Source organism: Impatiens glandulifera, chromosome 5 (genome assembly GCF_907164915.1).
Source record: "Impatiens glandulifera chromosome 5, dImpGla2.1, whole genome shotgun sequence".
In the NCBI taxonomy this organism is placed as follows: Eukaryota; Viridiplantae; Streptophyta; class Magnoliopsida; order Ericales; family Balsaminaceae; genus Impatiens; species Impatiens glandulifera.
The window spans coordinates 2,007,116-2,079,204 of record NC_061866.1 but is presented as its reverse complement, the minus strand read 5'-3'; the positions used below and the strand labels follow the sequence as shown (position 1 = coordinate 2,079,204).

The 72,089-nt window shown below is 29.3% G+C and overlaps 2 protein-coding genes and 1 long non-coding RNA gene across 4 annotated transcripts; 1 reads left to right on the top strand and 2 right to left on the bottom strand.

Annotated features, from left to right (window-relative positions):
* Nucleotides 1–28,891: 28,891 nt before the first annotated feature.
* Nucleotides 28,892–31,517, bottom strand: LOC124940537 (protein LONGIFOLIA 1). Its single transcript, XM_047481063.1, has 4 exons — nt 31,229–31,517; nt 29,904–31,133; nt 29,634–29,823; nt 28,892–29,558 (listed from the first exon to the last, which is right to left on the bottom strand). Exons 1-4 carry the CDS (start codon nt 31,376–31,378, stop codon nt 29,047–29,049), a joined length of 2,082 nt encoding a protein of 693 aa, XP_047337019.1. The 5' UTR covers nt 31,379–31,517; the 3' UTR covers nt 28,892–29,046.
* LOC124940538 lies at nt 31,269–33,487 on the top strand. The gene is made up of 3 exons (XR_007099476.1): nt 31,269–31,404; nt 31,837–31,938; nt 32,928–33,487. It is a non-coding gene; the product is annotated as an uncharacterized LOC124940538 (long non-coding RNA).
* A 12,822-nt stretch (nt 33,488–46,309) lies between these two features.
* LOC124938266 (serine/threonine-protein kinase Nek1-like) lies at nt 46,310–53,429 on the bottom strand. 2 transcript variants are annotated; one of them, XM_047478683.1, is made up of 15 exons: nt 53,079–53,429; nt 52,118–52,262; nt 51,890–51,956; nt 51,567–51,632; nt 50,620–50,666; nt 50,463–50,508; nt 49,609–49,689; nt 49,450–49,492; nt 49,315–49,364; nt 49,152–49,233; nt 49,005–49,054; nt 48,818–48,891; nt 48,345–48,396; nt 47,644–48,090; nt 46,310–47,182 (listed from the first exon to the last, which is right to left on the bottom strand). In XM_047478683.1, exons 2-15 carry the CDS (start codon nt 52,201–52,203, stop codon nt 46,604–46,606), a joined length of 1,770 nt encoding a protein of 589 aa, XP_047334639.1. In that variant the 5' UTR covers nt 52,204–52,262; nt 53,079–53,429; the 3' UTR covers nt 46,310–46,603. The 2 variants fall into 2 exon arrangements, with proteins under 2 accessions (XP_047334639.1, XP_047334640.1); XM_047478684.1 differs by lacking the exon at nt 53,079–53,429 and adding an exon at nt 52,347–52,365.
* Nucleotides 53,430–72,089: the final 18,660 nt, after the last annotated feature.

Genomic DNA, 72,089 nt, shown 5'->3' with positions numbered 1-72,089 from the left:
GAACGTTTAACACGTTTTTGACACATTTTCATGTTTTTTACATTTTGGCATATTTTGGCACGTTTAACAAGTTTTCACATTATCTACACGTTTTTGACACGTTTATCACGTTTTTGACACATTTCACACGTTTTTGACACATTTAACACATTTGTTTACGTTTTTGACACATTTAACACTTTTGTTTACGTTTTTGACACATAGATCTTGTAGAAAGAATATTAACTTAATCAATAACGTGAACAACGAAATTGATGATGCTTCAGGGAGGATATACGTGAAAGTGAGTATGGATGGAGCTCCTTATCTAAGAAAGATAGATCTAAACATATACAAAGGCTATACAGATCTTCTTAAAGCTTTAGGAGTCATGTTCAAATGCAATATTAATATTGATCAATATACAACCTTAAATTATCAAGATAAAGATGTGGATTGGATGTTTGCTGGGGATGTAACACGTTTCGACACATTTAACACGTTTTCACGTCCTTGACACGTTGAACACATTTTTGACACATTTAACACGTTTTTCACGTCCTTGACACGTTTAACACGTTTTTGATACGTTTAACATGATTTTCACGTTATTAACACGTTTAACACGTTTTGACACGTTTAACACGTTTTTTACTTTTTGGCACATTTTGCACGTACGTTTAATAAGTTTTTCACATATTTAACACGTTTTTGACACGTTTAACATGTTTTCATATTTTGACACATTTAACTCGTTTTTTTACGTTTTTGACACGTTTAACACGTTTTTACGTTTTTGACACGTTTACCACATTTTTGACACGTTTAACACGTTTAACATGTTTGGCACGTTTTGGCACGTTTAACAAGTTTTTCACATGTTTGGAACGTTTAACACGTTTTTGACACGTTTTTATGTTTTTTACATTTTGACACATTTTGGCACGTTTTGGCACGTTTAACAAGTTTTTCACATTTTTTACACGTTTTTGACACGTTTATCACGTTTTCACGTTTTTGAAACATTTAACACGTTTTTTACGTTTTGACACATTGAACACATTTATTTACGTTTTTGACATATTTAACACATTTGTTTACGTTTTTGACACATAGATCTTGTAGAAAGAATATTAACTTAATCAATAACGTGAACAACGAAATTGATGATGCTTTAAGGAGGTTATACGTGAAAGTGAGTATGGATGGAGCTCCTTATCTAAGAAAGATTGATCTAAACATATACAAAGGCTATACAGATCTTCTTAAAGCTTTATGAGCCATGTTCAAATGCAATATTAATATTGATCAATATGCAACCTTAACTTAACAAGATAAAGATGGGGATTGGATGCTTACTGGGGATGTAACATGTTTCAACACATTTAACACGTTTTTCACGTCCTTAACACGTTTAACACATTTTTGACACATTTAACACGTTTTTCACGTCCTTGACACGTTTATCACGTTTTGACAAGATTAACATGATTTTCATGTTTTTAACATGTTTAACACGTTTTTGACACGTTTAAGACATTTTTTTTTTTTACTTTTTGGCACATTTTGCACGTTTTGGTAAGTTTAATAAGTTTTTCACATATTTAACACGTTTTTTACACGTTTAACACGTTTTTACGTTTTTGACACATTTAACACGTTTTTTTATGTTTTTGACACATTTAACACGTTTTCACGTTTTTGACACATATAACATATTTGTTTACATTTTTGACACTTCACCACATTTTTGACACGTTTAACACGTTTAACATGTTTAACATGTTTTTCACGTTTTGGCATGTTTAACAAGTTTTTCATATGTTTGGAATGTTTAACATGTTTTTGACACGTTTTCATGTTTTTTACATTTTGGCACGTTTTGGCATGTTTAACAAGTTTTCACATTTTTTACACGTTTTTACACGTTTATCACGTTTTTGACACATTTAACACGTTTTTTTACGTTTTTGACACATTGAACACATTTGTTTATGTTTTTGACACATTTAACACATTTGTTTACGTTTTTGACACATAGATCTTGTAGAAAGAATATTAACTTAATCAATAACGTGAACAACGAAATTGATGATGCTTCAGGGAGGATATACGTGAAAGTGAGTATGGATGGAGCTCCTTATCTAAGAAATATTGATCTAAACATATACAAATGCTATACAGATCTTCTTAAAGCTTTAGAAGCCATGTTCAAATGCAATATTAATATTGATCAATATACAACCTTAACTTATCAAGATAAAGATGGGGATTGGATGCTTGCTGGGATTAACACATTTCGACACATTTAACACGTTTTTCACGTCTTTGACACGTTTAACACATTTTTAACACATTTAACACGTTTTTCAAGTCCTTGAAATGTTTAACACGTTTTGACACGTTTAACATGATTTTCACGTTTTAAACACGTTTAACACGTTTTTGACACGTTTTTTACTTTTTGGCACATTTTGCTCGTTTTGGTACGTTTAATAAGTTTTTCACATATATAACACGTTTTTGACACGTTTAACACGTTTTCACGTTTTGACACATTTAACACGTTTTTTTTTTACGTTTTTGACACGTTTAACACGTTTTCACGTTTTTGACACATATAACATATTTGTTTACCACATTTTTGACACGTTTACCACATTTTTGACACGTTTAACATGTTTTTTACGTTTTGGCATGTTTAATAAGTTTTTCACATGTTTGGAACGTTTAACACGTTTTTGACACGTTTAACATGTTTTTTACGTTTTGGCACGTTTAACAAGTTTTTCACATGTTTGGAACGTTTAACACGTTTTTGACACGTTTTCATGTTTTTTACATTTTGACACATTTTGGCACGTTTAACAAGTTTTTACATTTTTTACACGTTTTTGACACGTTTATCACGTTTTCACGTTTTTAAAACATTTAACACGTGTTTTACGTTTTGACATATTAAACACATTGTTTACGTTTTTGACACATTTAACATATTTATTTACGTTTTTGACACATAGATCTTGTAGAAAGAATATTAACTTAATCAATAATGTGAACAACGAAATTGATGATGCTTTAGGGAGGATATACGTGAAAGTGAGTATGGATGGAGCTCCTTATCTAAGAAAGATTGATCTAAACATATACAAAGGCTATACAGATCTTCTTAAAGCTTTAGGAGCCATGTTCAAATGCAATATTAATATTGATCAATATACAACCTTAACTTATCAAGATAAAGATGGGGATTGGATGCTTGCTGGGGATTAACACGTTTCGACACATTTAACACGTTTTTCACGTCCTTGACACGTTTAACACATTTTGACACATTTAACTCGTTTTTTATGTCCTTGACACGTTTAACACATTTTTGACACATTTAACACGTTTTTCACGTCCTTGACACGTTTAACACGTTTTTGACATGATTAACATGATTTTCACGTTTTTAACACGTTTAACACGTTTAACACATTTTTTACTTGTTGGCACACATTTTGCTCGTTTTGGTACGTCTAATAAGTTTTTCACATATTTAACACGTTTTTGACACGTTTAACAGGTTTTGACAATTTAACACGTTTTTTTACGTTTTTGACATGTTTAACACGTTTTCACGTTTTTGACACATATAACATTTGTTTACCACATTTTTGACACGTTTCCATATTTTTGACACGTTTAACATGTTTAACATGTTTTTCACGTTTTTGCACGTTTAACAAGTTTTTCACATGTTTGGAACGTTTAACATGTTTTGACACGTTTTCATGTTTTTTACATTTTGGCACATTTTGGCACGTTTTGGCACGTTTAACAAGTTTTTCACATTCTTTACACGTTTATCACGTTTTCAAATTTTTAAAACATTTAACACGTTTTTTACGTTTTGACACATTGAACACATTTGTTTACGTTTTGACACATTTAACACATTTGTTTACGTTTTTGACACATAGATCTTGTAGAAAGAATATTAACTTAATCAATAACGTGAACAACGAAATTGATGATGCTTCAAGGAGAATATACGTGAAAGTGAGTATGGATGGAGCTCCTTATCTAAGAAAGATTGATCTAAACATATACAAAGGCTATACAGATCTTCTTAAAGCTTCATGAGCCATGTTCAAATGCAATATTAATATTGATCAATATGCAACCTTAACTTAACAATATAAAGATGGGGATTGGATGCTTGTTGGGGATGTAACACGTTTCGACACATTTAACACGTTTTTCACGTCCTTGACACGTCTAACATATTTTTGATACATTTAACACGTTTTTGACACGTTTAACATGTTTTTTTTACGTTTTTAACACGTTTAACACGTTTTTTTATACATTTAACACGTTTTTTACTTTTTGGCACATTTTGCACGTTTTGGTACATTTAATAAGTTTTTCACATATTTAACACGTTTTGACACGTTTAACACATTTTCATGTTTTTGACACATTTAACACGTTTTTGACACGTTTAACACGTTTTCACGTTTTAGATACATATAACACATTTGTTTATGTTTTTGACATGTTTACCACATTTTTGACACGTTTAACATATTTTCACGGTTTGACACGTTTAACAAGTTTCTCAAATGTTTGGAACCTTTAACACGTTTTTGACACGTTTTCATGTTTTTTACATTTTGGCACGTTTAACAAATTTTCACATTTTTTACACGTTTTTGACACGTTTATCTCGTTTTCACGTTCTTGACACATTTAACACGTTTTGAACGATTATGACACATTTAACACATTTGTTTACGTTTTTGACACATTTAACACATTTGTTTACGTTTTTGTCACATAGATCTTGTAGAAATAATATTAACTTAATCAATAACGTGAACAACGAAATTGATGATGCTTTAGGGAGGATATACGTGAAAGTGAGTATGGATGGAGCTCCTTATCTAAGAAAGATTGATCTAAACATATACAAAGGCTATACAGATCTTCTTAAAGCTTCAGGAGCCATGTTCAAATGCAATATTAATATTGATCAATATACAACCTTAACTTAACAATATAAAGATGGGGATTGGATGCTTGTTGGGGATGTAACACGTTTCGACATGTTTAACACGTTTTTCACGTCTTTGACACGTTTAACACGTTTTTCAGGTCCTTGACACATTTATTACGTTTTTGACACGTTTAACATGATTTTGCACGTTTTTAACACGTTTAACACGTTTTTGACACGTTTAACACGTTTTATACTTTTTGGCACATTTTACAGGTTTGGTACGTTTAATAAGTTTTTCACATATATAACACGTTTTTGACACGTTTAACACGTTTTTTACGTTTTTGACATATTTAACACATTTTTTTATATTTTTTACACGTTTTCATGTTTTTGACACATATAACACATTTGTTTAAGTTTTTGATACGTTTACCACATTTTTGACACTTTTAACACGTTTAACATGTTTAACATGTTTTTCACGTTTTGGCACGTTTAACAAGTTTTTCACATGTTTGGAACGTTTAATACGTTTTTGACACGTTTTCATGTTTTTTACATTTTGGCACATTTCGGCACGTTTTGCCACGTTTAACAAGTTTTTCACATTTTTTATACGATTTTAACACGTTTATCACGGTTTCACGTTTTTGACACATATAACACATTTGTTTACGTTTTTGACACGTTTACCACATTTTTGACACGTTTAACACGTTTAACATATTCGTTTACGTTTTTGACACATAGATCTTGTAGAAAGAATATTAACTTAATCAATAACGTGAACAACGAAATTGATGATGCTTCAGGGAGGATATACGTGAAAGTGAGTATGGATGGAGCTCCTTATCTAAGAAAGATTGATCTAAACATATACAAACTCTATATAGATCTTCTTAAAGCTTCTGGAGCCATGTTAAAATGCAATATTAATATTGATCAATATGCAACCTTAACTTAACAATATAAAGATGGGGATTGGATGCTTGTTGGGGATGTAACACGTTTCGACACATTTAACACATTTTTGACACATTTAACACATTTTTCACGTCCTTGACACGTTTAACACGTTTTTGACACGTTTAACATGATTTTCACGTTTTTAACACGTTTTTGACACGTTTAACACGTTTTATACTTTTTGGCACATTTTGCAGGTTTAGTACGTTTAATAAGTTTTTCACATATTTAACACGTTTTTGATACGTTTAACACGTTTTCACGTTTTTGACACATTTAACACGTTTTTTTCGTTTTTGACACGTTTACACGTTTTTGACACATATAACACATTTTTACGTTTTTAACACGTTTACCGCATTTTTGACACGTTTAACACGTTTAACATGTTTAACATGTTTTTCACGTTTTGGCACGTTTAACAAGTTTTTCACATGTCTGGAACGTTTAACACGTTTTTGACACATTTTCATGTTTTTTACATTTTGGCACGTTTTGGCACGTTTAACAAGTTTTTCACTATTTTTACACGTTTTTGACATGTTTATCACGTTTTCACGACTTTGACACATTTAACATGTTTTTTATGTTTTTGATACATTTAACACATTTGTTTACGTTTTTGATACATTTAACACATTTGTTTTCGTTTTTTACACATAGATCTTGTAGAAAGAATATTAACTTAATCAATAACGTGAACAACGAAATTGATGATGCTTTAGGGAGGATATACGTGAAAGTGAGTATGGATGGAGCTCCTTATCTAAGAAAGATTGATCTAAACATATACAAAGGCTATACAGATCTTCTTAAAGCTTTAGGAGCCATTTTCAAATGCAATATTAATATTGATCAATATGCAACCTTAACTTATCAAGATAAGGATGGGGATTGGATGCTTGTTGGGGATGTAACACGTTTCGACATATTTAACACGTTTATCACGTCCTTGACACGTTTAACATGATTTTCACGTTTTAAACACGTTTAACATGTTTTTGAAATGTTTAACACGTTTTTTACTTTTTGGCACATTTTGCACGTTTAATAAGTTTTTCACATTTTTAACACATTTTTGACATGTTTAACACGTTTTCACGTTTTTGACACATTTAACACGTTTTTTTACGTTTAACACGTTTTCACGTTTTTGACACATACAACACATTTGTTTACGTTTTTCACACGTTTACCTCATTTTTTACACGTTTAACACGTTTAACATGTTTTTCACGTTTTGGCAAGTTTAACAAGTTTTTCACATGTTTGGAACATTTAACACGTTTTTGACACGTTTTTATGTTTTTTACATTTTGGAACATTTTGGCACGTTTTGGCACGTTTAACAAGTTTAATATGTTTTATACTTTTTGGCACATTTTGCAGATTTGGTACGTTTAATAAGTTTCACATATTTAACACGTTTTTGACACGTTTAACATTTTTTCACGTTTTTGACACATTTAACACGTTTTTTTACGTTTTTGACATGTTTTCACGTTTTTGACACATATAACACATTTTTACGTTTTTGACACATTTACCACATTTGTGACACGTTTAACATGTTTAACATACTTGTTTACGTTTTTGACACATAGTTCTTATAGAAAGAATATTAACTTAATCAATAACATGAACAACAAAATTGATGATGCTTTAGGAGGATATACGTGAAAGTGAGTATGGATAGTGCTCCTTATCTAAGAAAGATTGATCTAAACATATACAAAGGCTATACAGATCTTCTTAAAGCTTTAGGAGCCATGTTCAAATGCAATATTAATATTGATCAATATGCAACCTTAACTTAACAATATAAAGATGGGGATTGGATGCTTGTTGGGGATGTAACACGTTTCGACACATTTAACACGTTTTTCACGTCTTTGACACGTTTAACACGTTTTTCACGTCCTTGACATGTTTAACACGTTTTTGACACGTTTAACATGATTTTCACGTTTTTAACACGTTTAACACGTTTAATACTTTTTGGCACATTTTGCAGGTTAGGTACGTTTAATAAGTTTTTCACATAATAACACGTTTTCACATTTTTGATACATTTAACACATTTTTTTTACGTTTTTAACACGTTTTCACGTTTTTGACACATATAACACATTTGTTTACGTTTTTGACACGTTTAACACGTTTAACATGTTTAACAAGTTTTTTACATTTTTTACACAGTTTTGACATGTTTATCACGGTTTAACCTTTTATACACATATAACACATTTGTTTACGTTTTTGACACGTTTAACACGTTTAACATATTTATTTACGTTTTTGACACATAGATCTTATAGAAAGAATATTAACTTAATCAATAACGTGAACAACGAAATTGATGATGCTTCAGGGAGGATATACGTGAAAGTGAGTATGGATGGAGCTCCTTATCTAAGAAAGATTGATCTAAACATATACAAAGGCTATACAGATCTTCTTAAAGCTTCAGGAGCCATGTTCAAATGCAATATTAATATTGATCAATATGCAACCTTAACATAACAATATAAAGATGGGGATTGGATGCTTGTTGGGGATGTAACACGTTTCGACACATTTAACACGTTTTTCACGTCTTTGACACGTTTAACATGTTTTTCAGGTCCTTGACACGTTTAACATGATTTTGCACGTTTTTAACACGTTTTTGACACGTTTAACACGTTTTATACTTTTTGGCACATTTTATAGGTTTGGTACGTTTAATAAGTTTTTCACATATTTAACACGTTTTTGACACGTTTAACACGTTTTTACGTTTTTGACATATTTAACAGATTTTGTTACATTTTTTACACGTTTTCACGTTTTTGACACATATAACACATTTGTTTAAGTTTTTGACACGTTTACCACATTTTTGACACGTTTAACATGTTTTTCACGTTTTGGCACGTTTAACAAGTTTTTCACATGTTTGGAACGTTTAATACGTTTTTAACACGTTTTCATGTTTTTTACATTTTGGCACATTTCGGCACGTTTTGCCACGTTTAACAAGTTTTTCACTATTTTTATACAGTTTTGACACGTTTATCACGGTTTCACGTTTTTGACACATATAACACATTTGTTTACGTTTTTGACACGTTTACCACATTTTTGACACGTTTAACACGTTTAACATATTCGTTTACGTTTTTGACACATAGATCTTGTAGAAAGAATATTAACTTAATCAATAACGTGAACAACGAAATTGATGATGCTTCAGGGAGGATATACGTGAAAGTGAGTATGGATGGAGCTCCTTATCTAAGAAAGATTGATCTAAACATATACAAAGTCTATATAGATCTTCTTAAAGCTTCAGGAGCCATGTTAAAATGCAATATTAATATTGATCAATATGCAACCTTAACTTAACAATATAAAGATGGGGATTGGATGCTTGTTGGGGATGTAACACGTTTCGACACATTTAACACGTTTTTTACGTCTTTGACACGTTTAACACATTTTTGACACATTTAACACATTTTTCACGTCCTTGACACGTTTAACACATTTTTGACACGTTTAACATGATTTTCACGTTTTTAACACGTTTTTGACACGTTTAACACGTTTTATACTTTTTGGCACATTTTGCAGGTTTGGTACGTTTAATAAGTTTTTCACATATGTAACACGTTTTTGACACGTTTAACACGTTTTCACGTTTTTGACACATTTAACATATTTTTTTACGTTTTTGACACGTTTACACGTTTTTGACACATATAACACATTTTTACATTTTTAACACGTTTACCACATTTTTGACACGTTTAACACGTTTAACATGTTTAACATGTTTTTCACGTTTTAGCACGTTTAACAAGTTTTTCACATATTTGTAATGTTTAGCACGTTTTTGACACGTTTTCATGTTTTTTATATTTTGGCACATTTTGCCACGTTTTGGCACGTTTAACATGTTTTTCACTATTTTTACACGTTTTTGACATGTTTATCACGTTTTCACGTTTTTGACACATTTAACATGTTTTTTATGTTTTTGATACATTTAACACATTTGTTTACGTTTTTGATACATTTAACACATTTGTTTTCGTTTTTGACACATAGATCTTGTAGAAAGAATATTAACTTAATTAATAACGTGAACAACGAAATTGATGATGCTTTAGGGAGGATATACGTGAAAGTGAGTATGGATGGAGCTCCTTATCTAAGAAAGATTGATCTAAACATATACAAAGGCTATACAGATCTTCTTAAAGCTTTAGGAGCCATTTTCAAATGCAATATTAATATTGATCAATATGCAACCTTAACTTATCAAGATAAAGATGGGGATTGGATGCTTGCTGGGGATGTAACACGTTTCGATATATTTAACACGTTTATCACGTCCTTGACACGTTTAACATGATTTTCATGCTTTAAACACGTTTTTGACATGTTTAACACGTTTTTTACTTTTTGGCACATTTTGCACGTTTTGGTACGTTTAATAAGTTTTTCACATTTTTAACACATTTTTGACACGTTTAATACGTTTTCACGTTTTTGACACATTTAACACGTTTAACACGTTTACACGTTTTTGACACATATAACACATTTGTTTACGTTTTTGACACGTTTACCTCATTTTTGACACATTTAACATGTTTTTCACGTTTTGGCATGTTTAACAAGTTTTTCACATGTTTGGAACGTTTAACACGTTTTTGACACGTTTTCATGTTTTTTACATTTTGGCACATTTTGGCACGTTTTGGCACATTTAACAAGTTTTCACATTTTTTTACACGTTTTTGTCACGTTTATCACGTTTTCACATTTTTGACACATTTAACACGTTTTTTACGATCAAGACACATTTAACACATTTGTTTACGTTTTTAACACATTTGACACATTTGTTTATGTTTTTGACACATAGATCTTGTAGAAAGAATATTAACTTAATCAATAACGTGAACAATGAAATTGATGATGCTTCAGGGAGGATATACGTGAAAGTGAGTATGGATGGACCTCCTTATCTAAGAAAGATTGATCTAAACATATACAAATGTTATATAGATCTTCTTAAAGCTTTGGGAGCCATGTTCAAATGCAATATTAATATTGATCAATATACAACTTTAACTTATCAAGATAAAGATGGGGATTGGAAGCTTGATGGGGATGTAACACGTTTCGACATATTTAACACGTTTTTCACGTCCTTGACAAGTTTAACACATTTTTGACACATTTAACACGTTTTTCACGTCTTTGACACGTTTAACACGTTTTTGACACGTTTAATATTTATTTTCACATTTTTTGACACTATTAACACGTTTTTTACTTTTGGCACATTATGCACGTTTGGGTACGTTTCATAAGTTTTTCACATATTTAACACGTTTTTGACACGTTTAACACGTTTTTTATTTTTTGTACACGTTTAACATGTTTTCACGTTTTTGACACTTATAACACATTTGTTTACGTTTTTGACACGTTTACCACATTTTTGACACGTTTATAACACGTTTAACATAAATTTCACGTTTTGGCACGTTTAACAAGTTTTTCATAAGTTTGGAACGTTTAACACGTTTTTGACATGTTTAACATGATTTTCACGTTTTTAACACGTTTTTGACACGTTTAATACGTTTTTTTTACTTTTTGGCACATTTTGCACGTTTTGGTAAGTTTAATAAGTTAACAACATAAAGATGGGGATTGGATGCTTGTTAGGGATGTAACACGTTTCGACACATTTAACACGTTTTCCACGGCTTTGACACGTTTTTCACATTTTTAACACATTTTTGACACGTTTAACACATTTTCACGTTTTTGACTCATTTAACACGTTTTTTTACGTTTTTGACACGTTTAACACGTTTTCACGTTTTTGACACATATAACACATTTGTTTACGTTTTTTACACGTTTACCACATTTTTGACACGTTTCACACGTTTAACATGTTTTTCACATTTTGGCACGTTTAACAAGTTTTTCACATGTTTGTAACGTTTAACACGTTTTTGACAAGTTTTCATGTTTTTTACATTTTGGCACGTTTAATAAGTTTTTCACATTTTGACACGTTTTCACGTTTTTGACACATTTAACACGTTTTTTACGTTTTTGACACATTTAACACATTTATTTACGTTTTTGACACATTTAACACATTTGTTTACGTTTTTGACACATAGATCTTGTAGAAAGAATATTAACTTAATCAATAACGTGAACAACGAAATTGATGATGCTTTAGGGAGGATATACATGAAAGTGAGTATGGATGAATCTCCTTATCTAAGAAAGATTGATCTAAACATATACAAAGGCTATACAGATCTTCTTAAAACTTTAGGAGCCATGTTCAAATGCAATATTAATATTGATCAATATGCAACCTTAACTTATCAAGATAAAGATGGGGATTAGATGCTTGTTGGGTATGTAACACGTTTCGACACATTTAACACGTTTTTCACGTCCTTGACACGTTTAATACATTTTTGACACATTTAACATGTTTTTCACGTCCTTGACACATTTAACATGTTTTTGACACGTTTAACATGATTTTGAAACGTGTCAAAAATGTGTAAAACGTGTTAGACATGCCAAAAACGTGTTAAACGTGTGGAAAATGTGAAAAACATGTTAAACGTCTGGAAAACTTATTAAACATGTTAAAAACGTGCCTAAACGTGAAAAATGTGTTAAACTTGTTAAAGTGTGTGAAAAACGTGAAAAACGTGAAAAACGTGTTAAACTTGTTAAAGTGTGTGAAAAACGTTAAAAATGTGTGAAAACGTGAAAAACGTGTTAAACTTGTTAAAACGTGTGAAAACGTGAAAAACGTGAAAAATGTGTAAAAACGTGAAAACGTATGAAAAACGTGTTAAATTGTGTGAAAACGTGTGAAAAACCTAAAAAAAATGTGTTAAAACATGTGAAAAACGTGAAAATGTGTGATTAACGTGAAAAACATGTTTATCGTGTGAAAAACATGTTAAACGTGAAAAACGTGTGATAATGTGTGAAAAACGTGTTAAATGTGCCAAAACGTGAAAAAACGTGTTAAACGTGTCAAAATGTGTAAAACGTGTTAGACATGCCAAAAACGTGTTAAACGGTGGAAAATATGAAAAACATGTTAAACGTGGAAAACGTGTGGAGATGTGTGAAAAACGTGTTTGATGTGCCAAAACGTGAAAAAACGTGTTAAACGTGTCAAAAATGTGTAAAACGTGTTAGACATGGCAAAAACGTGTTAAACGTGTGAAAACATGAAAAATATGTTAAACGTGTGAAAAACGTATTAAACATGTTAAAAACGTGAAAACCGTGTTAAACTTGTTAAAACGTGTGAAAAATATGTTAAACGTATTAAAAATGACAAAACGTGTTAAGCATACCAAAAATGTGAAAAACATGTTAAACGTATGAAAATGTGTTTTAAGTGTGAAAATGTGTTAAACATGTCAAAAACGTGTTTGATCGTGCCAAAAATGTGTAAAAATATGTTAAACATGTCAAAAACGTATTAAACGTGCCAAAAACGTGAAAACATATTTAAAAAGTTAATATTTTGAACTGATATTTTATTTTACAAACATAGGAATTAGAATTGAATTGCAATTTTATTATTTTCCCAAACATATGAATTAAAATTGAATTACAATTCTATAATTTTTTCAAACATAGGAATTAAATTGTAATTCAATGTCAATTCTCATAGAATTGGAATTAGAATTTCAATGCCAATTCCAATTCTAATTCCTACTCATCAAACACGTTTTTCACACATTTTCACACGTTTTTCACGTTTAACATGTTATTCACACGATAAACATGTTTTTCACGTTTTTCACACGTTTAACACGTTTTTGGCATGTCTAACACGTTTTACACATTTTGACACGTTTAACACGTTTTTTTCATGTTTTGGCATATTTAACATGTTTTTCACACATTTTTCTCACGTTTTTCACGTTTAACATGTTTTTCACACGATAAACAAAATTTTCACGTTTTCACACGTTTTTCACATGTTTTAACACATTTTTTTACGTTTTTCACATGTTTTCACACGTTTTACACACGTTTTTCACGTTTTTCACACGTTTTCCACGTTTTAACAAGTTTAACACATTTTTCACATTTTCACATGTTTTTCACAAGTTTAATACGTTTTTCACGTTTTTCACACGTTTTTCACATTTTTCACACTTTAACAAGTTTAACACGTTTTGGCACATTTTTAACATGTTTAATACGTTTAACATGTTTTTCACATTTTTCACACGTTTAACACATTTTTGGCTGTCTAACACGTTTTACATATTTTTGACACATTTAACACGTTTTTTCACGTTTTGGTACATTTAACACGTTAAACACGTTTTTCACACGTTTTTTACATTTAATACGTTTTTCACACGTTTAACACGTTTTTCACGTTTTTGGCACGTTAAACACATTTTTGACATGTTTAACATGTTTTTCACATTTTGGAAAGTTTAACACGTTTTCAAGTTTTTCACACGTTTTTACACGCTTTAACACGTTTTTCACGAGTTTTTCACGATATGACACGTTTTCACACATTTTTCACATTGTTAACACGTTTTTGGCATATTTAACACGTTTTTTGACATTTTTAATACATTTAACATGTTTTTTACATGTTTTGATATGTTTAAAACGTGTTAAACATATCAAAAACGTAAGAACATGTTAAACGTATCAAAAATGTGTTAAACGTGCCAAATAAGTGAAAAACTTGTTAAACGTGCCAAAACGTGTTTAAAACGTGTTAAATGTGTTTAAAATGTGTCAAACGTTTCAAAAACGTAAAAAACATGTGAAATGTGTCAACAACGTGTTAAACGTGTTTAATGTGATAAAAACGTTTTAAACGTGTTAAAACCATTTTAAACGTGGTAAAAACATGAAAACGTGTCAAAAACATGTTAAACGTGCCAAAACGTGAAAAACATGTTAAACGTGTCAAAAATGAGGTAAATGCGTCATAAATGTAAAAAATGTGTTAAAGGTGTCAAAAACATGAAAACGTGTTAAACGTGTTAAAAACATAAAAAAATGTGTTTAATGGTCAAAAACGTGAAAACATATTAAACGTGTCAAAATGAAGTAAATGTGTCAAAATTGTAAAAAAAATGTGTTAAATGTGTCAAAAACGTAAACAAATATTTTAAATGTGTCAAAAACATAAAAAACGTGTTAAATGTGTCAAAAACGTGTAAAAAACATGTAAAAATGTGAAAATTTGTTAAATGTGCCAAAATATGTCAAAATGTAAATAACATGAAAACGTGTCAAAAACGTATTAAACGTTCCAAACATGTGAAAAACTTGTTAAACGTGCCAAAACGTGAAAAACATGTTAAACATGTTAAACGTGTTAAACGTGTCAAAAATGTGGTAAACGTGTTAAAAACGTAAACAAATGTGTTAAATGTGTCAAAAACGTGAAAACGTGTCAAAAACGTAAAAAAAAACGTGTTAAATATGTTAAAAACGTGAAAACGTGTCAAAACATGTTAAATATTTGAAAAACTTGTTAAACGTACCAAAACGTGCAAAATGTGCCAAAAAGTAAAAAACGTGTTAAACATGTCAAAAAGGTGTTAAACGTGTTTAAAATGTGAAAATCATGTTAAACGTGTCAAAAACGTGTTAAACGTGTCAAGGACGTGAAAAACGTGTTAAATGTGTCAAAAATGTGTTAAACGTGTCAAGGACGTGAAAAATGTGTTAAATGTGTCAAAACATGTTAGATATGTCAAAACGTGTTAAATGTGTTAAACGTGCCAAAAACGTGTTAAACGTGTCAAAAACGTGTTAAACGTGTTAAAAACGTGAAAATCATGTTAAACGTGTTAAACGTGTCAAGGACGTGTTAAACGTGTCAAGGACGTGAAAAACATATTAAATGTGTCAAAACGTGTTAAACATGTCAAGGACGTGAAAAACGTGTTAAATGTTTCAAAACGTGTTAGACGTGTTAAACGTGCCAAAAACGTGTTAAACGTGTTAAAAACGTGAAAATCATGTTAAACGTGTCAAAACGTGTTAAACATGTCAATGACATGTTAAACGTGTTAAAAACGTGAAAATCATGTTAAACGTGTCAAAAATGTGTTAAACATGTCAAGGACGTGTTAAACGTGTTAAAAACGTGAAAAACGTGTTAAATGTGTCAAAAATGTGTTAAACGTGTCAATGATGTGAAAAACGTGTTAAATGTGTCAAAACATATTAAACGTGTCAAAAACGTGTTAAACGTGTTAAACATGTCAAAACATGTTAAACGCGTTAAAAACGTGAAAATCATGTTAAACGTGTCAAGGACGTGAAAAACGTATTAAATGTGTCAAGGACGTGAAAAACGTATTAAATGTGTCAAAAACGTGTTAAACGTGTCAAGGACGTGAAAAAATGTTAAATGTGTCAAAACATGTTAAACGTGTCAAAAACGTGTTAAACGTGTTAAAAACGTGAAAATCATGTTAAACGTGTCCAAAACGTGTTAAACGTGTCAATGACGTAAAAACGTATTAAATGTGTCAAAAACGTGTTAAACATGCCAAAATATTAAAATATGTTAAACGTGCCAAAAACGTGTTACACGTGTTAAAAATGTGAAAATCATGTTAAACGTGTCAAAAACGTGTTAAACGTGTCAATGACGTAAAAACGTATTAAATGTGTCAAAAACGTGTTAAACGTGCCAAAATATGAAAATATGTTAAACGTGCCAAAAACGTGTTAAACGTGTTTAAAACGTGATAATCATGTTAAACGTGTCAAAACGTGTCAAAACGTGTTAAACGTGTCAATGACGTAAAAAACGTGTTAAATGTGTCAATGACGTAAAAAATGTATTAAATGTGTCAAAAACGTGTTAAACGTGCCAAAATATGAAAATATGTTAAACGTGTGAAAACGTGTTAAACATGTCAAAAACATGAAAAACGTGTTAATTTGGAATTACAATTCCGACCTAAAAAGATTGGAATTGAGAACTATCAAATTACACTATATTGAATTCCATTGGAATTTCCAATTCCAATTCTTAATATTCAAGTGTCTAACAAACATAAGAATTGAAATTGGACTTTGCAATTCCAATTCCAATGCCAATTTCAGGGTTATCACACACACCCTTAAGGTTGTGCGATATTTAACTCGAGGAGTCACTCGTGTTGTGACAAACCAAGAAATAAACAACGGTTTCTCGATTGAGCTCTGAAGCTAAGTACAGAAGTCTATCTAGTTCAGTTTGTAATTACTTTGAATCACTTACATTTTATAGACCTCAAAGAATAAGTTACATTGTATATTATTATTTGGTACGATAATTAGTTAGTCATCTACATTATGAAAAAATCCAATGTTTGTTTAATCGCATTTGGAGATAGATTGTCATCTTGTGTACGACAAATTCAAAGTTGTCATTCCAAAACATATTTATACTCATCATTAATTTGCTAATATTTTTATAAAAGTTATTGTGCCAAAAAAGATTATAGAATTGTTATCCAAAATTAAATATTTAGAGGTTCATTTTGAGTTGGGAATATAGAATTTAGATATTAGGTTTACATTTTGATTTATACAAGTCTAAAGATATTTTTGGTAAGGACTATTACTTTGTGGTCTAACCTAATATATTAATCTCATATATATTCAAAGAAGATTAACAAAATACAATATTAAAATATAAGAAAAAAGAAAAAGAACACGTGTTAAGAATATTATAATACAAAGGCAGACCATTCAAAAGAAAACAACTCCATTCATTATTTTGAATTTTCAAAAACATCACGAGAGAGACATAGTAGACATAGTCAACATTAATAAGTGCATGTCGAAACCGGTTGGACCTCGTTTTATTATTATTTTTATTTTGTTATTTAACAAAATTCACATATTATATGTATTTTAATATCTAAAATATTAAAAAAAATATTTATTACCCAATTTATTAATTAAAATATTTTTATTCTAATTTTATAAAATTTAAAAAATATATATTATAATAATTTAATTAATTAAAATCATTTTACTTTTTCATCAACAATATATTTTTTTTTCAAAACAATTCAATAAAAGTCATAAATAATTCAACATCAAACAATATCTTAATGTCAAAGTTATTAATAATGCCCCAATTCTAACTCCCTCAAATTTGTTGAGGCTAAATTTAATGTTGAATTTCTTTCTCTTTTTCTTAATTAAAAATTTCCATTAAAAATATAGTAAATAATTTACTTTCTTATAATTAAATAATAATAAAAATTCAAATATTCAACATCAAACAAATTCTTATTAGTTTTTTGAGATTTTTTCAAAATAAAAACTTTAGTTAGACAAAAAAAATTAAATTTAAATTTAATAAAAATAAAGTTAAAGTATTTTAATTGATAAAAAATTTTTAAAAAAAATCAAACCAACTCTTAAAGACTAATTATTTGTAACCTGAAGGTTATTTAAATAATATATAAATTATTTTAAATAACCAATTTGTCTTGATATTAAAAAAAAAGTAAACTATAAAAATAATAATTTAATATTTTAGTTGATGGTTTGTACTTAATTTTAAATGACTCGAGATGGAATCAATTTATGGATTATATGCATGTATGTAGAATTAATAATGGATTCTAACTGGGTTTACACATGCATGCATGTAATTACTTCATCTCTTTATGTGGCTAATTATTAACTTTTCTTTAAACTTAAGAGCACGTGTAAAGTGGAAAAAAAAAACATGAAAATAATTAATATCTATCTATCTAAACTCAAGTCTAGACATAAAAATAATTAATTTCTCAATAATAATTATTTGATTGTATGGTCTAGACTTTCTTTCCTCTTTTTTATTTGATTACTTAAGTATCGACTTTGATTTGATAAATTAAAAAGGTATACATAGATCTTGATTGATATTGGCTATTGGAATATTCAATGGATTGTTTTAGGTTAAAATTATTCAAATAAAATACCTAATTAAATGTCTCAATTATTTTGAAAACATTTTAAAACCACAGCAATGATAATGTTGAAACAAACAAGTTGGGGACATCAATCACATGCCCCCATTTAATGACAAACAGGGTCCCACTTTCCCTCGTGGTCATGTCATGTCCATTTCAGACATCATGTCTGTCCCACTCACATGCTTCAATCCTTTCTCATGATATTATCCAACGGTCATCAATTCACTCAGTCCTTATAGTGGACCCGACCCGGCCGGTCACAGTCCTGACAACCCGAGCTGTGTCTGTTCTGAAATCGTATTTCCCAAACACAACTCTTTATTGCACTTGTCGGTCTACGTGTCAACATCTCTATGGTTAGACTGACCGCGTATATGATGACGTGTGGGCCACAATAAGTTATCATGCACGAGGGGAAGAATGAAACCTTTAGCTCTCCCCTTATAAAACATTTCCTCCTCCATACATTTTCTTCCACAACCAAACCAAACCAAACCAATCCAAGTTCATCAATTCATCAAAATCAAAATGACTTATGAAGAAGATCTTCATCTAGAAGCCACAGAACTAAGATTAGGGTTGCCTGGTAGAAGATCAAATGACCCAGATCAGAAACAATCATCATCACCATCTTCTTCTTCATCTGCCAACAGGGTGGGCACCAAAAGGACTTGTTCCAACTCTGAATCAACAGATATTCATTCATCCTTAGAATCCCAAGATCATACATGCGACCCATCTCCTCCAAAGTAAGTAATATCAGAATCATCTATCTAGCTAGCTAATTTAATTAGAGACATTAACTAATTAACATATATGGTTTATGGGTTTGCAGGGTTCAGATTGTGGGATGGCCGCCAATTAGATCTTGTAGAAAGAATATTAACTTAATCAAAAACGGGAACAACGAAAGTGATGATGCTTCAGGGAGGATATACGTGAAAGTGAGTATGGATGGAGCTCCTTATCTAAGAAAGATTGATCTAAACATATACAAAGGCTATACAGATCTCCTTAAAGCTTTAGGAGCCATGTTCAAATGCAATATTAATATTGATCAATATGCAACCTTAACTTATCAAGATAAAGATGGGGATTGGATGCTTGCTGGAGATGTACCATGGATCATGTTTGTTTCTTCTTGTAAGAGATTGAGAATCATGAGACCTTCTGAATCTAAAGCTCTTATCATGTGATTATACCACCAAAGTTTTTTTTTTTCTTCTTTTGTAAAACATATATGTCCATCATTAATAATAACAAGAATTCTAGCTAGCTACAAACTGTAATGTTCTTATTTTTCTTTGTTCAAACCAAATTTATTCAAAAGTATTATTCTTTACCATAGAGAAAATTGATCCAAATTAAACTTCCTTCCTATGTGCCGATCAGCATACCTGCAAGACATAATATATGGTGTTAGTTAAAATAATCATATATAGACGAGAATAAATATTACATGATCATATAAGAGCTTGTGTGTTCTAGACTAGAGATTAATCATCCGGGTATGAAGACTCGAATCCATAACTTTTAACGGTTTAAATCTCTAAAACCGAGTTACGGGTCTCCATTTCTCTACAGAGAATCTTCATCCAAACAATCTTAAGTCTCTAATACCTACCTATATACTTGAATTCAATTACAGGGAAGGATATACAAATACATTTTGTTTAGGCAATCTAAATTGAAATTAACATGACCCGATTAGGAACTGATAATCAATCACAAATAATCTTTGAAATGATCCAAACCCCATTAAAAATTGGGCAAAATTGAAACTGGTGTTTTCTGGATCATATCCAAATTAATTTTCAGTATATAGTTTATGAGATTGAGCATTACCTGAATCAATGGAGTCTCCTTGTGTATTTAATCAGTATTTTCTTGGCTTTCATCTCTACCATCATCACGCTGAGGTGGGAATCTTTCTGTCAATTCAGTTAACCCAATTCTCATCCTTAATTCCCTAGGATGATCGTGATCATGGGAATTTTGAGGTCCAATTCTCATCCTCAAATCCCTAGGATGATCCTGATCATGGGAATTTTGAGGTCTAATTCTCAAAGACCTATAAGAAGGATTCGTTGATAAGAATGTTGCATTTTGAGCTCTCCTCATTCTCAAATCACCCCTATAAAGACTTGTATCCCTTCTATCTTGATCGATTCCTGATGATACACTAGCATTTTCATCTCTTATCCTCCAAGATCCTCGATAGAATAGTGGATTCCTTCCACCTCTTATTCTATAATGATATCTGCTTATTGCATTGTCATTTATCATTCTCACTGTCCTATAAGAGGGATGATTCCTTCCACCGTTTTCTCTATGTTGAAGATTTGATATTGCATTGTAATCTCTGCCTCCTATGGTATTATTGGAGATTGAATTCTCTTCAGATTTTATTTTCCTTCAAAGAAAGTGAAATCAAATTTTAGATACGAATGTAGTTAGTTATTGTCAGTGGTGAAAGAAAAGCGAAGGTAACTCACATTCCAACCAGCTTGTCGCTCAAATCACCTTTGATTGTCTTTGATTTCTCAGAATCTTCATCTAATTCAACGCCATTGTTTATAGCTTCGGACTGATTCAACTGTCAATATTAATTGACTAATTACCATTTCTTGTATTTCTTAAGTTAAAATGGAACTGAAATGAACTTACTGGTGCTTGACCATTGTTTTCACTGCTGGATTGAAGATAAGAAGGTATTTCTTGACTAAATGATTCAGTATTAATCTGAGCAAAATCTGTTCCATTAAAAGAATCGCAGTATTGTGAAGATTCATCTACATTTCTACATGAGCTTGTGAACGATCGCATTCTCAAGCGAATGGTTTCAAGAATACAGAGAGTAATGTTGATCAATGTTATCAAGAAGAGACGATAGTAATAGCAAGAACAATTGATGGAAGAGAAAAAACGCTGAATCGCAAGAAATTCGCACCTGGTGGCGTGATTTGGCCCTGTTGTTCTTCTTCTTCTTCAGAATTAGACTTCATTTTAGGGCGTGAAAGCTGATAACTTACAAGAAATCGTCTGTAAACTTGGAGAGAGGATTCAGTAAAGTAGAAGAAGGAGATTATTTGAAAAAGGAAAAGCGCGCCTAAATTTTCAATTCTCTCTCTATAACTGAATTTAAGAGGATTGATTTTATGGGTCAAGGATGTTGCTAACTAACATTCCCGCCTTTTTATTTTGATTTACTAAGCTACTTAGATGGGCTTTCAATCAGGCCCAATAATCATATAGGTTTGATATACCTTTAAGGGCAATTAGGCCCAAAATTCCTATTAAATAAGAGGTATATTGTCATCATACACAATTAAAGAATTTAAATATGAAATCATATGAAAATTTTAATGAAAAAACTCTTAACAGAGAGTAAGCTGAATTTAATCTAAAAACACAAGTTAAAAATATTTGGGAATAAAAACCACCTAAAGGCCGAGACTATTAAAATAAGGTTGTTATTATTTTTAAAAGATTATTATAATATAATATAGATGATTTGGTAAATAATGAATTATTTTGTTAGGCTCTCATAAACAAATAACAGCCCCTATATAAATTCTTTCTATTTATTAAAAAATTATGTAATTGTTGGAGGGTGATTTCAAATATATGAGTGATGAGACATAAAATAAATCAAACAAACAAATGATTTTTTTTTTATTTTTTTTTTGTATGTGTGTTATGTTAGTAAGTAAAGCTAAAAATATTATTTTAAATAAAAAATAACCATCTATATAAAGACAAATTACGTGAGGCCCTCTAATTACTCTGATCGTTTATTTTTAGCCCTCAAATTAATTTTTAAAATAAATCGCCTCTTTAACTTTTACAAAGATGATTTTTGCATCAATTTTTTAGTTTTAAAATATATTTTTTATATATTATTTTTAATTATTATTTTTTATAATTATATATATAATTATATATATAATTATATATATAATTATTAAATTGCTAATATATATATATATAATAAATTTGTATACTTATATATTATCTATATATAAAGATTTAATAATTATATAAATATAAAAATTAATTATAATATATATATAAAATAAACGATTTAATAATTATATATATAAATATAAAATATAATAATTAAAGATAATACATAAAAAATAATATTTTAAACTTAAGCTGGTACGTTTAATTAAAAAGTTGACGAAAGGAGTATTAGTGAATTTTTAAAAGTTGAATGGGCGATTTGTTTTAAAATTTAATTTGAAGGTTAAAAGTAAGCGATTAAAGTAATTAGAGGGCCGCCAAAATAATTTGTCTTTTATATATATATATATATATATATATATATATATATATATATATATATATATATATATATATATATATATATATATATATATATATATATATATATATATATAAAACTATAAATAATAAGATAATATCTATAAAAAACCTTCAACTTAAAAATAAGTTTTAATTACTCTTTATTAAAAAAAAATAATAATTTAATAATTTCATTTAACAGTTGGAAGATATTAACAGAAAATGACTCAATATTATTCTATTATAAAATTTTAAAATGAAAAGTCCACATAATAACATTTAAACATAATACCAACTAAAATCTGAATTTAAAAAATAATCTTATAAGAAATCAAAAACAAAAAAAAAAAATATAATCATAAGAGGGACTAAAAAATATTTTCTTTTGAGTTGTTTTGTTAGAGAGAATCTTAAGAGTCTAAATATACTTTTATATTCTTATCTTGATCGTATGTAATTTATACAAAATTATTATTTTTATTTATTAATGAATTTGTTTCAATGTGTCATATTTAGTTATGAATAAAATATTTGGTTTTCATTTTCAAACTTAGAAAGAAAAAAAATCATATTTATTTAATCTAACGGAAATCTCAAACTGCCTAGACACAGCACATTTAATCCTCATATATTTTCTTAATATTATTTTTAAATCAAAATTTCAATAGCAAACATAACTTAATTAAAATAATTAAAACTTTCCCAAACCCCTTCTTCTTCTTCTTCTTGACCTCACAAAGTCAGTCTATTGTATATATGGGAATTTTTTTTCTTTGTTTTTATTATTGCATCTATCATTTAAAATTAATTAAACTCAAATTTTGATAATAAGAAATTGAACTGAACAACAAAAGGAGGATTCTGGGAAATAAGGATTTAGAAGTTTGAAAGGAGGGGACATATGAGTAGAAAAATGGTTTAATTTTGTATATTCTAAGTTCACTTTGTTATTAAAAATTTGGCTAGATCAAATAAATATGACACTTTTTTTTTTGTTAAGTTTGTATAAAAAAAAAAAATATTTATAGTTCATAACTAAATTTGAACTCTCAGCCAACTGTAAATAAATATGATATTTTTACCAAACCACATAATATTTTTGGTATTTTGCTTATAAATTATTATTATTTTTCCATCATTTATATTTATCAAATAATAATGTAATTGAACTCTTTTCATATAACCCTCAACAAAGCCATAATATATTTCTTATAGGATAATATTTTGTAAACTTCAATTTTTTTCATTATTTGTGTAATTCTATTTGTCATTTAATATTTTTTTAGTTTATTTTATAAAATAACCCTATTATTTTTTTTTTATTTGTAGTGGAATACCTTACCGAATAATATGACCCAAACCTCGCTCAGGAGAACTTTTATTTGTATTTTTTTTAAACACTGTGTTTCACTTTTTTTTGAGGTGCGATTAATACCCACATATTAATTACGAACACACTTAATCATTTAATCAGACGCGTACCGATTTGAATTCAAATAAGTCAAAGAGAACGAAGATATCTACCCTATTATTTTATTATTTATATATAAAGTTTGAGACAAGTATTTAATGATGGGGGTATCTTTATATGAATGTAAAATAAGACAACTGTTATGTTAAAGTAAAAAAAGGAAAGATGAGACAATTGGATGGTTGGTGGGGGCATTGGTTAAAGGCAATAATGAAAAGTAGCATAATTAATAAATAGTAGACGTTGGCCAGTCAAAATAATCTATTACACAAGTACCATCTCTAACATGTCACTTCTCGATTCACGCCTATGTTCATCATCAATTCCCTATATATATATTTTTTATATTTTCTTTTATTGTGAAAGGATTAGAGGCTTGTTTGATAGAAGTTATTTGAATAATTTAAAGAGAAAATAATAATAATTTGTAATAATTTTAAAGAGGTATGAATGTTTTTTTGGTATAAAAATTTAAAGAAGTATTGATATATATAAATAATAAAAAAATTAAAATGAAAAATATTTTAATATTTTGATTAATGAATTAAATGATTTGATGAATGAAAAAAATAATGAGATGATGTTTGATTTTTTTGGGTTATTTAAATAACTCAAAACCAAACAAAGCTTAGTTAAAATGAAAAATTATTATTTACAAGTTTGTTTTATATTGGTTTATGAAATTTTTATTTAAAATTCAATATTTTATTTCATTTAATTTATTTGAGAAACGATAGATATATGAAATATGGAAGAGAGAATAAAGTCGCAATTTGATTGACCGAAAAATTAAAATATTTATCTCTCTTACCTCTCTTATCGTATATATTTTTTTCCAACCAATGACTCCCTTCCCAATTTTCCCTCCACTATCACTCATTTTATTTATTCCATCATTATTTAATCTATTAAAATATTTCATATTTACATAATAGAATGTTCATTTAAATTTAAAAAACTACATTCTTAAAACATCAAGTTAAACAAAATAATTCACTAAAAAGTCGAGATCAAACTCGAAAAATCGTGAAATCAAAACCAACTAGATCTAAGAGACCGAAACTAAAAGGTTATTAAAAAAAAATAGTTATATTAAAGTAAGAATTTATAGTGTAAATGTCATTTTATTCCTAACTAGTATTATATCTGACCTATATCTGTTTTTAATATACTTTCCTAACTTCCACTTCATCCCCCGATGTGTATCTAATATTCAATTCTCATTCCTGATATTTTAATATTCGATTCCCGACGAATACTCTATATAACCGATATTGTGATATTTTACCTCTCAATTTTACTTTGATTTAGCTTGTAAACCTGAAATAAGAATGAAAAAAGAAGATGAAGATATGCAAAACTAAATATTAGAAGGAAGAGATGGAAGATAAGAAAGTTTTAAATATTGCATAAGAGTTAAAAAAATTATATATAAACATGAGCAATTTTTATTTATAAATTGGAATAAGTTTCAGACCAGACCAATTATCAACTACTACTCATTTCAATTCAACTCAATGAATATTTCAATTTTCCTCTCTATTTCCGTCTTCGAACCCGATTTAAAATACACATAGTACTTGCAAGTATCCCCACATTTACCCTGTGCAACACACGTATAGATTCATTTATTAGTTCTTTCCAAACCTTACTTTTATTATAACACATTCTCAACTCAAGCATATATCATCCATTAATTTTGGATTTCGCCTCAATTATCTACTATACCCAAAATGATTAAAGTGACAAAACACGATAACATGTCATATTCTATTTTTGTATATATATGTTCCATCAACATGATGATGATTTATCTCTAATGAGTAAATAAATATATAATTGAGTTGTGATTTGAGCTTACCCATAATAAATTAACAGGAGTTTGCCCCCACCCATATGAATAAAGAAGATGAGTTGTATCTAAACTAAACTAGCTAACACATTATTTAAAGTTGTAAATATGTTTTCAATCTAAATCATGTAGTGGTCATGGATGTCAACACATTAATTCATCTTGTGAATTTCTTTCATGACATTTTCTATGCACTTTCTTTTCTACTATTTAGTTAAGACTAGTGTTAAGGCTATGAGACTATCTATCTAGCTAGTATATATCCCTTTAATGCCGATGAATATGGGCTCAAAAACATTTATCTCAATTATAAGATGAATCATATGACATTTGTATGTATAGTCTAGTAGCTAGGTTCAAATATGATAGCTAAAATTGGTCCTTTGTGTAAGGTTTGTGGACCTTGTATATTAATATGCAGACAGAACTGAAATAGTACTCCTGGACCTCAATTCTCACTGATTCTCATGCACACCACATACTTTTTCGAATCAATCACTCGTTGGCTAGGTCTATAGTCTAGGCTAGGTCTAAGACTCACCCTAGGATTTCTATTTTTGTGCTTTTAGGCCTTCCTTGATTTTAGTTTAATTATTTATTTATATATATATATATATATATATATATATATATATATATTATCAATTATATATTATTTAAAGATGAGTGATAGGGGAGAGAATTTGAGAGAGAAAATGACGTGTAATCGCATCACTTAAAAAAATGATAAAGAATGAAAAGAGAGAAAAAAAAGAAAATTTATTAATTTTTGGTACTTCATCTCATCTTCCAATTATTTCTCTTATTTAAATTAGTTAGTTCTATATTATTTATTTATTTTATTTTATCTAAAAATTCAAACATTCCATCTACTTTTTTTATCAATCAAATCATTATTTTAAATATTTAAAATACCAAAATACTTCATCATTTAAATATTTGCAATTTTATTTTAATATTATTTAAAGGTAATCAATGTTATAACCCTTTTAAAAATTAATTTTTAATTTTTTTTACACTAAACAAGTTTTTTTTATAAGAACATCAAGTTTTATTCCTAAATAATAGACATCAAATGAGCTATAAAACACAACACATTTACAACAGACACAATAACACACTACTACAACTACAACTACGAGCCATACTAATTCCTGTAGTCATCGACACAATCCACTACGACACGACTAGACTATGTTAAATTTATATATAAAAAACCTATTAAAATAATTAAAAAAAAATTAATTTGTACTGTATTAAACTATTTGAAGTATAATTTAAAATTTTTTAAAAAATTATATTAAAACCCAATAAATTTCAAAATTTCTAAAATTATCATTTTTATGACGACACAATAGAAATATTTATAAATGTGAATAATAGATCAAACACGACACGAATGACTCGTATAGTTACGCGAAGAGTATATACTATCTTTCGAGTGATGAACTAGTCCAAATACTGTTGTCGACACAAATACAAATCTCCAACAACAACCCAAATACAGCATCACAAATATTGGCAAAACCATGTAAGGACCCTGTTTAACCAACCCAAACATAACAACAACAAATATGGCACAACACAACACAATGCGACACAAATACAAATCTCTAACAACAACCCAGATACAACAGCACAAATATGGCAAAACTATGTTTTATAATATGACTAATATTTGTTTTCAAACATCTTAAATATATTTCTCTTCATCGTCCAATAACTAACCTATAAACAAGATACACGCATTTTCTCGTTAATTTATGTGATAAGTCGACTTTTTTCTTATTAAAAAAGGATAATAATATTATATTAAGTAAATAAATAGAAAAATAAACACATTAATTAAAATTAGAGTAATGATCAAAAGCAGAAATTTCGTGTTATGAATAGTGTCGGAAATGATGTGTCAACACATAAGTGGACTTGAAAAATAAAATTTCCCTTTTCTATTAGATTTTAAGTGTTGACACATTAATCCCAACATCGACACCAAATTCTCACTCTTTATCATTAATCTTAAAATTATTACCAACTACTATTCTCAAAGAAAAACCAAATCAAACTAATATTTATTGTTTTTTGAAGTATACATTTTCATTTAATAGCTAGTAAAGTATTATGTGTGTTATGTTCACTACATTATTTAAATTCTATATTAAATTTTGTTTCATTGGGGCCATAAATGTAATGTAGGAAGATGATATTATCTTTCTAAAATAAAAAACAAAAACAAAAGTACACACAAGAATCCAAAATAAAATTTGGTCAAACAAGGTCAATTATAATTAAAAATAATATAGTTTCATAAAATATTAAAACAATACAGAAATTAATTTTCCTAAATAGAAACTATTACCTTCTTTTTCATAAAAAAGAACCAAAATATATAATTTTTTTGAAAACAGCAATTCAACAGAAAATGCGCGCGAATGGATCCAAATATTTTGCAGCTCCTTCAGAAATCCAATCTTCTACATGCTTCTGCAGAAACCGAACCAGTTTTCCCTCCAAAGAAAGCGACATCTCGAATACTCTCCTCGATGAGATCCTTGAATATCAACCGTTCGATATCCACAACCGTCTCACCGATCTCCACGCGCCGCTCTCGCCAACCGTTCATCGCGTCTCCGGCCAAATCCTTCCTCAGAGCAGCGCATACCATCTCGTAAACGTCGTTTTCATCGGTAACTTCTCTCTCTCTCATGCTCTCAAATTCCATCCACGCCTTCTTCTCATCAAATTCCGACTCCCACGGCGGTAACTGCTCTTTCCGCTTTATAATTTCGCTTACGGCGTCCATTATCAGCTTCCTGTTTGACCTGCCAGTTTTTCCAAGTTTCTGATACTCCTGTTCTTGAGGAAGACCGCTGGAGGCACGTAGAATTTTGGTGAAATATGCGAAATCGATATCGTTTGGTTCATCCATGGGAGAAACTGCTGCAGGACTCCAGATTTCCTCGTCCGATTCTGTAAGTGCAGATTTCAATAGGTTTTACGAAGAGTTAATAATAATCAATCAACCGTCGTTCGTTTGATATTTACCTTTGAAATTGATTGTTCGTCTCAGGATCGGTGAAGGCGAGGCTGATTCGTCCTTGTAGTAGTCTAGAACTGAGACAGGACTCGGTTGTGACTCGGAGTCGGTGGCGTTTATCTCTGCTATGCTATGAAGTAGCTTATCGCATCTCTCTATCAAACTCTTACCTCCCTTGTATTCCTCCCATCTTGATCTCTGTCCATGATAAAACATCATTACATTTTCCTAATGGATGAGTCAATTCACAAATGAACCAATGGTAAATTAAATCTAACCTCTCTTTCGGTTTGTGAGAAATTGCTGACGCTGCTCTCGGAGACGGATGAAGATTCATCGTCTTGACAACCGGATGTTATCTCCGCTGCCATCTGTTTCTTGTTTTTCGGCGTGACAGATTGATTAGATCCATTTCTCCTCAGATTTGGTCTTGGGGAATGCACCGGAGAAACGGATCGCCTTTGTTCCGTGAACTCATTAGCCTTCTTTTGGGACGGTGATCTTCTTCCAACCGATGAGTTTGGAATCCTCTCCTTGTTCTTTACATTCGTTTGGCTTCGTCTGCCTTGCTCGACTTCCGGTGGTTGGCTTTGGCGGCGAGGACTCACTGAGTTGAATGCTTGACTGGCTTTCTCGGTTCCTCGCCTCAGATCTTCTCTGCTTCGGAGATTAGTAGATGAATTGTTTCCACCTCTATTCATAGCCAAACGAGATGGCTTCATTACCACGATTGGATATTCATCAGATAACACGAAGTTCCTCTTATTAGGCTGATCTGAGATCTTATTACTCGAGTGAAGAAGTCCTTTGAATTGTAAAGTCTCCAGTATATTTTTCAATGCCTCAAGATCCTTGAATTGCTCGTCCATCCCTCTCATTCTCAGTCTCTTCTCCATCTCTTCATGTTTCGGTTCTGGGAAGAAATCCGCTGAGTTGAAGAAGCTCTTAGGCTGTTGTTGTTGTTGAGTCGCTTTCTTTAGCTGGTTGGTTTGAGATCCTGTTATTCCGGTAATTGCATTGTTTCTCTTCACATTGCTTTGCTTGTTCATCATTAAATTTTTGGATTGATCCTGGAAATTGTCTAGGAAAACTTCTCTCGCAATCCTAGACTCCGAAGCGGATCGCCGGAGTTCGTTTTTGACCGGCGAGGCGTTCATTTGAGGTAACAGTTCAAGACCCATGAGCCTAGCGACGACGCCGGGAGATCGGAGGTGTTTATCGTCGTCTGCGTTGGATACCGATCTGTCTTGACTGCATTCAGACCGTCGCGATGAAACTGTTGACCCTTTGGTTCTGATTTCCAGTGGTTGAAGGCTTCCCTTGGAATCAAAAGTTGCTCTGCTGTCGAGAGAGAGTCTTGGAGTTTCTTTGGATAGCTTCCATGGATATGACTTGGCTTCCGACCTCTCCTTAAATTCGAATGTGGCAAGAGGAAATGGGCGTTTTAAAGGAAGGTCGACCGGTGGTACCGGCTGTATCTGTTTGGATTCCGGTGGAGAATTAGGAGCCTGCAAAAAGGTAGATGAAATCTGGGTATACGAGTATTGTATTTGTTTTATGATTAGGAAAGTGAAACTATAATGGTTGTGTTGTTAGTTGTTACCATAGCCGGAGGAGGTCCAGGAGGAGGAGGAAGGCGTTTGGTGGAGTGGAGTCTTTTTCCGGTCAAAATGTGATGGCGATCGAACATGTGGAAGAAACCAGCCATGCAACCCATTTGCTTCCGTTCGTGAACAATGGCCGACGTCTTCATTTTCCGGCGGTAGAGCACAGGTACAGGTACGCACACACTCTCTCTTCTTCTACCTTAAACGTTTCATCTTTCTTTCTTTCTTTCTCTCTCTTTCTCTCTCTTTCTTTATATTATATGAATTGCTTTTGCTTTTTATCTGCAACTCTCCCGCTTTCTGCTGCATTTAAAGGGCATTGATTCGCCTGTTTCAAAAAATAAAGAAAAACAAATAGGGTATGGAGTCCTAAGGGTAGTAGGGATAAGGAATAGTAAATTACGATTAGGTACATGAGAGAGAGTTAAAACTTCCGTGGGTAAATTATCTAGGCGAGTCAAAATCTTACTGCATCGAAATCTGTGAATTTGACCTTTGACCTTGTATTTACCATTCTAGCCCTCTCTCTCTTAAAAGTTGGTACAATTGTTTCAGTGAGAGAGTGGTTTCTCTTTCTCTCTCTTAATAATTTCTCCTCAGACAGTGAGCTAGCTTTTCATGGTGGAGCATGTGGACCAATGATGGTCAGGTGCCCCATAGGCCATTATAGAGAGATTAACGAGCTAGATCGCTGGTTTGAAACATGGTTAGTTTTCAAAATATTTTTACTCATTTTCTGTTATTATCAGAGCTAGCTAGTTTGATCTTGGGTATTTTTGTTTTTTTAACTTTTATCTACCATCAGGGATAAGCTCGGTAAGACCCTAGCAGCCCATTTATTTTAAATACTTAACTTATTTACTGAAATCAAATTTTTAAATATAAAAGATAAAAATTTAGAATTTTTATTTTGTAACAAGTTCAAATTTAAAAAAAAAACATTTTTTATCCACCTTTTAAACTAGACTTACTTAGGAAAAAATAACTAAAAAATTTAGATTTTTTTAATTACTAAGGGTTAGGGCAGCCCAAAACTCAAACTGGCCCTTGCTACCATTATAACTTGTTTGATCTTTTACTTTTTTGTTTATCCGAATTTTGAATAAAATATTTATTTGATTTAATTTTTTAGAAACTAATTTTTTAAAATTAAATATTTTATATTTCAAATAGATGAGATAGAAAGATGTGAAAAAGATATTAAATGAAAATAAATAAATTAGAATTTAGATGAATAAAAAGAGTTATATAATAGATGGAGTGAAAAGAGAAGAATATTGAGTTTAAGTAATTTAAAATTAGTACATTTAGAGCTTGTTTGATATTGATTTTTAGGGTTTGTTTTTTTATTTATGTTTTAGCTTTGATTTTGTTTTAGCCTATTTAAAAATTATTAATTTTCTTTTGTTAAAAGGTTTGATAATTGTTATCACAGTTTGTGTTACATGATCTGACTAAATAATTGGTTAGTTAAAACTTAAAAGTGATATTTTATTATTTGGTATAACATTTTTTTTATCATTTAAAGATTATCTTGTATTTTGATATAAATAAATATAAATGATGGGGGAATATATACAGAATAGATAAAAGTAGAAATAATATATTTTGAAGTAAAAGTTATTTAAGAGTAGGGTTTTATCATCCAAAAATATCGAGAAGCTATTAATAAAAGTAGAAATTGTTTGTTGTTAGGTAGTTAACTCGGCCGCATCACCTCCTGAACCGGAGTATTTTTCAGCTAAAGGGGCTGGCTGATATTCTGCGTAGAATAGAAGCATTCCTTTACTATGGCCCACATCAGATTTCACAACGGTCCAATCTCTAGCACACGTATGACGACGTATTATTCTTTCCTTCTTACCCACATCAATCAACAAATTTGATTCATATGGTGAAAAAATGTATTAATATTTATATATATATAAAATAAAATAAAAAATATTTTAATATTTTTTAATTACTAAATTAATTGAAGGAGGGTGAACTATTTAGATAATTATAAGTTATTAACTCTTATTAAACAAGTACTAATATAAAATATTCTGGTTTTTAAGAATATTTGCTCTTAATTTCTAGTTTTAGTAGAATAAAAATTTCCCCCCACTGTACTAGGCCAGCAATTATTATATACCTTATAGTGAAATTTACAATCCTCACGTACGAATTACGATATACATGTGCATATATCTAATGATTAGCTGGTCCAATGTCACATATATTAATAATTTCAGAAGAAAAAACAATTTAATATGTAGTCTCACTATTTGAGCTGTTTATTTGTAATATAACTAAGTGGGTTGATTTAATATTTTAGAACCGGTTAGAATTATCCAGTAACAAGAGGAATAGTTAAAGTGCAAGATATTCATATAGTATTATGCTTTATTAGAATCTAGGGTTGTAAACGAATCGAATCGAAGCGAATATTACTGTATTCGATTCGTATTCGTGAAACTATTCGAATATTCGTATTCGTATTCGAAATTTTTTCGAATAATTAATGTGATTCGTATTCGATTTGAAATTGATATTCGTATTATTCGATCCGATTCGAGTATTCGATTCGATTTTTTTAAAACATATTTTATACAATTTATTCGAAAATTTGAAAATTAATATTTTTGCATAATATATAACAATATTCAATAAAATTACCTAATAAAAATTAAATAATAAGGTTCAAATTACGATTTCAATATTTAACTCCCAATACAATGCAATGCAAACCATTAATTACAACTTCCGCGTAACATAACATAAACAATAGTTATCAAAGAACATTTCATTAAAGTGGTTTGTAAATCACCGAAGAAATGTGAGTTTCAAGTTTTCAACCGAATAAATGTATATATAAACTAGGGTTTTAGAATAAATAATATTTATAAAATTAAAATTAATAAAACGGTATATATATATATATATATATATAATCGAATATTAGCGAATACCGAATCGAATATCTTAATTTTGTATTCGTATTCGTTTATTAGTCGAATCGAATCGAATATTTTTATTCGAATTCGAATCACAAAATTACGAATACGAATATCAAAATTCGAATACGAATACCGAATCGAATCAAAAGTATTTGATTCATTTACAACCCTATTAGAATCGATCTAACAAATTGAAATTTGAGTGAGCTCGAAAATTATGAATAAAATGAGTAAAAGAAAGTTATATTAATTTTTTTTTTATATAAATTATAAATTATAAATTAGGTCATATTTCAATTTTCTGCAGTAAAAAAGCAAAAAAAAATTAACTCACCCATGTGCCCGGTAAATGCATTGCATAGGTTCATACTTTTGAAGTTTTTAAAAAATGTAGTATTATTAGTTAGTTATTTGATATATATATATATAATAAATCAATTAATATATTTTTTCTCTCAATTATATTAATATTTATTTTATATATTATGAAATTTTGTATAAAGTAGATCTTATAATTATATATATATATATAATTATATATATATATATTTAATTTTGTTAAAATTAGGATTAGTATTATTTTTTTTTAATTTCGTGGATACAATTTTTTTTTTAAATGGTTGAGCCCTAACATATATTCATCTTTAAAAGCTTATTTTATGATATATTCATCCCATCCCGTATATCTCAATCTTGTACAAGTTTCTCATCTTCAACCTTGAAGTTAATTGTGTTTTTGTTTTAACAAAAAACAAAAAAAAAAGTATTTTGAGAATATATATATATATATATATATATATATATATATTATTGAATTATGTCGTGAGTGGAAACTTGTTGTATTACATTAGAAATGTTTGTAGTTCATGGCTCGAGATTGATCAGATTCAGTAGATAGTATGGGTGGGTCGTATATAATGATTGCATAATAGTCTCTTTCTTTATTAACTAAATATATCCTTTAATCTATACTATACTGCAATCCACCTTATTGCTGAACTTTAGTAAATATGTGATCCCATAAGCTTTTTAATTAAAATTAATAATAATAATAATGATAATAATGAAACAGCTTCAATTTCCTAATTCCAAGCGTGGGGATTGCATTATATATCTAATATAGTTTATTTGCATGTATAACCATGAAAAGAGATGAGAGTGACTCTTCTAATAATTTAATCTTGTTCTTTTTTTATTTATAAATATTAATTAAAGTTCTTTTTCGTATTTAGTTAACTGGAAAGGGGTTGAGTGGCTCTATGCGGACTATGTCTTGTAAACAATCACTAAGAGATTTGAATAAAACATAAACATTGAAAAACAAATAGTTAGAATGAGATTAAGAAAAGGATGATAAATTAAAGATAAGAAAGAGTAATCGGGGCGGGGTATAGATAAGCTAAATTAGGGTCCCCAACAGCACATGTAAAGTTTTATTATGAGGTTGATGAGTTGATGTATCACAATTTTGGTATTTGCAATCTTTTGGATGGGGTTGAGTTGGGTAAAGCATCAATATCCTCTTCTAAATATATATACCCATGCCAAATAATAATTATTAATTATTAATCTCTATTATTATTATTATTATTATTAATATATATATATATATATATATATATATATTTTGTTGGGGGAACATTTATAAATGGTAGAGTAACTTTTAATTAAATCATGGAAAGCTTAGCTAGTTATCATACCACATGTGGCCTCCACCCACTATCAATGGTCATATTTCTTTTTGCACAAGAATTTATATATCACATGCCCTTGGATCCTCCCTCCCTTCAAAATTCATAATTTATAAATTCATTTTACTACTACCTATATATGCACTTTTATCTTAAACATCATTGATTTTATTTTTTATTCATTAAACAATTTCTCCACACTAGCTAGTGTGTGCAGAGATTTTTTAGTTTTTATTTTATTTTATTTTATCAAATTTATGTATTTTTGATTCTCTTCCGAACCCATTTAAAGTTTATGTTTGGTAACATGAAATGGAGAACTCATGATTTTGAAAGGTTAATTAATTAACATTACTTAGTTATCTTCTTTATAAACTTAATTAGTGGGAAAGAGTTTAACCTTAGAAAAACATACTTTTATTTCTTTTACGTGACATTCTGAGAGAGAGGGATGACTATTCAAATTCATAAGTTGCATCACACTAGGGCCTAGACTATTCCTAATAAAATACTACCAACTTGACTGTAATTTTATAATTAATGCTTCATGTCTAGTGGTACTGAATAAGGAGTGAGCATGAAAATCGACCCGACTTGTTGACCCATTCTATTGAACCGACCCGAATTAAAAAATGTTAAATTGAATAAATTACCTTTAAAATAAATCAATAAGTTATCGGAACAAGGTCGGAAACTGTTCAAGCGTTGCGCATAATTGCGGATAAACAACCTGGACCGCTATTCACAAAAACGACATCTTTTTTTTTAAGATAAACCTAAAATCCCTAAAAACATGCATTCAACAACCTCTTAAGTCTACTCTTTGTTTCTTTTTATACCAAATAAGAAAAATAATGTTGAATATTGCGAATTTGCAATTTGTTAAGTAACTATTGAAAGAACAAAGACATGCAATATTTCTTATTAAGATGAAATTTATTGATATTTGATTTAGTTAGAGAATACATCTGAAAATTTTAATTTGTTTAGTTAATTCTTTTGAATTATTTAGGAAAATATTGAAGATAATTTGTGGTTAATAGTTGGATACAAAAAAAAGTAAAATTGATCTAATATTTGATATATTGATGTCATAATAAAATATAACAAATGTAATAGGTACAATTTAAATTTATCGAAAAAATCAATTAAACCGCGAACGATGAGTATAACCTCACATTGTGTTATTAGAGGTAGCATCATTGTAGATTAAGAAGTAGACATATAACACTTGGGGTTGGTAATAGAGACTTGACATGGTCTGATAAGGAAAATGGGGCAGGAAAGATCGACATCATACTTTACTTTTCTGATAGGAATAAACCAGCTGCAACCGGGCTTTAGTATCAAGATTATCATTCCATGTACATATATATATATATGTTGCTTTCATTCTAAGGAAATAATTTAGTTTATAGCCTAAATCATTCATTCAAACAACTCTAATAATGTGATAGTAATACACTTTTTATTTTAAATACTACGAGCATGTTCGGATTATTAAAAAGATGTTCATTACTATGGTTATTTTGAAGAGTTTAGTGTTTTTTTATAAAAATATTTAAAAGAGTTATTGTTATTTTTGTTTATTGACATTGTGGACACTAGTGTTTATGTAATGTTTTTGTTTGTTTAAATCAATCTCATTTATATTATATTACATGAATTTTAAATATATATATATATATATAATAATATTTAAAATATTTTAAAATTTTAATTAATAAGTTAAGTAATTAATTATTAAGAAGGAATGAAATAATATGTTATCAAATTAAACATAAAAATTGAAATATAAATATTCTATATATCTTTGAATATGGGGAAAAAGTCAATACCGTTAGCGAAGGGCAACGAACGAAAGTAAAGTCACGAATCCGACGTGACCTATCACATTTATAATAAAGAAAAAATAATATATATATATATATATATCAAATATATCAAATATGTATATATATATATATATATATCAAATATGTGTATATATATATATATATATCAAATATGTGTGTATATATATATATATATATATCAAATATGTGTATATATATATATATATATATCAAATATGTGTATATATATATATATATATATAATATGTATATATATATCAAATATGTCATTTCATCTCCCTTTCTGGAAAAAAAAAAAAAAAAAACATATTTTTTTGTTTATTTTTCTATCCGGCAATTGACAATTTCATCTCATCTCTCTCAACTCTCCTTGTCCTCGTCGGAAATAACTTTTAATTAATTTTTGTATCCAGCGACTGACGAATTCATTTCATCTTTCTCTATTAACTTTCTCCGATAAAAATATATTTTGTTTATTTCTCTATCCAGCGACTGACGACTTGATTTCATCTCTCTCAACTTTTTCCGGTAAAAATATGTTTTTTTCATTTCTTTAACCAGCGACTTGCAACTTCCTTCTTCGGCGCGATGACCTAATTCTTGGGCCGCGAAAAGAACATTAACTTGTAGTGTAGAATTTTTTTTTTAACTGAAAAGTTAAAAAACATGACATTGTAAAAGCATAGTAATGTATTTTAAAATAAGAATATGAAATTGTGTAGAAAAAATATTAAATTTAAAATTTAAAAGAATATGTATGGTAAAATCATGGTAATGTTCTTTAAAAAAAACTAAACTTCTGTAAAAAAAAAAAAAAAAAAAAAAGTTTTTTAAACTGAAAAGTTACGAAAACATGTTCTTGTAAAAATATGACCATATTCTTTAAAAAAACTAAACTTGTGTAAAAAAAATTAAACTAGAAAGTTACATGAACATGGTCTTGTAAAAACATGGCCAAGTTATTTAAAAAAAACATTAACTTTGTTTTGAAAAAAAGTTAAGTTTTTTTTAACTGAAAAAAGACGCTGAAATGAAGTTCATATGGGTTGAACAAGAAGTTCATATGGGTTGAACATGAAGTTAATATTGGCTAAACATGTTTTTTTTTTTAAACTGAAGAAAGGCGCTGAACATTAGAACATAGAGTTTATTTAGGCCGAACATAAAATATATATTTTTTTAAATTATTTTTTTTTTTTAAATTAATTTTTTTTTTTTTTAACTGTAAAGGGGTTGAACAATTAGTTCATATGGGCTGAACTTTTTTTTTTTAAAAAAAAAACACTATTTTTTAATATTTTTTTAACTGAAAAAACGCTAAACATTGACTGAACATGATTTTATTTAATAAATATTATGTTTTTGTAATTGAAAAAGGCACCAAATATTAATTCATTTGGACTAAACATGAAAATGTTTTTGAAAAAAAAGTGTTAAATATGAAATTCTTTAGGGTTGAAAATGAAGTTCATAAGCGCTTAACATGGAATTCATATACGCTAAATATGAATTTTTTAAATTAAAAAAAAAACTAAGTTTAAAAAGAAACGATTCCTTTTATCAAAATTATGAAGGTCTCGTAATTATAAGTCGGATAGACACAAAATTTAAAAAAATAAAAGGAGAGATTTATGTTAATTTTAAGAAAGTTTGAAAAGAAAGTTGAATGTCTTAACAAGAGATAATTTATTTTTGAATTTGCAAGAAAAGAGAGAAATAGAGGAAAATGTAGAGAAAAAGTAAGAAAAAAAAATTAAAGAAAAGAATGTATGCAATTTTTTTTTTCTTTTTCCTACGTGTGTCAAGAGCTACATCGTTTGGATCCCTTCACTTTGAGAGATTCTTTTTAATATTTTTGATGGAATTGCTTAATTTCATTTGAAAATTCTGAATATATTGAAAAAAGAATTGTATTGCTAACTAAAACGATTTTATAGCTTAGTTTTTGACATTTGTAATGAAATTTAACTCAAATATTTTGCTTGTTTGATTTTTGTTTTTTTCTTGTTTTCTAAAAAAATTAAAGAAAAGAATGTATGCAATTTTTTTTTCTTTTTCCTATGTGTGTCAAGAGCCACATCGTTTGGATCCCTTCCCTTCAAGAGGGTCTTTTTAATATTTTGATGGAATTGCGTAATTTCATTTGAAAATTCTGAATATATTGAAAAAAGAATTGTATTGCTAACTAAAACGATTTTATAGCTTAGTTTTTGACATTTGTAATGAAATTTAACTCAAATACTTTGCTTGTTTGATTTTTTTTTTTTTTGTTTTCTAAAAATTTAAAGAAAAGAATGTATGCAATTTTTTTTTCTTTTTCCTACGTGTGTCAAGAGCCACATCGTTTGGATCCCTTCCCTTCAAGAGGGTCTTTTTAATATTTTGATGGAATTGTGTGATTTCATTTGAGAATTCTGAATATATTGAAAAAAGAATTGTATTGCTAACTAAAACGATTTTATAGCTTAGTTTTTGACATTGGTAATGAAATTTAACTCAAATACTTTGCTTGTTTGATTTTTGTTTTTTTCTTGTTTTCTAAAAAAATTAAAGAAAAGAATGTATGCAATTTTTTTTTTCTTTTTTCTACGTGTGTCAAGAGCCACATCGTTTGGATCCCTTCCCTTCAAGAGGGTCTTTTTAATATTTTGATGGAATTGCGTAATTTCATTTGAAAATTCTGAATATATTGAAAAAAGAATTGTATTGCTAACTAAAACGATTTTATAGCTTAGTTTTTGACATTTGTAATGAAATTTAACTCAAATACTTTGCTTGTTTGATTTTTGTTTTTTTCTTGTTTTCTAAAAAATTTAAAGAAAAGAATGTATGCAATTTTTTTTCTTTTTCCTACGTGTGTCAAGAGCCACATCGTTTGGATCCCTTCCCTTCAAGAGGGTCTTTTTAATATTTTGATGAAATTGCGTGATTTCATTTGAGAATTCTGAATATATTGAAAAAAGAATTGTATTGCTAACTAAAACGATTTTATAGCTTAGTTTTTGACATTGGTAATGAAATTTAACTCAAATACTTTGCTTGTTTGATTTTTGTTTTTTTCTTGTTTTCTAAAAAAATTAAAGAAAAGAATGTATGCAATTTTTTTTTTCTTTTTCCTACGTGTGTCAAGAGCCACATCGTTTGGATCCCTTCCCTTCAAGAGGGTCTTTTTAATATCTTGATGGAATTGCGTAATTTCATTTGAAAATTCTGAATATATTGAAAAAAGAATTGTATTGCTAACTAAAACGATTTTATAGCTTAGTTTTTGACATTTGTAATGAAACTTAACTCAAATACTTTGCTTGTTTGATTTTTGTTTTTTCTTGTTTTCTAAAAAAATTTGTTTGATAAGATATAAATTATTTGAGTTTTTAATTAATTTAATTATTAATATATACATATATTAAAATTTTAAATTTAATAAAAATAAAATAATGATATTTTTTTAAGATTTTTACAAGCTCATCTTTTGACTATGTCTTGTACTCTCATTTGAGTATTGTTTTTTTTATATATAGATTTTACTCAAAACTCAATAATTTTATCATATTTTTATTTTTATATCGTTAAATTACTCAATTTATTTATCAAACTATGAAAATACTTTTATTCTTATAGAATTTAAATTTTAAACAAAAACTTATTATAATAATTTAACCAAAAAATTGAATTACGGAGAACTAGTATGACACTAAGATCGGAACTAAAAATGTCACATTATCCCTAATTTCTTAAATTTTTAATTTCATTCATTATTTATTTATTTAATCATTAAAATATATAGAAAAAATTGTTTTTATCCATTTATTTTATTTAAAATTGACTCGTTATGCTCTTAAGTCTACTATAATTTTTTTTAAACTTATCCCAATTCAGATATTTGAATCCGAAGTTATTGTTTGCCAAGACTTTCAGCTTCCCATGTGTGCCTTATTACCACTATACATAATAATTTAACTAATTAAAATTTGAATGAACATACTTTTTAATCCAACAAGATTTTGATTAAAAAAAATAATAATCAACATCAAACAAACTTTAAAGTAAGGCCAGATTCATAAGAGAGACAAGACATGTGCTACATGTCTGATTAATAATAATAATAAAGTATCACCTTAATAGTTATTTTTATATATTATATATATGATGTAACTCATGCACGTACATACTCATTCCCGTTCGTGAACCTAATCCACAATTATTTAATAATACTTAAGTCCAATGACCAAACACAACACGAATTGGAACTTGGGTTTAATTTAATAATTATACTAGATTTGATTTAACAGAGAATCCTATATCAAACAAACTATTGATTAGGAAATATCAATATGTCCTCCTAATAATTAATGTATCACTATAAGAATTGATTAGGAAATATCAATATATGTCCTATTATTGTCTTTCAATATCACAACATTAAGAATTTATTACTAAATATCAAATCTAGTATAATTAAGATTTACTTTAGGATTACTAATTAATTAATACTTTCCGTCTCAAACTTTCATGTTATTCGAATATAAAAAAGACAAACAACTTGTCCCAAGAGACCATTTGTGTTTTACTTGCATTTTATGAGAAAATAATGGGAAGGGTAAAAAGGGTATTCTCAATTTAAGGGTGCCACCCTACGCCAAAATGTCTATCATGCGAGAGGGATAATTAAGATTTTCAAATAAATCACTAGAATAGTTTATGTGACAATTGTGGGATATATTGAAAAGAAAATAGAATAGGATTCGTGAATGTCTGAAATGTTGGATAATTAATGGGTCAAATGATTTTCTCGAGTTTTATTTTATTTTATTTTTATTAATTGACTGTGAATTTCCATGTTATATGAAAATGCAAAACAAACAGTTGGATGAGGTTAGTTTGTCACATTATATGTATCATTGAAGGCTTCGACAATCATGATTTGGCCTTTTTCTATTATCCTTTGCAACTTGTTCATTGCTAAAAACAAATGCTAATTAATACTCTTCCATTTCTCTTTTGTATCTCTTAACCAATGTTTATTTTATTAATTTATTGTACCACATTCTTCAAAGTTAAGTGTGAAATTATTAATATATATAATTATATGAAAAATGATAAACTGAGCGAAGATGTAGCAAAAATAAGTTCACGAATCCGACGCTACATGCCATGTGGATAAAAGAGAGAAAAATTAAAAATGTTAGGGTTCCGAAATGTCACATTTCGGGACCTAAAATGTTATTTTTTTCTTCTCAAATTCTGACGTCATGGGGCAACGTGGCCTGCCATGTCGGATTCGTGGTCTTGTTTTCGTTGCTCATTCGCTGATTTTATCATTTTAAAATTTTGTCCATTTTTTTTATTTATATTTTTCAATTTTTAAAACTAAGTATATATAAAATGGATCAACATAAATTACTTTCCTTATTTGTGTTCCTGATCTTTTTCTTTTATATAAATATTAATGATTAGATTTTCATAACACATATTTTGATTGTAACTTTTTATATAATATATTAAATAATTATATGATGCAATTGTTTGAAAACAAATGATTAATAAACATTAGTTTAATAAGTTAATATCCATATTCGTTGGATGGATTGTTCGTCCTTTATCATTTAAGTCATTAGAAAACAAACAATATCAATTATTGAACTGCAATGAATAATTTTAACAATCATTAGTTAAACAAGTTGACAGTCATATCATATCCAACAAAATGGGTCCATTAATTTAATTAGCCCTCTTATCTACCACATATTTTTTTTCTCACACTTAAATCATCTAAATATATGTACTCAATTTTGTTTTTCAGTATATTTTAGTGTGCTTCTGGCGTTAATATATAGTTAAATACTAAGTTAAAGAAATTTGAAATATTTCTTTATTGGTGCATTTCAGTTTCACTATAAAATTTGTAATAGGTGATTAATTCTTTACTATGGATGATGACTTATAATAATATAAATAATGTTCATAAACACATATTTGATATTGTTAAAAAAATTTACACAGAAATTATTTTAGTAAAATAAAGTTGATAGTTATGTACCATTTTAGAAGTGAATTAAAAATTTATAAACTTACTTTAATATTAATTTTTATCAATCTATTCAAGAAAGAGCATATTATTTTTTTTTTTAATATTATTATGAGTAATGATAGAGAGCGGGAATTTAGTGTCATTAATGATGTCGGAAATGTTGACAATTAAAAATTAGTGAACTTTAGAAGTTTAATAAGAGAGAAAATTAATTTTTCAAATTCATTCACTTGTCAAATCATTCTCGACATAGTTAGTAACACCAAATTTTTGCTTTCTATCCTTTCTATATTATTATTATTATTATTATTATTGCTCTCTTTCATCTCTTGATATTAATATTATATTTTTTTAAGTTATAAGTTTGTATTAATAAAATGTTAGAAATGTTATTTTTTTCATTTGAATAAATTAAAAAAATAAAGAGATGGGACCGCAAATCTTATGCAGAATTCTCTGTTTTGATTGATGATGAGCTCCGATTTGTATGTCTTGTGTACTATGTATTATCGATTTGTTATGTTTTTCTTTATTTTCTTATAGAAAGTAATGCGAGACACCAATTACATTTATTGCTTCCCTCATAACTTTTGTCAATTTTTCTGTTAAACATAACCATCTAACTAGAAGTTTTATTGACTTTTAACCCTCTAAATATTTAAATTGTTAATTTTAAATACTTGAATTATTTTTTACACTAATCATCCTCAAAATTATCAAAATGTTCACTATGACTCTTTTATATTTTATTATGAAGAAGGATGTGTAATTTGTTTTACAAATACTATGTAATTTATATTATTTATGGTCAAATTTATAGATAATTTATCCTATTGTAATCTATTAATATATACTTTTTGGCTTTATAGTAATGTCAAATTATTGTAGCGACACTTTAATTACTCTAATCTAATCGTTTATCTTTAGTCTTCAAATTACCTTTTTAAGCAAATCACCCTTCAAATTTTAAAAGAAGGTCAATGACCCTCAAATTTTTAGAAAGGGTCACTAATGATCCTTTTGTCACTTTTTCTTCTTATTTGACATTATTTTTTTTTTAAAATATTAATAAATTATAATAGAGCAAATTATTTACAAATTTGGTCATAAAATAATATAAATTACATATTTTATTCGTAAAATAAATTATACGTCCTCCATAACAAAATATAAAAGAGTTACGTGTGAACGTTTTGTTAGTTTTGGGGAGATTAGTGTAAACAAACAATTCAAGGGTTAAGAGTCAACGATAAGGATAGTTGGAGGGTCAAAAGTGAATGATCAGAAAAGTGAATGACCCTGTGTAATTTGTTTTTAAAGATAATTTAAAGATTAAAAATAAGTGACCAGAGTAATTGGAGGGCCAAAATAATTTGCCCAACATTATCAATATATATATATATAATGATGTTTAATTTTGAAAAAGTTTGGATTGTCGGGTTGAGAGCTGTGGTTAATTTGGATATATATGTGTGAGTAAATTGATATTTGGGTCAGATTCTGGGTTGACCCGTCCATAAACTTAAAACGGTTAAAAATAAATTAAAAATGCTATAAGTATTTTTCGAACTCGCAAGTTAACAAAACAAGTACTCTTTAACTAATTAGACTAATAACACTTTATATTTTAAATTCAACACCAAATTTGATGAACGCGAGATATTTTTAACTATCTAATATATATATATATATATATATATATATATATATATATATATATATATATATATATATATATATATAATGATGCTTAATTTTGAAAGTGTTCGTATTGCCGAGTCGAGAGTTGTGGTTAAATTGAATATATATGTGAGCAAATTTATACTTGAGTCGGATCCTGGGTTGACTCGCCCATAAAGTTAAAACGGTTAAAAATAAAATTAAAAATTCTATAAGTATATTTCGAACTCGCAACCTAACAAAAACAAATATAACTCTTTAACCAACTAGGCTAATAAAACTTTATATTTTAAATTCAACACCAAATTTGATGTTTTTATCCGTGTGCATCACACGGAGATCTTCCTAGTTTCATTAATATCATCAACCATATTACTCAACTCATTAGCTTAATTTTTTTTATTATTATATATTAATATTATTTAAAAAAAATTTAAAAAAAATTACAATTTTTCTCAAAATCAACACCTTCCATATTATTTCTAATAAACTTTTAAGAAAAAATTTGAGCAACAAAGTTATAATGAAAACAAGATCACATGCGTCGTGGACAAAATTTTTTATTTTATTTTTAAAAATGACCATATTCAGGAGAGATTTTTGGCTGGCCGTGTGTAGAGGACGGTTTTGTAGAAATTTTTTTTAATTATCTCTCCTGCACAAGTGACCAAATCAAATTTGTGCTCTTACTTTCAACTCTAAACTCATACACCAGCTCAAACATTTCCTTGGAAAATTGTTCCTTATCTTTTCACTTTACTTAAGACTTTGTCATATAGATTAGAGTCCAAGTAAATTTGTCTCCATATGATTCTTCTCCATAGCCCTGAAAATAGATTACAAAACATACCCAAAATGCTACCTCATTCCGAATCGCCACTTCCAAAGACTGAAATAGTTTCGTACTCCATTAGAAACAATAGTCTATCCATAGTAATAGGATCAATCATAATATGCCTATTTGAAGTAATTGAATCCGAACAATAAAGAACCCATAAATGTCTTCGAAAAATAGTCTAGCCGTGTTAACAAGCTTTAACATTTCACATATCCTCTAAGTAAAAGCTTACTTGCAAGCAAGCTTCTGTGTTACCTAAGGGGTTTTCTTAAGAAAAAGGATTCGTCGCCTGCCTGCAAGTACGTACATTCATTATTTACTCGAACCAAACATGACCTAAGCCCCGGTTTCCTTAAAGCTCTTGGTTATCCAAATGGCAGTTTCCCTGGGAGATACTTTCCCAGGTCCAAACGGTTTCAGCAAAACTCCCAACTCATCATACCTTCCTTGCTGCATCAGCTGCGCACTGAATTCCAACAGTCCCTCTAAGGCGTCCGCTCTCTGCTGATACGACGAGGTGTCAAACCGACGGTGACGAGAATCTGAAGACGAGTGGCTCGACACAACTGTCGTTCGATTATGATCCGAGCTTTCACTTCCCTTTTGCGGAGACTCAATGAAAACTGATTTCATTGATCGCTTTTGCATCTGAACCGTTCGTTTGTCCAGCGGAGATGATGTAGAGGAGCATTGGGCCGATGTTGATGAAGTGGGCCGGATGGGGAAGAACGGTTCATCGCGTGATGCTAAAAAGTCAACCATCTTATCGATTCGAGGCTCGTTGACTGATATATTAGGAGAATCCAAACTCCCTAGAAGACCCATATTTGGCTTATACGTCGATGATTCCGATTTGGCCGTTCGAGTAAGTGGGAGCGATGCTCGACGTGATGTTGGAGTTCGCAGTGCCGGAAGCTGCAAAAGTATCCTATGTTAGATATATAAATAATTAGAGTTAAAGATAAACTCAACAATAAGTATCATGTGATTTTGTTATTGTTTTTGTTTCTGTCATAATCTTGTTTATGAAAAAGTGAAGTTTTTGGATAAATTATTGAAAAGTCTCATTGTATACTAATTTTATAAAATATGAAAGAAATGATTTGGTATTTTATTTAATGAATTAAGTTATTTGACATATTTTTAAAAAACTCAAATAATTTGGACATTTTTCGATTTGGGTTATTTGAATAATTTTCAAATAACCCAACATCTTTTCACTTATGGCCTCATCAATTACATCAATTAAATTATCAACTAAGACACCCACTATTTCTTTTTAAAAAAATATTTTCCCACCAAAAATATTAAAAGATAATATATCAGTTAAAACTTAAAAATCCCACCAAAAATGTGGGATGATTATATTTACTTACCAGACCGCGTTTGGGACCATTGGAAATCTTTGGTGGAGCTGTTTGTCTCCTTGGAGTTGAACAAGGTTTTGACAGTATCGGTTTTGTATACCTTGGAGCTGATGACCTGTTAATAGGAATCCTGTCTTCCTTTGCACTTACAGTTGATATTTGTGAGGATTTGTTGGATCGACTAGCAGCAAGATGTTCATTTCTTCGATAAGAACAAGGGGAATCTTGTTCGGTTGCAGATACACTAGGATTCAAGCTTCTGTAATTGTTTAAAGATCGGATTTTCTCCCTTGGCTTAACAAGAGTGACAACTTCAGGCTCGAAAATTCTTGTCTGCTTTAAACAGTCGGAATCTGTTGATTGGAGTGGAAATGTGTTTCGTCTGGAAATATTGGACTTCAGATGGATGTTTTGAACGTAAGATTGAAGATGTGGATGCCTTAGCAAGTCCGAAGCCTGGAAACATTAAACAAAACGAAAAACATAAAACAAAATTATCTTAAGGAAGTGAATTTCAGTGACCCATTCAAAAGACTTTTTGTTTCTGTATCTAGGAATGTTTTCAGATAAAAAAACGTTCAAAAACTAAATTTAGATAAAGACAAGTTCAAAAAGATTTCGATAAAATGGGGATAGTAGTGTGCCTCAAAAGAAATGAAAATCATTGTTTAGGCATGTATGAATACAAAAGGGAGAGGAATCTGACGTACACTTGGCCTAAGTTCTGGATTCTTCCGCAACATGCTCTTGACAAGCCCTCGACTGGCAAATTATAACTTCTTTGTTAGTACCAAATTAGAAGTTATAATATAATCAAGAAAATAAGCTCATTTTGCGTTACTTAAACTTGTATTTAAGACTCGTTTTGCTTCTTTAACTTATAAGAATGACTCAAATTAAATCTTGTTGTCATTTTTTATTAACTTCGTTAAGTTCTTAAACAATGATAGAGAATAAAGAGTTGAAATATAGTATATAGATGGTTTTTATAAACTTTAACAGATTTATCAAAAACAAATGTCAGTGATATCTAATTTGAGCCAATTTTAAAACAAGCCAGATGCAAGTTCACCGAGCAAAATGAGCATTTTGATGCAAATTCAGAAAGTAAAACAAGCTTCTGTTCTATAATCAGTATAAACTTCCGAAGCCAGATTACACACTAATGGATTTAACGACTTACAATGCGCCAGAATACATGACAGGAAGCGGAGAAACAATACACTTGTGTATTTTAATGATCAGAGCTTGCATATCCTGTTACACAAAAAGTATAGCATTAACATCATAACAGAAGGCAATTTCTTATTAAAAGTTCAGCCTTATTTCAAGGAAAACTCAAAATATAACCACATAAATCTGCAGCTTACAAAAGCTTTAAATGCAGGCTTATGTCCAGCCATTTCATATATGCAGCATCCTGCAATAAGATAAATAGTCCAAAATCATAAAATAAAATAAAAAGATGAAGAGAACTTTAATTCCAAATCTGTAAACTGCAAATGGTTTGTTTTTACCCAAAGACCAAATGTCTGACTTTGAACCATAAGGTATATCGGCAAGGAGCTCAGGACACATATAACTCGGCGTTCCAACAACCTGAAATCGATCAAGGAAACTAGATTATCAGAAAACAACAAACATGGGAATAAACTGTCTCCTCCTAATCCAACTACTTACAGAGGAAGCAAGATCGTCAGAAGTTAATTTTTTCGCAAGACCAAAATCGCCTGCGTGATAGCATGCACGTCAGACCAGCATTAAGATGATATGATTATTTGGGAAAGGGAAATTTAGAATGCAAGATATCATTACCGAGACGTATATCTTGATCTTTAGTCAGAAATATATTCGAACACTGTTGTATAACCAAGTAAACATCAGATGGTATTAGCCAAAAACAAAGAAGGAAAACATCAGATGGTACTCTCGTATAAATCTTTTACACGTTATGCAGATAGATAGGCAGCTCACCTTAACGTCTCGATGAAGGATATGATTTTTGTGCAAGTAATCCAGAGCCATCAGAAGTTGGACTAACCAATTACATAATTTCTGTATTTAATCAAAATAAAGCTATCATGTTAATGAACGTAAGTTCCAAGAATGAGAATTTTTCAAAAAGTTCTTTTGAAGCTTAGTGGCAGCCACACATTTCCTCAAAAACAAATAGGCCTTGTTTGATCTAGGGTTATTTGAATAACCAACCAAGTGATTATTTCCAAATAACCTTATCTGATGTAGGTGTTAGAAATCAAGTAATTTGGTTAAAAAGACATTAGGGGTATGAATATATAATGAATAAATATTTTTATTTAAAATAATAGAGGGTATTTTGGAAGTTTGGTTGGGTTATTTGGGATTAAAATAACCTTCATCAAACAAGGCCATAGTGTTTCTGGAAAGCAAGAAGAAATGAAATAGAATTATCTCTAATATTATCAACTATTTTGAAAATAGTGTAAGAAGCCTGTTTGGAAACAGGTGAAATAAAGTTGAATGTTGATGATATATGCATGATCGCTTTAATTTGAATTTGAGAAGCTTACAATTGACACATAAGACAGCTTCAATCAAAAATGAAAGAAAAGAAACACAGGTAATTGGATTGGAAAAGGAGTGCTTCCGGAAGATATAGAAGCATCAATGGATTTAGTTTTTGACTTGTGACATCCAATTCTTAAGAATTACATGATAACTAAAATGTGAGATAAAAAAAATGAAGTTCTGTATCTTTCTGAGTTACTACTATATCTTGAAGAAATTTGGATTGAACTATGCCAGTTATTAATAATAATATAAAAGGAAAAAGAAAGTTAAATAATAACCTCTTCAGAAAAATGAACGCCATTGGTTCTTTTTATTGCATCAGACCTAGAGTGCAGAAAAGAAAGTGTAAGTATCACAAATTGCAAGAATCCATTTTCTCTAAAAAATGAAATAGCTTTTTATCCATCCAAACACACAAGCATCTAATTATCTTACATATCTCCACCTTCACAGTATCCAATAATAATGCAGACATAGCACCCCTGAAAGAGAAAAATTAAGATTATAACTATCAAATAGAATTGCATTATGAATATGTCATACTGCCAAGTCATTATAACACAGACTGGTATTGAATCTGCAAGTGTAAAACAGAAGGAACCATAATGGAAGCAATAGAGAAGTTACACATTAATAAGTATCAACTATCAACTTGAAGCTAAGAGCCTCTCCAACACTTAAATATCACCATTACATTTCCATTGCTTTTTAATATATTAAAGAGTCAACAAAAGGGGGGGGAAATAGTAAATATATCAATGATCCATACCATGTTATCATTTAGCAGAATTGCTATTGAGGACCTAAAACATAATGCAGCATTTAAATTCATTGAAACCTCAAACATGAGTATCCGACCAAACCAACCTTATCGACCCCAAAGTCTTGCAACTATTTTTTTCCAGAAAATAGGCAGAATGTGCTCCTAGTGCTACAACTATTAGATCTAAGTAGCTCCACTTTAAGCTCAATAGAAGATGGTAATTCTAGTTGGGCCTAGGCTACATAAATCTTGGTGGATATATAGAATGGATCAAATGCACATATGTGAGCAGTGAGTTAAATAACAAGAAAATTCACCTTCTACTGCTAAACGTAGCTTGATGCATTGACCTTCATTTTTTAGTGCTATAACTCCTCCTAATGGGGAATGGATTGTTTTCCTAATTCCTAGTAAGAGTAATACTTGATATTACAAGTAAATATACAATAAAACCATCCTAATATGTTTTTTCTCCATCTTCTCCAAAAGGATGTTCCTACCACTCCACTCATCCCAATTTATCGCTGAAAAAACAAACAAGTATACATCTAACCATCCTAATATGATGTGCATGTATACATATTATGGGCAATTAAAACAAGTTTACAGATGAACTGACCTTTTCTACCCATGAATCCTTGTACTCCACAATAAATGGATTTCTTGCTTTTGAAATAAGCTCCATCTGTTCAAGAATAAATGGGTGAAGATGCTATATGCTACAATTCAACAATATAACTGAACATCATATAAGCTCCAGGTGCAGCAGATTTTTATATTTCTAGTAAATATGGCCACAGCCCACAGGGAACCATATGAAGCATCTAATATAAACATCCAAGATTATAGCAAGATTGGAAAGTAGAAGATCAATTCAAGTCAAGCCAACCTATAACAACATCAATTATGTACATCAAGAAAAGTAAGGCACTGCCTCAATACCTCCTGGTGAGCAGATCTCTTTGTACGGTCAGTCTGACGAGCAAGGCGGATTTTCTTCATGACATATCTTAAGGTGGAGACAGAAACAAAACGCACCAATTATTAGAGTTTACAAAATAAAAAAAATGAGGCAAGGATTGCAAATTTGTTCTTAAGGCTAGATATATTTGTCCAGGGAAGAAACAATACTAAAGTTGATCACATCTAGAGAAAGAAGTCAATACTTACTTCTTCTTTTCAAGTTTGTGCCTAACCAGTAGTGCTGATCCAAAGGATCCTTTACCAATTTGCTCCAGTACCTCATACTTCTCCATTGTATATGTGTCAGCCCCACTTTATATTCCAGTGTTCTAGGAGTTATTCACCACTTCATCTATGTAGCATAAGGAAAAGTAAGACTGTGAAATGCCCAATGACCTATCCACCGTATATATAGAAGAAAGGTTGAGACTGGTACCATCATTTGGTTAATCAACCGTCGAAAATGTTATACAATCCAGTAAATGTTTGCTCTAAAGGAAACTAGATGAAGCAACTTAGGAGGAATGCATCAACAAAAAAAATCTTCTTGTAGTTAGATTTGAGAAAGATACATGTAAAATGTGTGAACGGGATGGATTTAAAGGCGAAAACTCATATCACCTGAAAGAATGACTTATACTAAGGCAATGCCTCAACAAGATCAGGACTATACTGAATACAATTATGTGTACTTGAAGAATTAATTTAAGGTATCATAAACCTCACAGAAACATCAATATCAAATTAAAGCAAGCTTTAGCTCTCCAATTGCCTCAGATATATAAAACTATGATTCATAAGGGTCAACAAGTGAAATGTTGGTAGAAATTCATAACCACAATCTCATCTTCATGTCTTCAATTTAAATCAGACACACACAACCCTAGCAATTGCTTACAAGTGATAAAATTTCTCAAACCCACATTAAAGCCATATCATTTGAGTAAAACCAACAAACTAAATAGCAGAAGAAATGCTTAAAACTTGGGGGATAACAAAAGAAACTATTGTACCCAAAGAAAGGAACCAGTAATTAGCTCAATGCAACAATTGAAAGAAAGATAAGCAAGATAAGAGCTTTGATTCAGGAATAGTAAAATCTGCATGGTAAAAAGGAAGAAATTACAATAATGAGTTCATAAACAGCAGATAATGAGAAAATGTCTACCTGAAATCAAAAGAAAATCGAATGCATCAGTGTTAGCAGCAGTAGTAGATCGATCTCCGAGTGTGGCGTAGCAGGAAGAAGAAGAAGAAGGTAGTATTGTGGGTATGTAAGTAAAGAAGTGAAATAGCTAAGCTAAACATTCATAGTAGTAGTAGGAGTAGTAGTATTAGTAAAAAAAATCAAAGATCGGAGCTTTTTAGTTCCGTCATTTTGTGTAAGAGGTCTCCTTCCTACTTGTAGACATTAATTTATTCGGAAGCACAGTATACAGCACCGACTGAATAGGAGAGAGAGAGAGAGAGAGCGGCAAGAGAATTGGAAATAAAGCAAAGAGGCGACTGTGAAGGGGAAAAAGGTGAGAAGTAACTTCAGACAGTAGGAAGGGAGGAAGAAGAAGACTTCTTAATTCAAAATTAACATTATCTTCATTCTCAAATTAACCCTTTTTTTTTTTTTTTTTTTTACATTTTTATAAATTGTTATTTGAGGCAAGAATATTTTAAATTAGGGTTTTTAATTAATTATCATAATTTTAATTATTTGATTTCTTAAATTAATTTGTTAGGTAGATAAATAAAAGATTATTAGAATAAAAAAAATGAAGAAACTTCTCTCTTTCCTCGACACATACTTGCAATTTCAACATCTGTGTCTCGATTTTATCTTCAACTTCGAACTATTAGGTCCCCATGGGATCCTCTGTTACTATTTGAGGGTGTTTCCTCTATTCCTCTACACAAGGGGCATTATGGTAATAAAAGAACTTTTCTTTTATTACCATAATGCCCCTTCCCTTGTGTAGAGGAATAGAGGAACCACCCTCAAATGGTAGCAGAAAATTTTTATTTCTATTAGGTCTAGTTGAGAAATCAGGTTCTTCTGTTATCAATTTAGCATACTCTTTTTGTTCCTCTTCACAAATTTGTTTTTTTCATAAGAAAAAGAAAAGAAAAAAAAGTTAGATCATATGAGAGAGAAAACAGAGAAAATATACGGTATTGACAGTAGAAGATCTCTACCATGTTGATTGATTAAAGGTATAAGAGCCATAAGACCCAAGCTAAGGCTAGTTAGGTAGTTCGACCCAAGCTAAGGCTAGCTAGGTAGTTCGCCTTGGGAACACACTCTCGACTAGAGCTATAAATGAGTCAAGTTGCACGATGACTTGTCGGTTTTTTTCGAGCATGGTAATAAATAATATTTTTTTTATTCTAATATTAAAACTTAAATTAAAAGAATATTTTTCTTCACAAATATATAAAAATTTAATTTTAGTTCAAGTTTTTCGAGTCGAGCCAAACCGAGCTTATAGGTAAATAGTCGAGTAAAGCTCGAACTCGAGTTTGAGTTAAACTAATAAATATTTTATTGAATTCAAGCTCAAACTGACTTAAGCTTCGTTTCACTCATTTGCAGTCTTAACCCTCACATATTAATATTTTTAAGAAAAAATGTTTTACCAAGTTTGAACATAAAATCATAATAAATATTATATAACCAACTAAATTATTTTATTAATTATAGTACAAAATTATTATATTTTTCACTATAAGTTAAATAATAAATAAATAAATAAATATATATATTTTATATGGACACCCTAAATTTAGGGCAAGGTAGATAAGGGTTAGTTTCTTAAATAAATATAGAAAATTTAAAAATTATATCAAACTAAAATTTAATAAATAAAAGACACATCTCTTTATCATAGTACAAAATGAGATAATTGTTATGATTATACTAGTGTTTTTTAATTGTTGACCTCTAATTATACTAGTATTTCACTTTACATTTTTAGATTGTGTGTCCTTCCAATATAAATTCCACGTTTAGATAACACACAAAATTTTTCTAGACCGACTATTTCATTTTGTCCGAAAGGATTTGTTTGTTTATGAGGAGATAATGTTCATTAAATCAAATAAATAGTTATAAACTAAATATTAATTTGTAAATAATATTAAAAAAATTTAAAACAACAATACTAAATAATATGATAAATTTGCAAAAATTAAAACTTCAATTAAAAAATTATTCAAAAGATTAAAAGTACTATATACCTATCTTCCTAGTTTAAATATATATATTATAACAAACTAAAATTTAATAAATAATAGACACGTATCTTTATCATAGTACAAATGAGATAATTGCTATGATTTATACTTGTTTTTCTTAATTGTTTGTCCTCTAATTGTAAGAAAGTCCTTTTCAAATAAAATAATTATTGGCCGAACGAAACATCATTGTAGACACTAAAAATTGGAAGACAAATTTTCTATCAAAACCTGAAATTGACAAAACCCAAGCTAGGATAGTTTGTTCATGTTGTTCTTTATTCCTAGTAAAAATAATAGTCGGGAATTTAACCAAAATTAATTGTAATTAATGCCGTTGACCATTTATTCCCGCACATTTTGACATTTTGAAATACAAATTGTATTGTGACAATTAAGAAGATAAATGAGTTGAACAAGTTTTTTTTAAGGTAGAATGAAGTTTTTTGTGAGATAGATAGATACTAAAAAGCATACATATTAGGTATGTTCAAAGATAAATTGTGTATATCATCTTACTTTCAATAGTTTTGACGACACATACGTCGGATTACATAGTGTCATTCTTATGGCCTTCCGAGAAGTCTTTTCCGAGGTCAAAAACGCAACTTCAAGGACACATGAGTTTTATCTTCTTTTATTTCTTTTTCTTATCTTTCTTTTTAATGGTGTTCATCTGTGAGAGTTGGGTGGCCTTATGCAATTTATTAATATTGTTTAAAATAATATAGAGATATATAATAATTTGTGTTAAAATTTTAAAGAAACATATTTTTTTTATTGAGCTTAAATATTTTTCTCATTTTTTCAGATATATAAGAGTTAGTCTCAACTTGTGAATTTGAACATTTTAAAATTCAAATAAAAATTATTTGATTTGTCTATCAATTAATTTATTATTTAACAATATAAAGTTTAAATTATTCTTGTGCCTTCTCTCATTTTTAAGTAACATAAGATGTATCAAAGTGGATGACATTCAAATTACTTCTCAAATGCATTTAAGAATCAATAAATTTCTATAAAGTTATAAAAACTTTTTATTTATTTATTTTTCAAAGATATATATACTAAAATAAATAAATATGTTACTTTTCATTTATAACTTTTAAATTAAATCATAGCAGCTAAAATATAAATCAAAATCAACAATGACACAAACAATTAAATGCACCTTTTATCACCATGTAAAATAGAAATAATAAGGTTTTGAATGATATTGATATAGAGTTAAGTCAAATGTAAATGTAAAAATAAAAGGGTAATATTTCCTTTTAAAGTAGATTAAATAGATATCTAAATCTTTTGAAAACTTTTGGATTATAGAGTGATTTTAAAGTTTAAAGATTATTTGAATTAGGGATGTTATTATTTTCCTTTCCTCAATTTAATAACCGGCCAAAATACGGTCTAATGAATAGTGGCCTTTTTTTAACTAGGGTTTTCTGCCATTTTTGCTTTAACTCCATTAATTCATAAAAATGTTTTAACACTAATTAAAGATAGCCAGATAGGGTTTACCTATAGTGGATTTAATGAATAGTAACTATATTCTCAATTTTTTTAAGTAAAAAACTTTACATTGGTGTAAGAAGAATACGAGAATAAACCTTAGGTAGGATAAAAACCAAAAACAAATAATTAAACACAAACAACTTTAATAAGCTAAAAAATAGATAACATAAGTTAAAAAAACTAAAATAAGCTTGGAAAACATCTTAATTTTTTTTTGGAATCGGTCGGAAAATTAATCATTTTTCAAGGATTTACGAGCTCGATAACCTATTGGGTAACGATGTTTTTTTTATGTTAAATTTTGTCTTTGTGTTTAAACGATTTTTATCATTTTTAATATATATTAATCATTTAAAAAATATTGTGGATTTTTTTTCTTCCAAATCCTGCATTTCAAGTATCTAATAGTGCTAACTCACTAAAGATAATTCAATGAAAATAGTGATTCATAAAAGACTAAATATAACGAATTCAATTTTCATCTAAAACATTTAAGTTATAATAATGTCATTATGTGAGGTCAAATTAGCCTATTATATTTTTAAAAAGAAAAAAGAAAATCAATCTCTTTTCAATGTCAACAAAATTCACCTAATCAATGGATCTATAAGAGGTTATATGATTAAATCTAGCCAATATATTAAAAAATATATATTATTTTATTGTAGAAGTCAATTAAATTATTAAATAAATAAGTTTTGTTAACTTACTCTTGAACTTTGATCAACTAGGTTGTTTAAAATAATCTAAAAAAAAACTACTATTTTTTCAATCATAATCTCAACAATGTTTTTCTAATATTTTTATTAAAACAAATTACTATTCTAAAATTTATAACTAACTAAACTAAAATGGTAAGAAGAATTTGATAAAAGAAATTATCACAAGATCAATGGAACACGATTATCTATGAATTTTTGCAAATCATAAGGTTAGTTGAGAACTTATAAATAAAATTTAGAGTTAATTATTTAAATAATAAAATAATTTTATTTATTTAAAAAATAAAATACATTTTTTATCAACTAATAATGAAAAAACTATGTGATAAGAAGTGAATTTGAATTATGAGACTTTTCATATCTATTTAAGAAAGTAATCTATATGAAAATCATATATTAAACCCACTCAGACCAAGACACAAAATAAAAATATTTTCAATATATTCATTTGTTACTTTTCATTTTGAATGAAATAACATTATAAAAAATAATTAAACACCAAAAATCTCCAAAGAAAACAATAATTTTATAATTAATAATTGAAATAACAACTCTCTCGATAAGATCCGTCCGATCTTAGGTAAGCCCAACAGCAGACCAAACTTTAACCCAAAAATAATATTGAAGCCTGACCCAAACTCCTAATAGACCAAATATATTATTTTTATAATCCTTTTCCTACTTAATTTCAAACATCTCTCAAAATACTATTTACAAAAAATAAAAAGAATATGTTTCTCTCAACCTTTCACATATGCTATTAAATTTAAAAAAAAAAACCAACTAACTAATTAATTTTATTTTATTCATTTTAACATTAAAATATTGTATTTGTCTATTATTTAAAAACAAATCAGGAATAATTAAAAACAAAGAGATAATATAATTAAATTGTATCAATAAAATAAATAAGTTGTTTGATATTTCAATTTATATATCTACAATAAATAAGGTATAATTTATAACTACCATCACTTGTTACAAGCATTTTAAGAAAATTGCATTCCATATATATATATATATATATATATATATATATATATATATATATATATATATATATATATATATATATATATATATATATATACCAGAGTTTCGTATTCATACTTTACATAAAATTATTATACCAGACTAAACTCAAAATTATAATTTTTTTTTTCATACAAAAAAAGAAGAAATATATATATTACAAACAAATTTTATATAATATATTAAAATTTAGTTAGTCTAAGATACAATAATTAAAAATATTAAATAATAATAGTAAATGATATATTATATATATACAATAAAATAATAACAACACAAACTTATAAAATATATACTACTTTCTTATACTTTAAACTAAATAACCAATCATATACAATTTGTATTCCTTATATTTATTTATAGTTTATATATTATACAACTTATCCTTCCTACCAAACTCACTATAAAAAATTAGAAAGGTTTGTCTTCGACTTAGACTATTAGTTACTTTTATTTTTAGACTAAAAAATGCATAAATTCTCAAATTTTCGTGAAAGAGAAAAATGATGTAAAAAAGAAAAATTGAATGAATCAATTGTGATGATTGCTTCCTTCCTCTTCCTCTTCCGATCCTAAATAAGGGGAATGTTTTTTTTTTGGAAAAATAAATAAATACCCTGCTAGCAAACTTCTCTTTGGGCTTCACCTGAACCTTTTTTGGGTAACCGTTAATGTTATTGGTCTCCAAGCAGTCGGTTTTTTTTAATAGAACGTTGAGTTCCGCTCTTTTTTCGGAGTACGATTAATATCCATTACCGTTAATTAAACATAACCCGCAAACACACTTAACCAATTTAACCAAGCAAATAGAACGTGCCACCTGGCGAGCTCGAACCCAAGAGTACCTCATGGATATATATGCCGACTTTGGTTCAGCTCTCGAAGCCACTTCACACACTAAAAAAATAATAACTATACATTTTATTTAGACTAAGTTATATTTGTTATGATAAAATAAAAAATAAAAACAAATTTATTTTTTTCACTTAATGTACCACAAACTTTAGAGTCGCTACCGAATTGCGATTATATAATTATGGTGTTTGGCATATGTTCCGCCCACTTGTGAGAACCAAATGGTTTAGCTGGCTGGCTAGCTAGCTAGCTAGGAGTATCGTCTTGTAGCACTAGAGGGGGTGATTTCCAAATACAATGCAAACAAATTCATTGGTATTCAATTGAATGTTTGATTGTTTGGTCATATTTGTTCCTTTGATCATGGTTCTCTTCCATCCCCATATTATGCTTTTGGACCACAAAGACTACTCTAAGGCTGAACTCAACAAAAGCGTGACCATTTGTTTTTCTTCACTCATATAAATATTGCAAGTGCGGTATTAATGTAACAAAATGGAAGTCAAAAAGATAAAAGGGAAAGCTAAATATATAGTGGAAATTAGATGAAAGGTATATAATTGATATCATAGGTTACTTTGATTAATGATCAATGTTTGATACACTTAATTATTTTAATTTATCATTTATATGTGCTTCAACTTATTCGCTAAATACTGATGTATGTTTGATTTTATTTAAAAACGATAAATTATTTACAAAAAATATATTATAAATCAAATCAAACTAACCTATGGATATATAGCAACATGTGAGTCCTACTAAACTACAAAAAGTAAGATAAAGATTCCTTTTTAGAATGAACAGGACAAATTTGGAATAAAGTGATAAATTTTGCTAGCTCCTTCTAAAAGAAAATATTTATACATTTCTAAATTCAGTTAACTAGTAACAACTAATGAAATGAAATAAAATATCTTATGTAATTTACTTTTGTTAAAGTAGTGTTTTATTATTTTAATTTTAAACATTTAAAAGAATTTGGTCATTCAAATAAAGAATTTCGAGAAGTGAAGGATCAGTCTCTCATTCGAAAATACAACATTCTTATTGAAAAACACATTTACTTAGAGTTTTTAATAATTTGGTGATGAATCACATGTAGGGTTTTACTTGCAATCCTAGCTATTGAAGGTTTCATTATTTACTTTGAATTGTTAATGATAATGATTATTAACCATTTTGTTTATTTTGCGTTTGAAGTTTTCATAATCACACTTGAAACTCATGATAATGAAGATAAACCGGAGATTCGTCTAGTCTTGTATTTCACAGTTTAAAGTTTCATTAGGACACAATTGCTAGCTAGAAGAAAATGTTTATGTATGAGTTAATATATATCTGTTGCAGATCAATGGTTTATAATTTATGTGCTGATGCATATGGTTTAGTTGTATAAATTTGCTATAATTGATTTGGTAATAATTATTATAGACACTCATATTTTACAACTTTCGAATTTATCATTTAAAAAAAATCTCGAGCCTAACGGACTAATTGCACAAGATTTAAAATAAAATAATTAGTGCGAGAAATGATATTCCTTTTTCTTCATAGTGAAATTAGGCGGCGACTGAAGTGCACGTAGCTCTTTTGAGTGAACCACTATAAATCTATATCTTTTTGTGTTTTTTTTTTTTGCGTTTTTATAGATCATTTCAAATAAGTCAAATTTGGGGGATTCAATTCCTAACAACTGATATCAGAGCTGTTAAGCTAAATCCGAACATTTAAAACGTTGGAAGACGAGAACAATATAGAACATACCATTGGAAGATTCGATGGAACAAATTATGCGTTCTGAAGGATGCAAATTAAAAATTATCTTTACGAAAAGAAACTTCATTGTCCTTTGAGTGAGAAATCGGAGAAGATGGATAAACTGAATTAAAACTCTTTGATAGACATGTTTTTGGGAGTTATTCGATTGACGCTATTTAAGACTATTGTTCACAATGTAGCAAATAAGAAGACCACCATGAATCTGATGAAAGCTCTTTTTTATCTGTATAAGAGACCATCTACTAACAATAATGTACATTTAATGAAAAAACTCTTTTACTTACGAATGATGGATGATAATTTTGTCACTACTTATTTGAACGAATTCTTATTTGTGTAAATATTGAATTAATAATTGTTTTTAAAAATATAGATTTTACTTACATTATTTAATGAGCTGGAATTACAATCGAGTAGTATTGGTTGAGTATACATTTTTAACAAAGTTGTAAAAATAAAAGAGATTATTAATACTTTAGAGTCTTGTTCTCTTTGGGTTTTAAAAAAAATTTAACCAAAATTAATTTTTTAATTAATCACTTCTCATCAATCACATCACTCATTTCATTAACCAAAATACTATAATACCCTCTATTTTAAATTATTATTTTTTATTTTATTTATATATATTAATACTCTTTAAGTCATTTTACTAAAAATAATCATCAACTCCTCAAAATTATCACAAATTATTATTATTTTCTCCCTCTATGTTATTTAAAAACCTCAATCCGAACGAAGCCTAGATAAAGTTAAGGGTGCATTTTGATATCATTAATTAACTAATATGCCGACACATTTCCTTCCGCCGCTAAAACTCATGAATTTAAGTGGACAATGACATCACGAGGGAAAGCATTCATCAATCGAAAGTATTAAAATATATTGATTTAAATTTTATATATAAAAATATTATGATAATTTAATTAATTAAAAACTCAATAAAAAAATTCATAAATAACTCCACGTCTTTCCTTTTTCTAGTTCAAACAGTAAATATAAATACTTCCTTCACACTTTCCATTATCTTCTATGTGACATTTATATATATATATTTACTTTTACTAGCATCTTCTATCATACTTTTCATTTATTTAAGGATATTTGGATAATTTAGTCAACTTTGTGCAGGTCTTTTATTTGCTAAGAAGTCAACTTTATTTGAATGTGAATTATTTCAATTAAATATTGATAAATTAATATCTCATCGCCCCTATTTTGGGATGTAATATACTAGAAATAGAAATTTGTTCATTAGGTATATTTTATGTTAAGTTGATTAAATATAATAATAGTAGAATTGTGCGTAGACTTTGAGGCTTAATTTAGTGTGCTTCAAATGTTAGATACAAAAAGAGAAAAGAAGATATGCGCGATTATTTGTTAGATTTAAAAAGATATGAAATCACATAAAAGTGAAAAAGTCAATCAAATCGTTTTATTATGAAAATATCAACTAAATCGACACGAGATCATATAATTTTGGAGATGTCAAAGATATCACATTATCTTTACCCTAATTATGAATTCTAAAAGCCTATATATATATATATACATTGTAAACGTGGGGAGAGGGTGAGACTAAACCCTAAAACAAACAGAGAGAGTTAGAGTTTGTATTCTCTATTATAACTCTATTTAATCGATTTTTCGAAAACAGGACGTATGACATTATTGGCCCGAACCTGAGTAAAATTTTGTGTCTTTATTTCGTTCTTTCTTATTTTTACGCTATTGTTCTGCATTCTACTACGATTTCTATTATTCCGCTTCCATATTTTGGGTGATAGTTTTCACCACAATAGTTTTTGTATTATAATTAATAAAAATAATTTAAGTTAGTTAAATATTATGTTAATTAATAGATGTTGTGATCTAAGGTTCAAATCTTGTTAGTTTTTTTTTGTGTGGGTCTAAATGCCCTAGAAGCGGTTTAGCTTGACTTACCCTTATCTATCTTATTATAATTTTAGTTGATGAAAAAATTAGATTTGGATGGAATATTTTTGGTATCAAAATCTAGGGTTGACTTGTAAGATGAATTATTGGGTTACGTTGGGAGACATGATGATGAGTGGGAATCTAAAGGAATAAATAATAAATGTGTTTAGTTTACTTTGTAGGTATGGAGGAGATGATTCTACTCATTGACATATCTCTCATGAAACTATTAATGAGTCTTCCATATATATAGTTGTTTCTACTGTTCATCTGTCGACACTTAAAAACTTCCATGATTCATCGGTTGACGTTTGTTTCCTCGACATGCATTAATCCAACAATAAACATGGTCTCGATCCCACTTTCTAATTATTTCTCAATCAGAATCTTCAACATCACATGATTCATTCATAAGATTTATGTGTTTCCCATTTTTAATTTATTTTATTACTTGTGTCTTGAATCCACATTCTCATGTTACAATCTCTCCTTGTCGAGGATGAATTTGATGGCCAATATCGTATTTGGTATTATGTAATATCTTATCATATAATAGTTTATATGATGTTTAAGTTATTTAGTTTGAATTTCAAAACTATGAAGGAAGTAAAATAGTATTTTTATATCAATTGAATGATAAAGAGCTTTTTAATTCGAACATTTCTATATTCTATTACACAAGTTTATGTTTCATCTGTCTCGTGATAGTCATAGTGATCATCTATAGAGGTTTAGAGAATTCATAACCGAGTCGATGGGTTCTAACTATAATAATTTTTTAGTTTAATACATTATATAGTTTGACTAGTATCAAATTTTTATCAAAGTGGTAAAATTCACAAAAATCATTTGTTAAAATAATTTCTTCTAAATTTTTGTATTATGATCTATAAATTTGATAAAAAAAAACATATTTTTACCTATTTTTTACATTTTGTTTAATTAACTTTTCATAAAATGTTGCATTCACGTGTCACTTTGATAAATTTCAATAACAATAAAAGGGACAAAAATAACATTTTATGAAAAGACTCGATTGTTTTACTCTTCACCGAGCCTTTACCCACGACATATATATAAGGTCGACAATAGAGGAGTGAGTAGAGAACCGCTACGAGGAATCTCACATAGACCTCCTCAAGTGGGAGAATTGCATATTTAGAGAAGGCGATGGTAGGGGAAGACCTATTGCATGGCTGGTCCTGGGGTGAGGCAAGTTAGGCAGCCGTCTAGGCCTCCCACTTCTCCGGATCCATAAAAATTAAAAATATTACCCTTTCAAGATCTGAAACCGCAACCTTAATAGTGTTATTATAGCATTTAATTTAAATACAAAATCTTATATAATATTATATATTTTCAATAATAACATACCAGTTAAATACAAAAACAAGAATAAGCTAAGGCATTCCAAACTTCGGGGCCTGCCCTGCTGTTACAAATGACTCGTCTTAGATGAGTCTCTTTTTATTGAGTGGGCGATGTCTATAGAAAGAGTGAATGTTTTGGCGTTTTACAGAGTAGGTTGATAAACATTAGAAGAGTTGAGAAAATCCTTTGAGCAGGAAAAAAGTTAGAAGAAAATGGGAAATCTAACCTTGATAAGGAGAAATGGAGACTTTATCTTGGAGATAATTAGGAGATCACCAAATAAAATAAAAAAAACCTAGGATATTGATCATTTGTGAGAATCTTGATATGGAGTCATGAGATTTTATCTTTTAAGAGCTCTTTCCTTCATTTCTATAATTTATTTTATTAACTCAACATATATAACTCATGAAATGATCTATATTCAAATTGGTTACTTTGATTTCCCCCGACATTTCACGTTGATAGTGGAATAAGGAAAATGATTCTTTAAAAAGAAGTATATATATAGGATGAATGGTGCTAGATTTTGACCAATTGGATTTTATTGTTGATTTTATTTGAGAATTGATAGCCGATCAATCAGAACTGTGACTTTTATGCATAGTTTCTTTAAGTGCTATTCATTAGGGTGAAAGAATGGATATACCTATCAAAGTGGGGCTGATCCAGAACTTTGCACTATACTAACTAAAGAAACAAGGAGAAAATATGATGAAAGAAACAACCACTTCCCCTCTTCTTCAACTAGCACTACAGAATAATTATTATTTTGAGGCATGAATGATTCTCTTGTGTAAAGATAAACTCAAGTTTTTTTTGTTAAGTGCCTTCGACTGATGAACATTTCGTTGATGAAGTGATCAATAAGGTGTTAAGACAACTTTCTCCGAATTAAAGATAAAATCTCGCATTAAAAACATCCTTTTATTTAGACAAGTGTTTCATTAAATCATCGTAACAAGAAAATTGAATCATTTGTGTGAAAATATAAGAAAATTCAATATAAGTTGTAACAAAAAGAAGAACATCATTATCATGTGGGATACTAGAACACCCCATAGTTGAAATGAAAATAAATATCTTTGACTTTAATCGTAGAAGAACATTTCTATTGTTCGATCGGAACAATCGTTTATAATTAAGTTAGAAAAAGTTAAAAAAAAACATGCTTTTAAAACTAGAACATTTTCACAAAGTGACGAGAGAGAGAATTGGAGGGTAGAGTCACACCATCAAAATAGTTATTAAAGGCCTATCTCCGATGCACTTGATGTCCCTGTGGAAGGATGATTCTTGGTCAGTAAGCAAGGTTGTGTGGTCCGCTTGGTGGACGGACAATCTCAGGTAGGTGTTCGGGGTAAAGCAACGCAAAACATTGTGAGATAGTCGGGGGATTCAAAAGGTCACATCGTCCAACGGTTTTCCATTGGCTTTCTTAGCAACCCTTAAGGGATCCTCACGCGTCTGGTCTAGGAGGCTATGCCTTGTACTATGATGTCATCGGTGGTAGATGGAGGATTCTAGAAAAGAGTCGGTATTTGACTAGATTCTGTGTCCAAAATCAAAAGAATGAGAGGTCTCCGATTATCACACAACCTTGCAACCAGATCCTCGTATGACTAAAGCTCAAACCTTTGTCGTGGTGGTATGCGATATGAAACGGGTTGTTTAGGTCAACTAGATAAAGACGATTCATGTCGGACCTAAATCTTTTTAATTTCAAACGTTGGAGGCGCGTCCCAGAGTTGTGGCTATCTTGGAAATTAAGAATGGGAAAAAACGTGATTGAGGTTGATTTGATCCAATTAAAGTTGTTATATTGGGCTCTTTAAACATCGACATAGAAATCGAGAACGGTTCATGTAGGACCTAAATCTTTTTAATTTCATTGGAGGCATGCTCCGGAGTTATTGCTATCTCGAAAATTAAGAACAGGAAAAAAGAGTGATTGAGATTGATTTGATCCAATTAAAGTTGTTATATCGGGCTTTTCAGACGTCGACATGGAACCGAGATTGATCCACTCGGATCAGCTCAGTGCTCAGACCTAATGAGGGAGTCTTTTGGTATGGATTCAATTATCAAGTAAGATATGTTTCTCTATGGAAAGAATTAAAAACAAGATTTAGCATGCCAATTGATAAGTGTATTAGACCATTAATCGATGAAGAAATCAAACCACTCGTTGATGGTCGGTCAATTAATATTAAAAACTCACATGGTGTTTCTCCCGACTGACTGTAGTGAGGGAAGTTACATAAATTCAATTGTTTAGAATGACAACAAATATGCAGAATCATGATCTTCTTAGTCGGGCCGATAACGATCTTGGGGGATTTATAGAACTTGACGAGGATACTCAATTAGTACATGAGAACCATTGAGTTAGAATCAAGGTGCACCATTTTGATCCACATAGTCGTTATCTTGAATCCATTTGTGTTGATAACGAAATGCCTTCAAAGAATGTACAAAAGCTGGTAGTCAACTTTCTATCAAAGATGTCTGCCCAATCAACATCAGTATAGCCAATGACGTCCATGCGGTTGTTTTGCTTCATCCATATGCCTACTCTAGGAGTAGCTTTAAGATAATGTAGAATCATATGAACAACAGAGAGGTGTAAATTTCTTGGAGCATACATGAATTGACTTACATTGCTAACTTCAAAGGTTATATCAGAACGATTAACTATTAGGTAGATAAATTTACCTACACGTCTTTGATACATACCAATGTCATGAAGATGTGTACCTTCTTTAGTGTTTAATTTAGCAATTGATTCAATGGGAATTTTTGTGGGTTTTGCAGCAAGCTTACCAGTTTCTTTTAATAAGTCCAAAATATATTTTCATTGAGAAAGAAACAAACCTTTCTTAGAATGAGAATTTTTTATCCCAAGGAAATACTTGAGAGTGCTAACGTCTTTAATATCAAACTGCTCCTACATATACTTTTTAACCTTGAGGATATCACTTGAGCTATTACATGTTACTATAATATCATCCACATACACAAATATAATAGTACTAGTATTTCTAGTAGTTTTAATAAAAAGAGAAGAATCGGTAGAGCTTTTCGAAACTTGTGATGAACAAGAGCGCTACTAAGTTTAGCTTACCATGCCCTTGGAGATTGTTTGAGTATGTAAAAAGATTTATTCAACCTACAAACAGATTTTGAGTTCAGATTTTTCTTATAGCCTTATTGGATAATCATATATACTTCTTTTTGCAGATCACCTTGAAGAATAGCATTTTTTACATCCATTTGATGTAAATCCCAATTTTGATTCGCAACAATATATAATAATATCCTTACAGTGCTCAATTTTGCTACGGGTACAAATATTTCCTCATAGTCTAATCCATAAGTTTGGGTGTATCCTTTAGCAACAAGTTGGGCTTTATATCTTTCAATTTTTCCTAAGCTATCATACTTAACTTTGTATATCCATTTACAATCAACCACTTTCTTACCTTTAGGAAGAGGGACAAAAGTCCATGTATTATTATTTTCTAGAGCCTCTAATTTGTTATTCATGTCAACACACCAAGTAAGGTTGGACTTGGCTTCTTGAAATGTTTTCGACTTTATTTGATCAAGAGATGTGATAAAAGCATCATATTAATTAGAGACATTTTCATAAGATAAGTATTTTTAAATAGGATACTTTACCGAATAAAGATGATAATCTTTAAGCTTTTTCGATGGTCGAACAACCCTTGAGGACCTTCGAACATTGTCATCCCTTGTAATTGTTTCTTAAATTTCTTCAAAAATAGATCCATTGTTACATTCTCCCCTTGAAGGTATACTCAGAGTCGGCCCCGAGGTTTTAGGCTGCCCTAGCCTCGGTAGAAAAAAGTTCGATATACTTTTTGTTTCCCTAAGTCTAGTTTTAAAAATTGATAAAAAAAAATTGTTTTTGGTGAGATTTGAACCAATAACCACATTCAAAGCTTTAAATGCATATCTTGAACCACCAAGGTACAACCATTTATGTTTGAAATTATAATAAATATAACTAAATATTTTGATATTTTTAACAAATGGGCTGCCCTAGCCCGAGGGCTTGCCGGGCTTACCCTAGGGCCGACCCTGTGTGTATTTAGTGTCTTAGAAATATTGTTTGGATTGTCACTTTGAGTTTCATAGTCATTATTTGTGACTGAATCATTGTGACTTTCTTCTTGTGGGATATCACATGGTGTCTTTTTTTCTGCTTCTTTATCTGGAGTAGTATTTGAATCACTATCAAAAGGATATTCCTACAAGAATAATTCATATTCAGGGGCAATACATGATCTTGCCAACCAAACTCATTGAAATCGTCACTATTATCCTACTTATTTTTGTAGTAAAATTCATCTTCATTAAAGATTACATTACGAGAAATATAGAGTTTTTTAGAAATAGGATCATAACATTTATATCCCTTTTGGGTAGTAGAATAACCAAGAAAAATAGTTTTAACTAATTGAGGACTTAATTTATCAGTATGGTTTATATGCACATAACACACACAACCAATGATGCGAAGATGATTAAGGTCACTTTTCTTGTTTTTTATTTTTCTAAAGGACTCAAATTATTAAGAACGCTGCTAGGAATACGATTAATGAGATGAGTAGCAGTAAGTAAAGCATCAGACCAAAATCTTTTTGGGACGTTAGATTGAAATAATAGAGAGCGAGTAACCTCAAGAAGATGACATTTTTTTCTTTTCGCCTTACCATTTTGGGTCGGGATATGGACACAAGAGGTTTGATACATTATACCTTTTGTTTTGAGAAAAGAGAAAAATAAATTATTGACATATTCAGTTCCGTTGTCAATTCTAAATAATTTTATTGAAGCTTGAAATTTGTTTCCAATAAAGGAAACGAACTCTAAATTTTTTGAAAATACTTCTGATTTATCGTGGAGTAAAAAAATCCAGGTGGCTCTTGAAAATGTATCGATGAATGAAACATAATATTTAAAATTATTATATTAAGTAGTAGGTGCTGGACCCAAACATCAAATTAAATTAATTCAAAAGGAGCTTTAATGAAACTATTTAAATTGTGAAACAGAAGTCTGACTTGTTTAGCAAAATAACATACATCACAATATAAAAAATCAACTTCGATTGAAATAATTTTCTAAGAACATGCTTTGATGGATGTCCTAAACAACGATGCCATAGAAAATAAGAATTATTCTTGGAATGTAAAGCATAACTAGAAAGTTTAATAATGTAAAGATTATTTTCAAGTCTTCCTTTACCTATCGTGATCCCGATCGACCTTTCCTGAAAAGCAACATTAACGTCAGAAAAAATAACTAAGCAATTAAGGTCCTTTGTAATTTTACTAACTGATATTAGATTTAGTGATAATTTAGGAACATACAAGACATTATCAAGTTGTTTTGAGAAAGTTTAATTGATCCAATTCCATGAATGAGAATACTAGAATCATTAGCTACTTTAACATTTTGATTGAGTTTTCCCAAATTTAAATTTTCATAAAATTCTTTATTTTTAGTCATGTGATTAGTGGCGCCGGAATCAACAATCTAATAGTTTAAAGAGGAATTGAAATTAGAAGATATACGTCCACTTGATTAGTGGACTTCTCTTGTTGGGTTTTCATGAAATTAGAGAATTGGAGAAAGAGCATGAAATTGTCTGGATTCACACCACACACTTCATTATGATTGAGCTTTGGAGTATTTTCTTCAGCTTGGGCATGCTTATTTGAAGGGAGAGCCCAATCTGAGGAACTATCCACCTTAAAGACGTTAGAAGCCCTAAATTTATTTGACTCAATTGGACTCTAGTCTCTCACCGTACTTCCTTTTCCGTCTCTATGGGCGAGAAATCCTCTCCGACCATTTCTCCCTTTACTGCCTCTTTGTCATTGTCTTCTCCACGCATATGTGGTTTGAGATGTGGGTGGAGGTGGTAGCAATAGTCTTTGATATGACCAATTTTGTCACAATGATCACACTTGAGGTTCAGATTTGGTTCTTTACCTCGATTTGAGATAGTTTGTCGGTTAGAGAAGTAAGCTTGATTATCTTCGGTGTCTCTGAGACCTTTAGAGTTATCTCGACGAGTATCATCTTCCTTAAGTCTTACAATTATATTTATGAGCGAGGGAAGCTCTAGAGCGAGAAGAATTTAGGACTTGACATTGTCCCATCCCGAATCCAAATTCAGCCAAAATTTGTTAAATCTTTTCCTATTCATTTCTTTGGGTTTTGGTGACTGGGTCGGTTGTTGGTGGGAGATAAATTTTTAACTCAGCCCACCTTCTAGTTCTCCGATGAAGTTTGTGATGCTCGATCATTTCTTTAAGATGGAAGAGATATATTTTTTCAATTGAAATATATGAGAGAAATTTTTGGACTTACCATAGAGTTTTGTGCAGAGTCCCATAAGTCTTTGGAAGTTTCGGTATTGATGAAAATTGCAGCAATTATTGGTTCCATGGAATGAAGGAGCCAATACATTATTTGACTATCTTGAGTTTTCCATTCTTCTACTTTCTGAATATCTTCTTTTATGCTCTAATCTGATTATGAGATTTTTGGTTTGTCGTTGTTAGTAATAAATTTTGTTTTGGCCCTTGAATTTAGAAACAAAGTTGCAGATCTTGCCCAATGAATATAATTCTTCCCATTTAAGAGGACATAGGTAATCTTATGGGTAGGTTGTACTTTGTAAGAATAGCCCCGGTGACCATTGCTACTCCTCTCCAATTCGATGAAGAAAAGAAAAAAAAGATTCAGAGAGCCACTTGAGCTTGAAAAAAATAGAAGAAATAATCTAAGGATAATAAATGAGATGTTGATGAAGAGAATCGGAGTTTTGAGAGAATAGATTGAGTCAGATCAATTGTGCTCTGATACCATGTTGAAAAGAGAATACATAAATATCTTTGTATTATTGTAGCAAAATATATCATATTATATTTACACATAAGAGCCTATTAATAGGCAACTAAGAGTTAACCGTTAGACACAAACCTTTGAGCTTCTTAACTATTGAGCTTATCTATGAACTTCTTAACTTGAACTTATCTATAATACAATGAGTAATAAATATAAACTCTTAAGTTAATTTCATATATTACATATTTTTAACAGTGTAGCATTTGAAGGAGAATTTATTCTATGCAGAAAAGTTTATGCGATCAATTCATATTCATTGCGGGGATGGATCTTCAATCATTTTTTGAACGACATTTGGTGTAGTGTCAAAAGTCTAACTACGACATATCATGAGCTTGTTTTCATTGTTATATGTAAAAATATCACAATTAATGACATGTTTGATCAATGGTTTAGTGGTTTCGTTAGTCGAATTAGATAGAGAAAAAGAGTAAACATTAGGGAGAGTGCTTTCCATAATAGAGTTTAATTTCGGTATGACGCAAACAAGTGTCCCAACTTAAACAAGACGTTATGCGTTGGCAAGACATTGATAATTTCCATGTGGTACATTGCTACAATTTGTTCATTAAAATGATTCCATATAGTTTTTGTTAGGAAAAGTTTTGGAAGTCAAAGATTCCATCCAATATCTCGTTCTTTATATGGAACACTATTAATGGTGAAATTTTCTAACGAATGATATGTGCATGAAAAAATATTGTATAATGATAAATCAGTGTCGTATGTGTCACAAGAAGTTGAATCGGCAACTTACTTACTTGTACATTATCGATGGGTGACTAGTATAT

Coding starts and splice junctions, on each gene's coding strand:
- LOC124940537 (XM_047481063.1), bottom strand. CDS start 31,378: ATGAAGACGTCGGCCATTGTTCACGAACGGAAGCAAATGGGTTGCATG. Junction 29,824..29,903: donor TCTCACAAACCGAAAGAGAG/GTTAGATTTAAT, acceptor TATCATGGACAG/AGATCAAGATGGGAGGAATA. Junction 29,559..29,633: donor ACGAACAATCAATTTCAAAG/GTAAATATCAAA, acceptor CTGCACTTACAG/AATCGGACGAGGAAATCTGG.
- LOC124938266 (XM_047478683.1), bottom strand. CDS start 52,203: ATGGAGAAGTATGAGGTACTGGAGCAAATTGGTAAAGGATCCTTTGGA. Junction 50,509..50,619: donor TACTGTGAAGGTGGAGATAT/GTAAGATAATTA, acceptor TCTGCACTCTAG/GTCTGATGCAATAAAAAGAA. Junction 49,365..49,449: donor AGATCAAGATATACGTCTCG/GTAATGATATCT, acceptor GCTATCACGCAG/GCGATTTTGGTCTTGCGAAA.